At 38.7% G+C, this 72,089-nt stretch overlaps 2 protein-coding genes across 2 annotated transcripts; both read left to right on the top strand.

Annotated features, from left to right (window-relative positions):
- Nucleotides 1-577: 577 nt before the first annotated feature.
- Nucleotides 578-19,535, top strand: LOC137084570 (NACHT, LRR and PYD domains-containing protein 3-like). The gene is made up of 7 exons (XM_067450860.1): nt 578-584; nt 1,377-1,473; nt 4,945-6,729; nt 7,796-7,864; nt 9,850-10,023; nt 16,207-16,380; nt 16,461-19,535. The coding sequence occupies exons 1-7, from the start codon at nt 578-580 to the stop codon at nt 16,636-16,638; spliced, it is 2,484 nt and encodes an 827-aa protein (XP_067306961.1). The 3' UTR covers nt 16,639-19,535.
- Nucleotides 19,536-32,900: 13,365 nt separating this feature from the next.
- On the top strand, nt 32,901-61,438 carry LOC137084569 (NACHT, LRR and PYD domains-containing protein 3-like). The gene is made up of 10 exons (XM_067450859.1): nt 32,901-32,934; nt 34,633-34,657; nt 34,889-35,002; nt 35,260-35,355; nt 35,565-37,292; nt 38,031-38,102; nt 47,864-48,037; nt 52,259-52,432; nt 59,698-59,871; nt 60,208-61,438. Exons 1-10 carry the CDS (start codon nt 32,901-32,903, stop codon nt 60,230-60,232), a joined length of 2,616 nt encoding a protein of 871 aa, XP_067306960.1. The 3' UTR covers nt 60,233-61,438.
- The last annotated feature ends 10,651 nt before the right edge of the window (nt 61,439-72,089 follow it).

Raw genomic sequence — 72,089 nt, 5'->3', positions numbered from 1 at the left:
TATAAAAGGTAACATGTAAAATGTAAAACGTTGACTGTTGGTAAAAGTGTTTCATGTAAAAATTTGTAATAAAGTCTTTTTCAAAATTCAAATTCTCTCTCTCTCTCTCTCTCTCTCTCTCTCTCTCTCTCTCTCTCTCTCTCTCTCTCTCGTCACACATTAACTAAAAGTAAGTCAGAGTTCACATGTCTAAAATAGGAGTAGGAGAGGGAATAGGAGAGAAGAAAGTGTGTTATCCAGGTTAAGATTGGGACATTGTTTATTAAATAAAACACTTAAGCTGATAATGAAACATAATAATGGATTGTGTGAGGGATGTCAGTCAGTAGAGCATGTAGTTATGAGATGCAGTAGATATGGAGATCAGAGAGAGGTGATGAAGAATAAATCGAGGGATATAGGGGTGCAGAATATCACATTAAAAGAGTTATTAAGTACAGAGCATAGGGCACAGATGAGAGAAGCTAGGTTTTTAATGGGATATAATGCAAAGTAGGGGTTAAACGTATGAATGCTATTAATGAAGGAATAGTAGGATAGGGATGAGATGTGTGTGGGAATGTGTGAGTGTGGGGAGATGGAGGGTGAGTGGGAAATTTAGTTTGTAAGCCTATTCTCTGATCCACACTCCGGAGCAGAAGGGGGCGGTAATGCACCAATAAGCTGGATGCCAACCGCCGTAAACACTCAAAGAAGAAGAAGTGTTCACCTGTCACCATTGTAAGCAGGTTAAATACAAATATGAAATATCAAAGTTTAAACAGGATTAGAGCTTTAAAGTGTTTAATAGAAACGTTTATCAGAGTTTAATCAGGAATGTCCGTGTATCTTTCTGATGTTAAAGCTGGAGGATTGGAGAAGCTGTATCTTGTAAAAGTTTGATCGAGGTGAGTGTTCAGGTGTGTGACTTCCTCATATTAATATGAATCTCTGGAGGACATTTTGAGTGATTGTTTGTTTGATATGAAATCTTTAATGAAGGGTTTCTTTCACTTCAAGGTTTCTTTAGTGTTTGGTGATGTCTGTGATTCTTCAGAGGTTTAACAGCAGATGTGTTGTATTGTCCATTTCACTCGTTTGTCGGGTTTTGTCCTGGTGGCGTTAATTGGTTGGGTTTGTTTTCATCCATTTGAATAATATCCACATATTTTCATTCAATCAGTGTTTTTCTTTTGATCAGTGTGAATATGGCAGTAATTTTGCATAAAAATCTAAATCCAATGGCCAATTTTTATTTTGTTTATTTTTTGGCGTTTGTCTGTGAATAGGACTTATGGGTCAGATCCTTTCCTCACACACTCCAGATGTGTTCAGGTGAATGATGAAGGATGTTTAATGTAATCATTAAATTTAATGTCTGATGTTTGTTCATTCAGAATCAGTGGAGGAGATCAAACTCATCAGGTTCTCCTGCAGCTTCATCATGGCCGATCCACAAGGATCCACAGGTGGAGATTTCTCTCCAGGATGCAGGTACTTTCAACAAGTATTTTCATTTGATTTTTATGAAGTTATTAATGTACAGCAATGTAATGAGTTCAGGTCCTACAAAAAGCAGTCTCTCTCTCTCACTCTCACTCTCACTCCCACACTCACACTCTCACACACTGTAAGAACAGCATTCTTTGCACTTGACAGTAATTCATCCAGTTTAGCGGTGTATACTAGACTTTAATGCAAGTGTAATTTGTAGCAGATAAATGTGGGAATATTATAATCAAAGTTTGAGACACACCACTGAGTTATAGACGTTACAGCAAAAGTGTTACTTGGTGCACTCCCTGGTCTTTCCCATTTTTTGAGTCGGGCTGAATTTCAGCTTTGTCGTGTGCCGTTCGTCATGTGTTGTGCAGTGAAAACAAGAGAGTATGGCACAGTTGAAGCAGTCAGTCTGGACAATTTTACAATAATCAGGGCACACAGAACCGAGCAGTCGGGGAAGATGTGTGGCAGTGGGGTATGCTTTTACATCAACAAGGGGTGTAATAACATCAAAGTACACAAACAAGTAATGCACAGCCAATCTGGATATACGAACTGTGTCCCTCCGCCCCTAATACTTCCCTCGGGAATTCACTGTTGTTGTGGTCAGCTGTGTTTACGTAGCCCTCAACACCATCATTCCAACAATATGTGGACATCCCTGCTAGGTGGGCAAACATCTTGGATATGTGTTATGGCAATGTAACTGCTGCATGTTGTACCTGTTCATATCCACCGCTGGGAGCTGCTGATTATTATAATATTGTCTCCCTACTCCCGCTGTACAGACAGCAATTGAAACGACATAGTTCCCAACACTACAGCATCCCGCAGTGGTCATCACCCACTTAAAGGGTTCTTTAGATTGGGATATTTTTTTAGGGATGCACCGAAATCAAAACTCTTGGCCAAAACCAAAACGGCAAAATAAATTATGCCAATTATTAGTAATTGTAACTAATAGTAACCATTGCATATGGCTATGATTGTTTAGCTTTACTAAATCAAGGTAAATGCATAAATTAATATTAAAGTTTCAAATAATAAATCAATTACAAATTATGCAAATATTTATTTAGCACATTGCAACAGCGTATAAAATAAAATTCAAACTAAAATGTTTAACTTGACTAGCCTAGAAATCTAGACGCAACCTAGCGGCAGCAAATCTAATCTGCCCGCGAGTGTCGTCAAGCAACTCTCAATACCCTTCTGAGCTGTATTCGCCTAATTCTTGCCGGGCCAATCACATCGTGTATAGAGTCGGTGGGCGGGGCCATAATGACGACGGCCGAGTTGCGTTTGCGTGCTTCTAGTAAACACAGAAACTGGCGAACGGCGGTCTTTCGAATCAGCTTTGACCGCGACTCTGGAAGACTTGGAGTTAAGCTTTTCTCTGAGAAAAGAACAAATAACGGCAATGAAGTCATTCTTAAAAGGGGAAGATGTGTTCGGGGGTTTGCTGACCGGATACGGCGAATGTTTAATCTATCAACAAGCTCTGCTTCACCTTCGTTTCTCTGGTTGGTTGTAGTGCTATCCTATCGCGTGCCAAGGGAGTTTGAATGACAGATGTTTATCCTGCCCCTCGGATTGAGCCCTGTCAATGGAGAGTTTCCAGACCAAACATCTGGATGTTGGTCTGGCTTGTCAGGCTATAACTTGACCTCATTCATGTGTACATTAAATAATAATGAACAGGCCTACTGGCATGCAGAAAGGTACAGAAATCGATTTAAGTAATCAAATGTAAAATCACTGCATATTTAACTGTTTAAATTAAAGATGAATCCTTATTAAACTTACAAAAGCTATTCAGTCAAGAGCATTGAGTGATGTCTTTATCTTTTGTTTGACATTAAACAGAGCAGTAAAGGCTACTGTCCCTTTAATCCACGGTTATGTGTCGTCTTTCTTGACTGTATACAGTTCACTTAAGGCATTTTCCAACCATGTCTGCTAGGATACTAATCAAGATGAACATATTGACATACTTTTTGTGGGAGTTTGTCCATTCAAGCGCAAGACTTGAAAGAGAACTCAATATTTGCGCTCTGTGAGACGTGTGCGCATTTTCGGATGAGCGGCAGAGACAAATCTTCTCACAGCACACGTGAGTTCTCATTCGCATCTTCTGGCTCTACAGCCGAGAGATGACGGAGAAAATGACTGCATATATATTCGAATATACGAACATGGTGGCCGACAAGTCTGAAAAAAAAATATTTCGATGGGAATCTGAAAGACAAAGTTTCTGTTATTACTGATTGTATAAACTTTTGTATTAGCATGTGTATTCCTGTCAAAAAAGCAAGAAATATCCCAAATCCAAGCCAATGATTACTCTCCAAATAAAACAATGTCTTAAAGAAAAACATAAAGCCTTCAGAGAGAATAATTGGGTTAGCCTGAAATTGGCAACCCGCAATATCAAGAATGAGGTATTCAGGGCAAGACTAAAATACAAGGACCGACTGGCCAACAATTTTTCAATTTAAACACAAAACAAGCATTTCTGGAAGTACAGACACTAACAGAATGTGAATTCAGAAATACTTCATACTTTATTGCCACCATACCTTTAATATGGAACATATCCATTATAATCGCTGTCCCCAAAAGGCCATGGCCCATGGAGCTTAACCACTGTTTCCCTTACATCTATAATTGTGAAATGCCTGGAGAGACTGTTGCTGAAAACCATCTTGCCTGCTGTTAATCCACATCTGGACACCCTTTAATTTTTTTCTAAGGCTAAAAGGTGCACAGAGGAGGCTGTAGCCAGTCTGCTGAATCTCCTTTAGCATCCAAAACCATCTGGTGATTCAGAAGCTATATCACCTCAATATCCCTTTACATTTATGCATTTAGCAGACGCTTTTACCCCCAAAAACAAAACAAACATAGAATGAACTTATTACAAAGACACACTCCTGGTGGTGACTGCTGGGTTTGAGCCAGCAAACTTCTGCATTTCAGTTCAGTGGTTTAACCCACTAGACCACCTTCTCCATATTCCCTATCGGTAGATGTATTTTGTACACAGTTTCCTTTGCAGCAGGCATCAGGTTGTACGGATGGGCTCAATTACATCTTCTGCTCTCATCATCAATACTGGAGCACCGCAGGGCTGTGTGTTAAGTCCTTTTTTGTATACATTTTACACAAACTACATCAGTCCATTACCCAGCATAAATATTTGAAATATATTGATGACACAGTCATTATTTCACACTGTACATTCAAGCTGTTGGTCTTTTACTCAGTTATTGACACAGTTAAATTAAAATCAGTGTGTCTGATTCTTTACCCTCTTCATTCTGATTTAAGGTCAAATCTTCAGTCCAGACCAGTTAAAAACAAAAAAACTGTGTTCACGCCTGAGATTCAACCTCAAGACTTTAATGAAAGCATGTGTCCTGGTTTCAGGAAAAATGTAGGACTTTTGTTGTTTAATTTTAGGAGCTGCAATGACATCACACATCACTCAATTTACTTCTCTAACTTGTGTAATAATGTGGTATTTTCTAAACCTGCTGAAGTCCTCGACACATTGAGATCAAATCTGAGGAAGAAGTTTGAGTGTTTGTGTGAGGGAATATCAAAGCAGGGAAACCCAACACTCCTGAATGAGATCTACACAGAGCTCTACATCACAGAGAGTGAAAGTGGAGGGATCAATAATGAGCATGAGGTGAGACAGATTGAGACACAGTCCAGGAGAGGAGAAACAGAGGACACAGCGATCAAATGCAGTGACATCTTTAGACCTTTACCTGGACAAGACAAATCCATCAGAACTGTGCTGACAAAGGGAGTCGCTGGCATTGGAAAAACAGTCTCTGTGCAGAGGTTCATCCTTGACTGGGCTGAAGGGAAAGAGAATCAGGACGTCCAGGTCATATTTCCACTTCCTTTCAGAGAGCTCAACTTGATCAAGGACAAAACACTCAGTCTTTCAGATCTCCTTCATGTCTTTTTCCCTGAAACCAAAGGAATGGAAATATCCAGTGATCAGTATAAAGTGTTGTTCATCTTTGACGGTCTGGATGAGTGTCGTCTGTCTCTGGATTTTCAAAGCGATGTGAGGTTGTGTGATGTGACTGAATCAGCCTCAGTGGACAAGCTGCTGACGAACCTCATTGCGGGGCATCTGCTTCCCTCGGCTCTCATCTGGATCACCTCCAGACCCGCAGCAGCTGATCTCGTCCCGTCTGAGTGTGTCCATCGAGTGACAGAGGTACGAGGCTTCAGTCGCCCACAGAAGGAGGAATACTTAAGGAAGAGAATCAGAGATCAGAGTCTGGCTGACAGGATCATCAAACACCTGAAGTCATCAAGGAACCTCTTTTATATGTGTCACATCCCAGTTTTCTGCTGGATCTCAGCCACTGTTCTGGAGAAGATGTTGAGGAAATCACGGAAAGGAAAATTCCCCAAGACTCTCATTCAAATGTACACACACTTCCTAATCCTTCATACCAACATCAAACATGAGAAGGACTATGAGAAGAAAGTGAAAGATGAAGACATGATTGTCAAACTGGGGAAACTGGCGTATCAGCAGCTTGTGAAAGGAAACCTGATCTTCTATGAGGAAGACCTGAGAGAGTGTGGCATTGATGTGACAGAAGCATCAGTGTACTCAGGATTGTGCACTCAGATCTTCAGAGAGGAGTTGGGCTTGTATCAGGGGAAAGTCTTCTGCTTTGTTCATCTGAGCCTTCAGGAACATCTAGCGGCTCTATATGTGCATCTCTCCTTTATAAACAAGAACATTAATGTGTTTGATCAGATTACCAAACCAACTAATGGAGACACTGCTTCACTATCTGATCTCCATCAGAGAGCTGTGGATGAGGCTTTATACAGTAAAAATGGCCATCTGGACCTTTTCCTTCGTTTCCTTCTGGGTCTGTCTGTGGAGTCTAATCAGAGTCTCTTACAAGAACTAAAGACACAGACAGGAAACAGCTCTCACAACATTGAGGAAACCGTTGACTACATTAAAGAAAAGATCAGTGAGAATCCCTCTCCAGATAAATACATAAATCTGTTTCACTGTCTGAATGAACTGGGTGATCTTTCACTAGTGACCGAAGCTCAAGCTCATATGATCTCTGGAGGATTACTTAAAGTGAACCTCTCCTCATCTCAGTGGTCAGCTTTAATGTTTTTGTTGTTGACCTCAGAGCAGACGATGCAGCAGTTTAACCTTAATGGATTAATTGGAGCCAAAAATGATGAGTAAGTAACACTAAGTTCAATCATTACAGTCTACAACATTATGAACAAACAGAAACACAGAGATCAGAGGTGTTTAAATCACAGGGGCACAGATCGATTTCTGAGATATAGTACATAATTTGGTGTTTCTCAAATGGAGGCTGTGTCCTAGTAAGGCTGGAGATCTCGACTGCCACGTCATCAATCGCCTCTGAAGGCCGTCTCAGTTTGAAGGATCCTTTTACGGCAACCTTCGTTTCGCTTCTTTAATTCAGCTCAATCACCCACAATCCTTTGCACACATTTACATTCATGAAAAAGACCTGCTTGAAAACGAGTCGGCACTGAGCTTATCTGAGTTCATTATGAAATGTTAGACACAAATAATGTTTCCAGAGATGAAGGCACACGTTATCTTTTTGTTTTGGTGAAAATTAATCACTCGACACTAAACTGCCAATAATGTGAGCCACTGGAGACACAGACGGCTGTCATTCACTGTATTGCATTCATAGAAAAGCCAGTTAATATAAATATTTGTAATACAAAGTATTTTGTCCAAAATTAAGTTTTAACAGTATTTTGGTGGCGGGAACTCGTGTGCTGCAGCCATGAGCCATGACCTTACTAGAGCGTCTCCTAGTGTTTAATGCTGAGGAGGACTGGACTAGGAAAGACACAACCTCACTAGGATCCAGCCTTCAGTTTGAGATGCTCCCAATATCAATATGAGGGAGACTCCTAGAGGTGGGATGTCTAATCATGGGAGTTTATCTGCTAAACTGTTGATCTGAATCACACTGAAATTGTGATGGTGACATAGTGATCACCATAGCAATGGACAGGACAATAAACTCTGATGTCATAATAGATCTGTATACTGAGTGTTGTAGTGTAAATGCAGACTAATAGACTGGACAAAGGAACACTGACCAGAAAAAAAAAAAAAAAAAAAAAAACGGATCTGTGTTGGATCAGATCTATGTCCATTATAATACATATATTTAAAAAAAATATTTGTGGGTATGTTGTAAGGTATTTAATGTATTATTAATGTATGATTAATCAATTATGTTAAACATTACAGTGACCTAGAAAACATAGGAGTAGTTATTCAGAAGCTGCTGCCTGTGATAACAGCAACTAGATCAGTTTGGTAAGTAACACTGAGAACAATCATCACTGTTAAAATCATGGGCGTCGGAAGCAAAAAGAAAATGTGGGTGGGTCCCCTCTCAGAATGTTTTTACTTGTTTACATTTACATTAAGTACAAATATACCGTCTTGTTCACTAAACATCTCGTTGGGCAAGACAAAATTAGGGAAATCACCATATCATTGAGGGCTGCAATAGTGTAGAGTTAAGACACATGGCAAGTTTTGACGTAAATCAAACAGAGGTTCGAATCTGCCTTTTGCTGAACTCGCTCTACTCCCTTTTACCATCACACATCAGATCGGAAAGGCATTTAGTTTCAATAAAAATTAAGGAAATATTTTAAAATAGTATTATAATATTTTTGGAAATAAAGCATCTAACGTGTTTAATAATAAGTGTTTATCGGTAAGGAGTAGGTAAACTCTGATGTCATAATAGATCTGTACTCTGAGCATTGTATTGTAAATGCAGACTAATAGACCGGACCCAAAAACACTGACCACTGTGTTACATTAGAGACAAAATTGAGTGGGTGCTAATTGATCGTAAAAAGTGGGTGGGTAATGGGTCTTGGGTTCCGACGCCCATGGTTAAATGATTATTATAATTCTTACTTAAACATGATAATGTAATGGTTAAATAAAAATACACATTGAAAATTACTCTTTTAATAAAAAATGTCACTCTGACTCTGACTTGACCATTTTTATGACAATTTTGTGATACATTTATTACAAACTGTTATTAAATTTAGGGCTGTCACTTGACGATTATTTTAGTAATCAAGTAATCGGTCGATTATTTTAACAATTATATAATATAATATTATACACATTGAATAAATAATCATTTTTTGTGTTATATCAAATGCCTGAATTGGCAGCGGCCTGGTGACTGTTTTTGTCCCACTTTACAGCAGATCAAGTACCTATTTCATATTGGCCCAACAACATTTATTGCATAATTGTCCACTTTTGATATGGCAATATGTCTTAATGTATTTCTTTTTCTAACATTTAAGCTTAGACCACATTATTATATTACCTTTGACTTAATGAATACACATAGATAACAGCTTAATGATTTTTTTAAATGTTTTTTGGGGCATTTAATTAAAGACTGCATGTACCATTATTTTGCCACTGGTGTTACCTTACTACTTTGGCAATATTAAAGGTTTTCATTAAATATTATTTGACATTTTTTTTCACCTCATGTGGTCAGAGTTACAGAAAAATAATGATAATGCAAGAAATGCACTTGTCTTGACATTCATTTTGGACAGCAAAGAAGAAAAATATTTGTACAGGGAAACTTGTTTTCTCACTGTGCATATGACAATTTGTAAAACCAAGTCAAACACTTTGACTTGACTTGTGAATCCCGGCACTTTTCGAATGCCACCAAACTCAGAGCACCTCCTCCAGGTAGTCTCGGGTTCGGTACCCTGATGTGCACTGAGCTCCACATGACATCTTTCACATTAGCAATTTTTCATGTGAATTTGCCCTGTTTCGAAATAAACTGCCTATGACTCTCACAGCACTTGCAGAGATAGAGCTGCATTTACTGCGAACCGATCAATCTGCTCTGAACAGTGCTATGCTTCACGTATATATATATATTTTTTTTTTTAAATAAGCCATTGTGATTTTATAAATCTCACTAAGCCAAATCTTGATTTTGGTTTAATGTCAGTCAATCGTGCATTCCTAGATTAACCTCACTAAATATATGTCGCACTATACAGCCCTGCTTAGTGACCATCACAATCATTTTGTTTCTTTGCATATTACTCAATGTGATAAATCATTTATATCAGTTTATATATAAGCTTTCCCTCTCACATAAATACACAAATATTATGGTTCATCTCACTTGCATCAAAAATGGTAATCTGTGCTTTATAATAATGAAGTCTCTGTTGATCTGATATGTGTGTCTGATCTGAGAGAGTGAAGAGTGTCGTTGTTCTCTACAGGTTGAGTGATTGTGGTGTCACAGATGAAGGTTGTGTTGCTCTGGCTTCAGCTCTGAGATCAAACCTCTCACACCTGAGAAAACTGAATCTGAACTGGAATAATCTAGGAGACTCAGGAGTGAAGCTGCTCTCTGCCGGACTGGAGAATCCTCTCTGTAAACTGGAGACACTGTGGTAAGATCATCTCTACCATAAAGACTATGAGTGAATAAGGATTAATATGTAGATATTGCACATTAAATCAGATGAGCCCATATGAAAGAAAGCAAATCTTGGTTTCTGGATGCATGATTGGGAGAGATGGCTTGTTATACTTCTCCCTCTGTGTTTATGGTAATCTAAGGCTGCATTTACACTTTAAATTAAAATGTGACCTATATTCGGTTGTTGTCCACATACATATTGAAAAGACAAGTGTGAATGTGCTTTTGTTATCCGTATGTCTTGGTCCAGAGAAGGGATGTGACGGTAAAGAAATTATCCCACCGGTTAAGTGACGTGTGAAAGCACTAGTAATACCAGTATTACCAGGCTTTTAAATCACTAATTCTGTCTAACCGAAAGTAACAAGCAAAGAGAGTGGTTTCAATGAATTCCTATGAAAGTTAAGCTTCCGTTTGCATGTACTGAAAATGCGCCAGAGCGCACAGTTGAATGACAGTTTGTCTATAAATGCACGCTCTGTGAGGCCATGAATGAATGACAGTTTGTCCGTAAATGTGCGCTCTGTGACATTATCACATTATCTTTGTGTGTGGAGGTGAGAACTGATGATAGTTGTAGTTTTATCTGTGAAAATATGGGCAATATTGACTGCAGATTAATAGATGGTGGGAGGTGGGATGGAGGAGAGAGTTGAATGTTCTGAAAAGGTTGCGTGTGTTTGAGGTGCTGTTGATTTTGTTGTGGAAATATAAAGTTTTAGCTGCATGCACATCATCTGAGAAGGATGAGAGCCGAGATGAGACCCAGGTCACACGGGTCGTTTGATTTTTACCATTTTCTCTCTGCTGCCCTGAGTATTGGTAGTGAAATTTTTAAAAAAAATGACGATACCAGCATTTCTGTATTACTGGTTGTAGACTACCGACTCCCGAGTATATTCTGTACACGCAGCTTTCGTGTTAATCCAAGCGCAGGGCTCCAAACTGTAGCTGAATATATACTAGTGTTTGTGAATATTAAACTGTAAATTACTATTTAAATATTACTCCTGCAAAATCTGTGTCTCTGCGTGAATAACAGGCGCAGATGCGAGGGCGCGGCAGCGCACGCCAGCGCGTGCACACACACACACACACTCGCGTGTCTCTGCCGTGTGCCACTATGAGGACACACGGACGCATAAATTGTCACTTCATGAGAATTTAACATTTCATTTAAGTAAGCAGTCATATGAACACAGACACTAAAGGTCTTCTTGGCAACCCGTCATAATAAAAGTTTGGTCTAACGTTGAGAAATTGACAGAATATATTTGGCTACTGTTGCAGCCTATACAGTAGATGTAACTACATCTCTATGTAATAATAATACGTCTCTACTAATAATAATAATTATGCCTGGATGGTTCCTTATTTTTTACTTGATATTTTATGTATAAACAATGATTACTTTTTAAACAGCATACGGCCTTTAAATGTTTAAATGTATGATTTACTTATAATAATTATCATCATAAATAATAAACGTTTTAAATTTAATAGATTGTTTTTTAAATAGTAAAAAAAAAAAAAGAAAGAAAAAAACATTTCGCTGTAGTACCAAAATTGGTAGCCTACTGACTACCGTAAAATGTTTATACCGACTACTGGAACTTCTACTACACTCTTTCAGGTGTAAAACAGTTTGGATTGTTGTTAATTCGAGAATTATGATGCATTATTTAAGAGTTTTAAGTATTGTAGAACATGAGTAGCTCTTGGCGACTTTCATATTTAAAAAGTAGCTCTCAAATGAAAAAAGGTTGGAGACCCCTGGTTTATATCCATAACTCTGGTCTTATTTTAAACTAGACACTTGAACTTGTGTTACCCAAATGTCATAATAACTCAAAGTACTATTGGAACAGGGTAAAACAAGGGGAAATATGCATGTAAGTGACTTTTTTAAAAATTACCTTAGCAAAAAAAGAGAGATTTTAATGTTAAGGCCCTGAAAATATCCTAAATATAAAACTGAATGTATGATCATGTTTTGATTCAAATGTGAGGATGATTCTCTCAAAAATTTAGCTTCTGTAAGCTTTTATGTAAAAAAAGACATAAAGGACATGCGTCCTTTCAAAAAGGCCCTTTATATTAGGGATGTCCCGATCCGATCGGAAATCGGGCCCGATCACGTGATTTCAGACTCGATCGGAATCGGACGTTACATCCTGATCAGGACTCGGGTATATATATGTATATTCTGGGGTGAGGTGAGCAGGGGTGCCGTGTAAAAGGTGCGCACTTAAACCATGGTTCATCTCACATCTGATGACGCATCAATAATATGGGTTGTAACTTAAAAATAATGCTTTATGTATGTTTCTGTAGATAGATACACGTGCTGGCTCCTCAGTGATGCATTACAACAGTGCAAACAAAAGAAAAACGTGGGCAAAACGGTCTATCTGTGTAAACTTTGTTCAATTCATGCGAGTGCTGCCCTTTGTTACAATTTGAGCAGTCATTTTCACAGTCATCCCCCGGTATATTCTCCAGAAGACGCGAATGAGACTGCGTGCTTATCTGTCTCTGTGCATCATCCGAAACCGCACACTCATCTCACAGCGCGCAAATATTACGTTCTCTTTCAAGTCTTGCGCTTAAACGGACCAACTCACACAAGAAGTATGTCAACATGTCCATCTTGATGAGTATCCAAGCAGACATAGTCTGAATATGCCTTAAGAGGACTTTATACAGTCGAGAGACAACGCAGAGCCTTCCATTAGGTCTTAAAGGGGCAGTAGCCTTTACTGCTGTCTGTTTAATGTCAAACAAAAGATAAGGAATCACTCACTGCTCTTGATTGAATAGCTTTTGTAAGGACTCGTCTTTAATTTAAACAGTTAAATATGCAGCTATTTTACATTTCATTAGCCTACTTTATTCAATTGCTCTACCTAAAAACTAATTTTAGACCTATAAAAACCTGAAAAGCATTGTTAATTACACTTCAGTCAAATTGCACTTCAAATAAGTGTAAATTAGCACAAGTGCTACAACCTGGTAAAATGCATCTTTCCTTTAAGGTTTAATGTACTTTTTACACTGTCCCTGTTTAAATAAACAAATACATAAATATTTTTTCCCCAAAGTTAGTTTATGTCATTGTAGTCAGTTATCGTCATGATGATTTCATTTCAAGTGTTCGTTTTTTAAATAAGTTTAGTTTTAGTTAGTTATTTGATGCTATAAAAACGGCTGTGTGATGTCATGATTGACCACGGAGATCGATGTCTTCTCTGAGTGAAGTTGTCACTGAGGCACTTACAGACTTTTTTCAGGATATTTGGGGGCAGATTAATTAATTTAATTTCCATAACTGTTTATTTCACACCAACATAATTAATTGTTCAGCATCTGTGAGAGTATGGGTGTGCTTTTGATATCGTCATTGTACTTCCTGCTCTGCGCAACTCCGGTCCTGGACTTTTTTATATTTACTGTTTATTTATTACTTGATTGTTCAAGCTACCTCACAGAAGTGCTCTGTTTGTTAGAGTTGTTAAATGTTAAAATAAGGTGAATAAAATAAAAAATAAGGAGCATCCTGTTTTTTTCGCTCTTCTTTATTCTTTTTTCATGTATTATAGAAGTATCGGATCGGGACTCTGTATCGGCAGATACTCAAAATCAAATGACTCGGACTCGGACTAGAGGGCAAAAAAACCTGATCGGGACATCCCTACTTTATATCAGAACTTTTGTAATTGTTAAGAGTAGATTAAATTAAGATTTATTAAAATAAATCAGCAATAAACTGCTAATTATAATGGATATACATTTCGTGAAAAACTAAAGAAACTAGTTACAGAATTTACTATGTGTAAAAAAACTCATTTAGTTGATAAAAACAGTCTGTCATAGAGTCTGCTCGCTGCACTCCGATGTGTGTGTAAACTGACAGGCGCATGCCCGATTGTGAATGGGAATGAATTAGGGCTGGGCGATAAAACGATAACGATAATTATCACAATATAATTTTCCTTGATAAAACAATAAGAACAGTTCGATAAATTCTCGATATAATGATTACTATGCGTAGTGCTGCGCATGTGCAGTGCATTGCAGAGTGCTGCACGCGCTGTTGTTTACAGTCAGTGACTGACAGGCTTGGAGGATCGGAGTGAAGTGGAGCGAGAAAAATGAGTGATAGTGAAGAAAACTCAGAGCTCACAACCAGCTCGGAGGACACAGATATCGCTGACAAGTTATTTCGCTCAACTTCAGTGGTTTGGGGATATTTTGGCGATCCCATCCGACATAAAACAGCGACGAAGGCTACTTGGACTGATTATCATAGGTTCACGTTCACCACACGGAATATAGTTATTAAATGATCGCTCTTCTTCTAAGTTCTTCCATATAACATTGAGCCCAACACAGCGGTAAACCTACATTAACTACATTCACACACAGGCTTATTACCTTGTTAGTTGCGGTGGGTGACTGACAACAAGCTAACACTACCAAACTATAATCACTAAAACATCGGACTTGTACATGATCGCTATCATAATTGTTTGTCTTTGGTGATGTATTAATTACTCAGCATCGCCTGTATCAAGAGAGAAATAATGTCGTCCGATGTTTAAAATGAATAAAATAGACTAGACAGCCCTTACTGGAGATCCACAAATACTGAACTTTGCTCTCTCCCTCCTCTCGCGACCAGCCCACTGTTGGTGAGGTGTGTGTGTGTCGCGCATGGGCGCATGTGTGTGTTTGAGAGAGTGAGAGATGCACAGGGGACGCTTTTTTTTTGCCCATTTGCGTTTTTAGTGTTTTACTACTTACACGATTAAGTAAAATAATACTTAATAATACACAAATAATATTTTAATAAATAAATCTACCTTAGTTTTAATAAATTGTTCATCTGTTTGGGAAGTGTTTGTCATGTTTTGACAATAAAGGATAGTTTAAAACCACAGTTAACGGTCTGTTTTCTACATCTTTCACTCAGGAGCAAAAATATGCCTTTAAACTTTAAAGAAATAAAGATTTTACATTTATCGTGATATTTATCGATTTCGACTGATATGGAAAATTATTTTGTGATATTTTTTTGGGGCCATATCACCCAGCCCTAGAATGAATACTTAACCAATAGTAGTTTCTGTTTACATAAAATTTGCGCAAGATGATGCCTTTTGATTAGTTACTATGGCCATCCATCAAAACGTTGCTGGCAAGGCTTTTGCTAGGCATTGACTGGCTTTATCCAACAAAAACCACAGGCACTTGACTGACAGCTTTCGCAGCCATTTACTTGCTTCCTGTCTATGACAACTTCTCAGAAAGGCTGTGATTGAAGGAGAGAGACCTGAGAGGGTTTATATTACGTGGAAGAGACTATTCTTGCAGGGGATATCACCAAAAACTGATAAGAATCGATATTTAATTCAAAATGGACATGATTGATTACTTTAGAGCAAAACGCTCATGCAAGCAACGGAGGATTTTTAGTTTTTTTCCTTATTTTATCGTTGTTTTGAATTAAAAAGTGGGATGCATTTTGAAGAGTGGACTCTTACACGGACATGTATTCTGTTGTTTCTTGGATTTGTCCGATCTAATCTGAATGTCAGGAGTTGAAAGATGAGTACCGCACTTATTATGCTAATGTTTAAATAGCTAGTGCTTCAGCATTTCATTTAACCCTTCCTCTCTGGTGTATTTATTGCAAAAAATAGTTCAGAACATGAATCTTGAGTGTTTTAGCTTTCAAGTGATGCATAGTTTGGGATAGTTGATTGAATAGTTTGAATTAAACAAAAGTAATTATAAGTAGAGACACGCCCACTTGCGTCAACCTCCCCACCCACAAACCGGTGTGGATTATCAGGTTAAAAAGTTCAGTGATAACCTAAACAACACGTTAAGCATCTCATTACAGTCCTAATACACCCACACATAGATACATGCTCACACACATGTTGGTTTTAAACGTTTTATTGGGACTTTACAAATAAATTGTTTTTCTTACCCTCAAAACTGTATATTCTCTCCTCTAATCATAACTGGTGTATTTTAACAATGTGAACTAATGAATATTTGCATGTATTTCATATTGATATGATTATTTATTTTATTTAAATGTTCTGTTTATCTTTGGAGAAATGTGAAATGTCATTGTTCTCTACAGGTTGAGCTATTGTGGCGTCACAGATGAAGGTTGTGCTGCTCTGGTTTCAGCTCTGAGATCAAACCCCTCACACCTGAGAGATCTGGGTCTGTCTGGGAATAATCTAGGAGACACAGGAGTGAAGCTGCTCTCTGATGTACTGGAGAATCCTCTTTGTAACCTGCAGAGACTGGCGTAAGATTACGTGACACTGAAATAAATGTGTTATGTTTAGCTTTGGAGAGAGACTGAATGTGTGTCATTGTTCTCTACAGGTTAATGAGCTGTGGTGTCACAGATGAAGGTTGTGCTGCTCTGGCTTCAGCTCTGATATCAAACCCCTCACACCTGAGACAACTGGATTTGAGTGTAAATAATATAGGAGACTCAGGAGTGAAGCTGCTCTATGATCTGAAGGATGATCCACATTATAACCTGGAGACACTAATGTAACAATAGTGTTTAACAATTTTCTTCATCTCATTTTCATTTAAATTTCAAATGGCTGTTTTACTCACTAGAACTAAAAGTAAATTGTAGCAGGTTCAGTATTTTCTGAGATCATCAGATAATGAGTCTTAAATTCAGTTTCAGTTTCTGTAGGTATCTGAACTTTAAACTGTGTTTAATGTGACTTTAAATCTGCTCATAGTGTTGTGACTGATTGTGAAAATAATGTTAATGTTATTTTCAGCTTTTCTCCTTTAACCCCTAGGAGTATGCACAGATTTGTGGCCCTTTAAGGAGACATTACTAAGGCCTATTATATTTTAAATGATCAAAGTATTTGACATTACTATTTTTAATGTCAATAATACTATTGTTAAAACTAACATTATTTTGACATAATTTGTTTGGTTTTTTGCCAGTAAAATCCTGTAAATTGTACAGTGTTTTTTACATTAGAAATACATTATTTCTAATGTAATTTTACAGTATGTATTCAGTGGTGCCCTGTATTTATGCAATTAATGATTTACAGTACTCCTGTAAATTTGCCGTCTTACTGACAACCAAAATTGCCTGAAAGTACTGTACATTTACAAGTATTATTTTACAGTGTACAACAACAGAGGTGGGTAGAGTAGCCTAAATCTGTACTCAAGTAAAAGTAAAAAAAAAAAAAACGGAAATATTTACTCAAGTAAAAATAACAATCGTAATAGTTATTTGAGTAAGAGTAAGAAAGTATTCGATGAAAAAATCAATCAAGTAATTAGTTACTAGTTACTTTCGGCTTAACTTCAGTCTACTTGAAGAGCTTTCACACACCTCCAAAGTGTGTGTGTGTGTGTGTGTGTGTGTGTTTGTTTAATGGTTAAACAGTGTAAATTAATGGTGTGCTGGGCTAACCAGAGCTCTTTTTAAAACATACTTTCTTATATTTTTATAAGTATATGCAGTCTTTATGTAGGAATAAAATACAATCCTGTTTTTATTTGTAGCCTGTGTATTTTCTACACTTCCGACAGGTGTCTGTCCGGATTTGTGTATAAATGCAAGATGTCAAAATCTATTCAATTTTTTCTCATTTTGTGAAAGAAAAAAAGATATGTAAATGTGCAGATGTGAAAGTTTGTTCGTGGATGTGGGTTGTTTGGAGGATTCAAATGATTTGTCATTGCTTGCACAAGAGTGCCTATGAGAAAAACACCCAAACAGTGTGTGAAATAGTATTACAATAAGGGAAAAGTGCCCATAGTTACCAAATTACCATTAATAGTGTTCAAATATAGTTATCATTGTGACACTTACTGCTACATCTTTATTCAGGTTGGAGCTGGAATTCTTGTAGTAATAATAATAATAATAATAATAATTTGTTACATTTATATAGCACATTTCTGGGTACTCAAAGCACTTTACATATATAAAGGGGAATCTCCTCAAGTACCACCAATGTGCAGTATCCACCTGGATGATGTGACGGTGGCCATTTTGCACCAGAATGCCCACCACACATCAGCTGATTGGTGGAGAGGAGGCCAAGAGATTAAGCCAATCAGGAGGGGGGCATTATTAGGAGGCCATGATGGACAGGCCAATGGGCAAATTTGGCCAGGATTTGGCCTACTCTTTTTCAATGGACATCCTGGGATATTTAATGACCACAGAGAGTCAGGACCTCGGTATAACGTCTCATCCGAAGGACACTGCTCATAGGACGTCTCATCCGAAGGACACTGGTATAGTGTCACCATCACTTTATTGCGGTGTTAGGACCCACTCAGACCAGAGGGTAAGCGCCCCCTGCTGGCCTCACTAACACTTCTACCAGCAGCAACCTAGTTTTCCCATTTGGTCTCCCATCCAGGTACTGACCAGGCTCAGCCCTGCTTAGCTTCAGTGGGAAACCAGTCTTGGGCTACAGGGTGATATGGCTACTGGCTTGTATGATGAGATGTCAGCTTGTTTTGGTGCACACCACATGCTTTGGATTATGAAACTATTCTTTTTGATATCTTGGTGTGAAAACATGAATTGAACTTGAGGCCACAGGTGATCTGCCTCCCATAGCCCACACACACATCTACCTCTGCTTCGGCCATCATCTTCTGACTAAATGTGCGCTACTTATAAGTGGGTGATGTCTAGCCACCTCTCCAATGTTTCGCGAGACTTGCGAACAAGTAATAATAGATTAATTTAAAAAAATATAGATTTTTAAATTAATTATAACCGGAAGTAAAAGGACTGTTTTTTCAAAAGAAATGTACTCGAGTAAGAGTGAAAGTACCCATTTTTAAATATACTCTAAAAGTACAAGTTGGCCAAAAAATGTACTCAAGTAAATGTAAAGAAGAAAATGTAATTCGGTACTACCCACCTCTGACAACAAGTTGCCTATTGTACACAAAACGTATAGTATCTGAGCAGAAATTTTCAAACAAAAGCTTTATTGATTTCACAGTAGGCTTTTTTACAGTAAACACTTCATAATCTGTCCAAAGCAGGCCAAAGAAATATTGTCTAAGTCTAAGTCAACATTTTATGTTGCAGCAGGATTCATATTTAAATGGTCTTTTCCAGTGAAATTTTTACAGACACTAACAGAATCAACTTACGTCACAATCATCAGCTGAATCTGTTGCTCTTAGAAATAAACCACTTTTCTTCTGAGGAAAACTATTCCAGGATTATTCTTCACCACGTCTCAAAACGGTGTGAAGAACATTCACAAATCTTGATGTGTGTTTTTGAGTTGATGTGGGCGTTGACTCTGCATGCATAGATTGCATGGGCGTGGCTGGATTAAAACTGAAATGGCTCGTGAATGACTGACATTTCTCTCTTTTCAAACAGATTACATAAACACAATATTTGTTTTCGATTTGATTTACATTATTTAAATCCTGACATTTCCATGTTTCTTTAGACATATGAATCACGTTTGTGTGACAAGTATTTAGGGGTGGGGGTGGGGGTGGGGTGGAGGTCTAATACTATTTCATGCATTCTGATTTATTTACACTGTTAATGAGCTGGATTCACATGCTAAACATGGCTAAAGTTAAAAAAACAACAACAACGAGTTGTATGTATCGCAAAGTATTTCTGTACCAAAATTTCAGAACTTTTTTTTTTTTTTATGGCCCTGTATGAGGCCATAAAGGACAGAATTCCTTGTATGGGCACTTCTCCCGGATGAACACACACACACAAACCAGATATGTGTTTAATATTGTTCATAGTGTTGTTGGTAATAATCTGAGATTTGGGTTATGAATTTATATTAAATTTTTAGTAGAGTATAATGATCATTTCTGCTGGTTCTGTATCAGCTGTCCGTTGTGTGAAAGTGACCTTTCATGACCGTTTCATTTTGTAAAGTGACTTTGAACATCAGATAGAAGCTATATTATCACGTGTGATAATTCAATAATAAAGCTTATTACACGGCTCTGTGGAATACTTGATTCTGATTGGTCAATCGTACATTACAGTGGTATGTTATTCCCAGATAACAACCACCAAAATGAATAACTGTAGCCTATAAAAACCACAATGACCAAACATTCTTGTCTGAATGCAACCACATAGCTGTTTTCTGATATTGACTTCAAACATGTCAAACTTTAAACTGAAAATCTTCAAACTTTAAGGGGGGGGGGGGGGTGAAACACTCAGTTTCAGTCAATTTGGTCATTCATTTAAAAATGGCATTCAATATTATCCAGTAGTGATTCCGTTTTTGTGCTCCACTATCGTACTTTCTTTAGCAAGTGATAGAAATGAAAACCAGCAGCTGATTGGACAGATGCAAAGACCCAAGTCAAAAATATCCAATCACCTGCTTTTTTATTTTTCTTATGGGCCAATGAGGGTCTTTTTTTGTTCGCGCTGAAGTAAATACATAGTAAAAAAAAAAAAAAGTCTGGCCAATCAGGGGCCGCCTCTAAAAGTGGGGCCCTTAGGCTGCAGCCTATAGGCAAGCCTGTGCGTTAATCTGCAACCTGCATATGGCCGGATCAGGTCGGCACTGAGTGGAACGGTTAATAAACAGAGAGAACAGTTTGTCCCGATGGAAAAGGGGCTCCAGCGGCCTATTTTAGGCGAAGGGGTATAAAACAGGATTGGGATTGGGCCTTAGTGCTGCAGACGCCCTCTCACGAGCAGCAGCAGAAGTAGAGCGAGGACAACAGAAGGAGATGTGGAGATACATGTGAACATGGTGTTACTGCGTTTCCCGTGTCAGATGCAATGCCGATAAAATAAATGACAGCTGTTCATAAAGCATGTTCTTGCATTGCATGGGTTTTGATGGCATAGTTGCACATCAGCCTCTACAGTGGACCCTCGAGCATCATCAACACATTCACACCGAGAGGAAAGACTCTTATATCCATGTTTCTTATATCCATATCCATATCATATCCATGTTTCCCTCCAATGGCCAGTCAGAAATGCCAAGTTTCTCCAGAATATCCGTCCATTCCTTCTATCCTAGGAGACTCTTGCAGGTAAAAACATGTTGTAGCATCAGCGATATCTAATGAGTCATATCACAGTTACATTTCCCAAGTGTTGATTTTAGATCGGGAGAAAGTTCTGATGAATCATCTGTCCACTAGAGCTATATTTCAGCTACAGATCATAATCTGACGGTGACTGTTGTTTCTGAAGAGGCTTCATCTGCAGTAACTTTGACTGTAAAAAAATGTATTTGTGTTATTAGAATGTGATTTGCATGAACATCAAACAGTAATCTGATTATGTAATGCATGTTGCTTGTAAAGCATTTCCCCAACACTGCTCATTTCAGACGAGACTGAAAACAGCTGATGGCCAGATCTTCTCAGAGGAGAGGAAATGCTCTTTATGCATTTCATAGTCTTCACATGACTTTATACAATTTTATTGTTTTTTTTTAATACACACAGTATTACTGTCATTACGGTATTATGTTTAATACAGCATCTCTTCAGTTTAAACCATAAACCCTAGAAAACATCTGAAAATCTCAATCGATTTTTTTTTTTTTTAATAATGGCTTTTCAAATCTTGTTTTTCATGCCCTAAGAACAATAAAACACATCTGACGGAGGTTATCATAATTCATGCATTAATGGTTAAATGAACCAAAGATTAGACAATACAACAATAAGTTACACATATAAAAACAAACTGAAAAAGAGCAGAATAAATTAGACAACTGTCGAATAAAAACAGAAAAAGTATAAAAGATAGATAGAATGAACAAATTGAGGAATAAATAAAACAAGCACAAAACTATATGAGCGAAATAAATTATTAAAACAAACAAACAAGAACAAAATAATGAATACAATACAAAAACAAACAAAGCGACCCGAGTGCTCGCGTAAAAAACGAATTTACCTCTTTATTCACAAAATATTAATCTCCAACGCGCGTTCATGCAAAAGCGTCTACTCTCACGCATGCGCCGTGGTGCTCACGTGAGCGCGCGTGTCTGTTTACTCTATCTCGTAACAAAAGCAAAGTGAAAGTAAGCTGGAGCTCACCTGTCGACCGCCGCCATTTTAAGCAGGTAAAACACGAATATGATACGGGGAAAACAGAGCCTTAAAGTGTTTAATAGAAACGTTTATCAGAGTTTAATCATGAATGTCCGTGTATCTTTCTGATGTTAAAGCTGGAGGATTGGAGAAGCTGTATCTTGTAAAAGTTTAATCGAGGTGAGTGTTCATGTGTGTGACTTCCTCATATTAATATGAATCTCTGGAGGACATTTTGAGTGATTGTTTGTTTGTTATGAAATCTTTAATGAAGGGTTTCACTTCTAGTTTACTTTTTTGTTTAATCAGTGTTTGTTGGTCAGTGTGAACATGGCAGTTATTTGTTTTATTAATTTCTAAATTCATCGGTTAATTATTTTGTTAGCGTTTGTCCGTGTATAGACCCTAGTACTGAGTCACATGATCCTTTCTTCACACACTCCAGATGTTCAGATGAAATATCAAGGAAGTTTCATTTAATTTAGTGTCTTATGTTTGTTCATTCAGAGTCAGTGGAGGAGATCAAACTCATCAGATTCTCCTGCAGCTTCATCATGGCTGATCCACAAGGATCCACAGGTGGAGATTTCTCTCCAGGATGCAGGTACTTTCAACACACACTGATAATTAGCTATTGTGCTACATTACAGAAAAAGATCTCACAGATCACAGCACCAGTTTATAGAACAAATATATATATATATTTAAAAAAGTCACCTCAGTGTTTTTAAAGAAAGATGCATATTTATATTGCAGTTTTTCTGAATTGCTAAAACACATTTCTTGAAACCATCACCCACTTTCTCAACATAATACCATATCTTCGAACTACATTCAGAGTAGGGCTGGGCGATATAACCAAAATCTCATCACGATAATGATATATATCATGATATACCTTTTGTGTAAATTCAATTAATGAATAATTTATGTATATTTACCACATGGAAAGGAATGTTTTTACATTTTAAAATATATTTAAATTTACTCATTTGTGATTATTTTCCTCGCTTTATTTAGAAGTGTTTGTCATTGAGTCATTCATTAAAAAATGTATTACACACTGGTTCATCCAATAATGAAACAAAGTCGTGATGAATGAGACACTCCATTATTCAATCTTCATGAGCCTCTGTTCGATAAGTAATTGAAACTGAAATTCAGAACCTCTGACCAACCTTTTCTCAGTTGCTCACAAAATGTTTTCTGTGATGCCAAGCCCTTAAGCCAGATAACTTTCACTTCTGTCTTCACTAAACTTTGTCAGTTGTATGTGTTTTAAGGCTCGGCAGTTTGGACATTCAATCACTTTTAGACCATCGGATCATTGTATTGAGCTCTTTTGGAAATTTTCTTCTTGCAAAAATCATTTCCCAAAGATCATTTGATTTTAGAAAGACTATATTCACATCAACGAAGCCGAGTCCCTCCTGCAGGAGACAATCAGTTCTTTGGTTTACCTAGCATATATAAATAGCTGCTTTCCCAAAATGGTAACTACCTTCAGCTAGTTTTCTAGTTGGTTTCCTGACTCACACGTCACCACATTCCAAGATGTTTTTCTGTCCATCATGCATCTTCTACATGATTCTTATATACATCTTATTTTACATTAAAATCAATAATAAAAGTCTTCTACATTCCCCCCTCTGGGGCTTACCTAAGCCCCAGTTTTGTATCTTTCTTCCAGACGTGTAGCTTCAAAATCTAGCTTCCTTAGTTATGCTACCTAATGACCTAAATTAAGTCACTCACTCTTCATTGCCAAAGACCAGATTATGCAACCACACTCTGGATGAGCATCAGAACCAAACATCTCTTCTCAGACATTTTTCTTTCTTTTTTAGGTGTATTTTTTCCTTTTCGTTCTTTTTCTTTTTCCAAAAAGAGTAAAAGATTATTTTGCTCCCTTTATTACTAGACCATTGTTGTAAACATGAACATACAATTGGCTCAGCCTTGTAAGTTATTGTCACAATTATGTATAATATATCAATGCATAATACTAATACAAGTTATTTTTGGAATGTAGACATCCTCAACCCAGACATTGTTCTCATATTCGTCTTCTTTGTCCTCATTATATATACTTGAATTTACATCCAATGTTTGTACATTTCAATTTGGTTTGTCAGACCAATCTTAACATACTTTGTTTGCCCTCTTAATTGTTGTCTCATTATCTTAACCTCTTAGCATTTCCATGTGCTTAACCATGGCTTTGACAATTAGTGATATTAATATGGAAATTTCATTGCAGAACAATAACCCCCTATTGATATCGCTACTTTTAAAGATATCTCTAATTTAGCAAATTAAACTTCAAACTTTAGAATTAAACCAGTTTTCTTTAACTTCTGCTCTTAAGCCTCTTGTTTAACTTACTCATAACTTTGTCTGCCAATAATCACTAATCAAAGGGCTTGCCTATTTTGCCTTGTCATTCTATTTGTTTCATGTAATTGTTCTTCTATAGCACAGATAAAGCATCATCTCTAAATCTCCTGACTATAGTAAATATAAATTACCCATTCTATGTTTTTACTTTGCTTGATCTATATAATTGTTGGTTAAACCAAGGTAAACTATCTTTCTTATTTTTTGATTGATTCCTATTTTTATAAAGTCTTATTAATTCCTTAATCTGAATAAAGAATCAATCTTTTAGTCAAAATCATTTTTAGTTGATGAATGAACAGAATATTGTCTTGCATCTGTTATCACAATACATTTAGTTCTTTGTTAGAAAGTCATAGATTGTTTAAATTCTTGTCTGTTTATTATGAAATCTAACAATAAATATAATTTTAATTTGAGTTTAATGCAGTCTGACTGATTGCTTTAGAGGCTCAGTTCAAGCTGCTCATGAAGCAATCATTTCTTCCTTTTTACTACTAACAAAACTTTAAAACTTGATTAGAAGTAGAAAAATAACTATAAAGTTATGATTATAACATAATTATAAAACTCCCTTGTGTGTAATTTGTGTTTGTTCACTAATCAATTACTTTACTCTTTTAGTACTTTTGTTCGATATTTTGGCACAAATGTTCACTTATAGACTGAACATTTTCTACCATTGCTTATAAATTTCCATTAATCTTTCCTTATCATATAATATCTTAAGTCCCCCCTCAACATTCTTAGATGTCACAAACCATGCACATCGAAGAATGTTTAAAAGGGTTGTTGCAACAATTTGTCCTTTATCTGAATGGCAAATATCTTTTTGGCCCTCTTTTGTTGCCTTATAAGGGCCTACTTTTTATTAAATCTGAATAATATCTTTCAATATTAATAATATTATGGTTGTGGTTCTGTAAGCACTACTTGATAAATATTCAAATTAGTTGTATCATATTGTCATACTAAATCAAGCTATCAAGCTTTTGAATTGAAATTGAAATTTGTGGTAATACCTATAGTCCTAATTAAAACTTTGTTTTAACTTTAGACTGAAATTTATTAGGTATGCTCCTGGATTGGTCTATTTTATATTAGGATCTTGTTCATAAGCTCTTTTAGTTCTACCTTTGTAAGCCTTTATAAGTTGTTCTGATTCTCATTGACAATGCTTTATTAGCCGTACTCTAGCGCTCATTTCTTAGTGGCAAAGAGGCTAGAAGTCATTCTTTACCACAAGTCCAAAGATATCTGCAACTACTATTGTCTAAACTTCAATCTTTTATCAACGGTAGTGATATAGTTTTCATTTTACATTCTTCTTCCTCTGTATTATTATTATTAGTAGTAGTAGTAATAATATTTATTTTATTTTTTTATTTTTTCTTATTTCTTATTCCTTGGTTATGGGGCTCTTACAAGTATTTTTGCATCTCAACCCTTTTTTCATCTTATTTTTCATCACCTGCACTTCTACATTGCTTTGTCTTGTTCTTTAATCAATTTTTGTTTTACTGGGGTTATTAAGTTGATACTAAGTCTGTTGAGATCTAAAGCATAACATTTGAAAGTCTGGGTTGATTATTTCTGCCTTGCATACCTCCTTATGAGCTTTCAACACTCTGCAACCTTTCATTGTGCATCTCTGATCAAGCTTATCCCCCTTTTTCCATTTGTTGACCCACATCTGCTTTAAAAAGCTTTGATCATTCTGTGAGCATCATCTCTTTACCAGGGTGACTCTTTGCGAGTCGTTGCAATGGGCTTTCCCTCGTTGGTAAGGGAGAGACATCCCTAGTACGCTCTGTGTCCCCTACTTCATGGTATGTGGGAATGCTGAAGCTGGCTGATGTATTTTAAGATGAGAAGCATGGACTCAAGTGTCCTCTGGTGATCAATGCACAATCTTATGAGATCACAATGCACACTCGCTGGTTCTGTTCGTTGGATCATACTAAAATCCTTCCTGGAATTGAGCTCCTGTTCAAATTTATTCTTTACAATTAGCCAATTCAACTCAGTTATCTAATTGTTCTGAGTCTCATTATTTTTTCATAATTTCTTATGCATATGGAAAGCACTCAACCCACTTTGCTCAAGTTAACAGTTACATGATATTATATTTTAGAATCCGCTCCGTCAGCTCCATAGCGATATGCTGAAAAGAAATGTAGATATGTTATGTGCTGCACAAATGTGGCAATATTTTTCCCTCTTTTTTACCACAAAAGTATTGACCAGGAAACTTAATCAAATTCATCCATGGTCATTGTTTTATTGGGTATAATTTGCCCTGTGGGCCCACCAACTAAATTTAGATACAGCTGTTTTGTGAAATTTTGTGAAATTTTTATTCATGGAAAGCCCCTTGAGATGCAACATCTCGTTTCCAAGGGGGACCAAGAACATACAACAGATACAGTACACTCAATACAATACAAAACAAACAAAACATTACAAGACAAATCTGCTCAAAAATCCCCCCTACCCTCCCAGGACCATTTCAGAGTCTGCAGGGTATACAAATGTTTACAAAGACAGCTGTTACAGGAACCATAACAATTACAAAACTGACAATCAGTTTTCAAAACAAGATATTTCAAGGAACCATTACAATTAAAAGCATTTACAATCAGTTTTCAAATAGTTTAACAAAGAAGTTCTGAAGGAGCCTAAAGTAGTATTAGATCTCACAGATGGGGGCAGATTATTCCAGTCTGAAGGAGCATTATAACAAAAGGACCTCCGACCGACTACTTTGCAAATAACAGGGACTGTAAAAGTCAGGCATTGAGAATGTTGAAGAAAATAAGTTGGAGTATATTGTACAAAAATGTTTTTCAGTTATGGTGGTAAGTTCAAATAGATGCATTTAAAAATAAATTGAAACCAGTGATACTGTCGTCTTTTATCAGGCAGCAACCAGTTAAGCTGAATATATAATTGGCAATGATGAGTTCTATATGGGCACTTTAAAATGAACCTACACAGATTATTAAATAGAACATCTAATGGTTTAAGATATACATTGTACGTGTTTTGATAAACTATATCTGCATAATCAATAATTGGTAAAATTAATTGGGTAATTATCTTTTTTCGTACTCTAAATGTAAAACAATTTGATGACCTGTATAGAGGCATTAAACAAGAATATGTTCGTTTTATTATGTAATCAATATGTGGTTTGAAATTTAATTCTGTATCAAGCCAAATTCGCAAATATTTAACAGAGGTCTCTTTTGTCACCGGAGTACCATTATCAAAATACAAGTTAAGTTCAGCAGATTTACGAGAATGATGAGTACCAAAGAGCATACATAATGATTTTTTCATATTGAGTTTTAAGAGGTTACCTTTAAGCCAATTTTGAACTGATTTAAGATCTGTCTGTAATTTGTTCTGAAGAAGAAATGAATTGGAACTTGAAAAATAGACAACAGTATCATCTGCATATAAATGTACTTGACAATTATTACACACTTGCGGGAGATCATTAACAAAAATTGAAAAAAGAAGGGGGCCAAGGATAGAACCCTGTGGCACACCTTTTTCCATAATACATTCGTCAGACTGTGCATCTTTAAATTGAACAAACTGACGTCTGTTATGGAGATAAGCATTAAACCATAAGAGAGCATTTCTATCAAAACCTATGGATTCAAGCTTGTCCAGGAGCAAGTAGTGATCTACCAAGTCAAAAGCCTTGGAGAGGTCAAGAAATATAGCACCTGTACATTGGTTCTTGTCACAGGAAGAGAATACATCGTTAGTGAATTTAAGAAAGGCAGTTGTTGTAGAGTACCCAGAACGAAAACCTGATTGATAAGGAGATAATATGTTTAATTGATTAAGATATTTATATAATTGTTGATAAATAATCTTTTCAAATATTTTGGTAACTGTACAAATAATAGAAATTGGACGGTAATTACATAAATCTGTATTGTCACCTCCCTTAAATATTGGAGTTACTCTTGCTGTTTTCCAAACAATTGGAATGGAACTCATATCTAAAGACATATTGTACAAATTAGAAAGTGGATGTATTAATATACTGGATCCAAGTTTAAGAAATTTGGTTTCCAACCCATCAGATCCAACACTACCATTTTTTAATTCAGAGATGGCTTGAAATACTTGAGATGGCTTTTTTAAATAATTAATATTAGCCAGGTCATTTATAAATTGTTCAGTATTTATGTTTTTGGATTGTCTGACTTTAATGTATTTTGGTGGTAGTTTGGGTATTTTGATTTTCCACACACAGAAAACAATTGAGTGGTCACTAAAGCTGTCAGACAATATGCCCGATGTACTTATCCTATCTGGATTTGTAACTAGTATCCAGTCGAGCAAAGATGACGAACAGCGACCAATTCTGGTTGGTTCTTTTATTAACTGAGTGAAATTAGCACCTGCAACCATATTTCTGTCATTCGAGGAGGAGCGGTGAAGCCAATTGCAGTTAAAATCACCAAGAACCACCATTTCACTGTTTTTTCTGAGAGAATTAATTGTTTTAATAATTAACTTAATTGAATCAGATGAAGCAGATGGTGGTTTATAGATATTAGTTATAATTATGTTTATTTTCATGGAATATTATTTTTACAACAAGTGATTCAAAATTAACCGGCTCAACAGTTGGAATGAGAAGTTCACCTGTTAAATTTATAGAGACATATGTTACTAACCCACCTCCCCTGGAGCCTCTGTCAGCTCTAAAAAGAGCATAACCATCCATCTTTATTTCAACATCTGATATTTTATTATGTAACCATGTTTCAGAAAGGGTGATAATATGAGGCTTATGATAGGAAACCCAAACTCTTAGAAGATCAATTTTTGGTACTAGACTTCTTATGTTAAGATGGATTATTTTTAGACCCTTGAACGATTCTATTCCTCAAATTTAATAAGTATGAAATGGGGCATAGGAGAGAAAGAGGACATAAAGCAGAAGACATACATTGACAGACACACAGACAAACAGGACATGACATACATAAAAGTGAGAAATAGGAGGCTCACTGCAATATTGCAGATAACAGGTAACAGGTACAGCCTGCTGCGTCTCAAATACTTTAATTAATTGTAGGGGTAATAATATAATACGAAAAATCAAATAGACACATAAAAATGTGTATTAAGTCACCAGAGAAGATAAACTCAAAATAGCAAACACATAAAAATCACAATTTGCCCACCAAGTATTTCAGTGAATTACACTCACCGATATCTTACGCCATTAGCATAGTAATGTGCGACAGAACACCGCAGAATACGGCAAACAGAACATGCTTGTAGAGTCATTAGAAAAAAAAAGAAAAAAAAAAGAAAAAAAACGTAAAGAAGTGTTCGCAGGGACATGACCAGGCATGTAGAGTACTTAAATGAGAAGTTTAAAGTATTTACCGCATATGGTGTATCTTTCGTAATGTCAAACATTATTCAGCCGTTCGAAAAAGGACCAGGGTTATGAGTTACATCATGGAGAAGAGACGACATCCCGAAAAAAGTAATGCGCTTCCCCGGGAGTGCGAAAAAGCTTAGGTTTGCCATCGATAATGACTCTCAGAGTAGCAGGGTATAGTAAAGAGTTACCGTTGCCTGCTTCACGCAGCTTTTTCTTGATGTCATCATATTGGCGCCGTCTTTTAAGCAGATCTATGCTGAAATCCGGATTGATGTATATGCGTCTACCTTGGAAACTAAGCTCTTTTTTCTCTCTGGCCAAACGCAAGATTTTGACTTTATCCTGGAAGTATAAAAACTTTACAAGGATAGGCCGTGAAGATCTCGCATTGCTTGTGGAGCTGTATGTGGGAGAACGATGAGCCTTTTCAATCACTGGCGGTGTGGGAAAGCTGTCACTGCCGAAAAGATGGCATAGAAGCTGAATTACAAAGCCCGCTGTGTCGGTGCCTTCACTGTGCTCCGAGACATTAGTGAAGCGAAGATTGTTAATCCTGCTCCTGTTCTCGGCATCATCGGCTTTTCCCCTCAGGTATGTGTTGTCCTTTCCAAGCGCAGCAACTCACTTAGTCAAATCTTCAATGTTACATTCAGTGGCACTTACACGATGCTCCAACTCTGTAATTTGGTCACATAGTGTAGATAGTGACCCTTGTATATTGTTTAAAGTAGTCTGCACAGGTAGAATCATATTGTCAATATGGGCAGTCATTTCCATTTTGCTTTGTTGTATGGCACCCAAGATTGTTTGGAGGGAAAACTCACGTTGATCCATATTCTCCATTGTGACAACGTTTGATAAAAATTTGTTGATAGAACAGACTTTTAGGTTTAACTTTAGGTCACATGAATTTTATAGCACCTACTCAAGAAGTCAAGTTATTCGCAGCAGGCTGAGACCTTTTGGAGCACTCAATCAGTAGCGGCCATTTTGCTTTCACGTTTTGGCAAAATATATTTTTGCCTTAGTGTCTGTTCAGACACTATCTCTCATTCACTCACTCACACCCCATGACCATCAATCACACCACCATCATGTATCTTTGTTTCTGCTTCAGCAGGTTGTGTTCTAATTGAGGAACATATCAGGAATGCCACAAGGTCTGATCATGGCACTGTAGCATTCCCTGTGCATGAACCTTTCTTTTTTCACAAAATCTAATAGATAGTAGACCTAGTTATGGTGCAGTTGAGACAGCCAATTGTAATTTCTCAAGTGCATTTAATAATTTGTTCGTCTTATTTTAAGTTTGTAATTTTCTTTTTGAAAATTGAGCTCATGAGCTTCTTTAAGAATGATATTGGAGATCTCTTTATTATCATGGATCCTTGGCCAATAATATTTTTCTCATTATCCCACTGATGATAGCATTCTGACTTCATGTTTTTGACTTTGGAGTTATTATTATTTAATCCAGCTCTAGTTAACGTTACATTTATTAAACAAGATGGAGTGACCAACATTCTTAGTTACCTACCATATTTTTCCTGTGAGAAATCTTGTGTCTATATTTTCTTAACCAATGAATACATATTTTATGCTTTTAGCCCTAGATGTTTACTTACTATACTTTAGCCCTTACTATACCAAATCCAGCCTCAGTGGTAACTATTAGGTGAGTTGAACACCCACTATTGTCTGTCAATGCACTGTTTTTTTTTTTTCTTTTTTTTTTTTTTCTTTCCTCAGACATGGGGCTGGACTGGTGTCTATACTGAAAAAGCAGAGAAGGTTTGTTTAGCAGAGAATACAAAGAACTGCTATGAGACCAGTGAATTATCAAGATGAATTAAGTGAATATTATAACTAAAAAATTTGCAGCAGACTCTAGAGTGATCATTGTAGATGCCGCACCTGTGCCGCCCATCAGGGAATCGATGTCAGTCCTTCTGTGTAGATCATCAGTCTTTTGAAGCTCCTTGGCTGTTGTTCTGCATGTCGTCAGCCTGATGCCCCTCAAAGGCCTGTTGCGAAGTCCTGGTGTTGTCGAGTGGAACTTAGGCACTGTCGTTTTTTAGCCTCTTATCCATTTTAGCTTTTGACTGATCTTGTCAAAGTTTTGCATGTCTGGATATTGTCTCTGTTCTCAGGAAAGTCTCAAGTGAAAGTTTCACCTTTCCCTACAATAAATCAGACTTTCTCCATGCTGACCTTTTGGGAATTCTCGTCTTCTCCTTTCAGGAGGGGAGCTGAAAAAAGCCCATCACCCACTCTCTCTTCTTCTCTCTGCAGCCGTGTCTTCACATTTCCCCACTCGTTGCTTCCATTGGTCAAGGCACTGCCATTGAAGCCATCTGAAATTTGAACACTCAGAGATCTGCATGAATCAAATTGAACTTGTATATCTTCTAATTCCAACTGTATCTGAGCACTCAGCTCTTTTTCCAAATTGCATTCTCTAACCATCATCCAGTTCCTTCATTCTATTTTTAGTAAAGCAAATTCTTTGTTGCAGTATGCAGAAAAAGACAATAACCTATATTACTGATCTGAGTGTAACACAACTAAATACTTTTCATTCTTCTATGTTCACATGCTGGGATAAAAATAATCTGGTAATGGTAAATAACTTTTCTCAACCAACATTAATTATTTATTTATTAAAGAGGGCATTCGACACCGTAAACCACAGCCATCTTATCTCAAGACTGTCCTCATATAATATGTCACGCCAGACATTATTATGGTTTGCGTCATATTTACAGGGTCGCGAACAATGTGTGGTGATTGATCATGTAAAATCTGCCCCTTGTAAAATTAAGACCGGAATCCCTCAGGGAACCATACTGGGGCCTATCCTATTTAGCCTGTATGTGAACGAGCTGCCAGAAGTGTGTCCTGAAGTTGGCCTTCAGATGTATGCCGACGACACAGTGGTTTATGTGTCCGGTAAAAGCCCTGTTGTTATTGGCAATACACTTACTAAAAGTCTTGAGAAAGTATCGAATTGGCTTAATAAATCATGTTTAACACTTAATCTGAGGAAAACGAAATCTATGTGTTTTTCTATAAAAAGAAAACGGATAACAAATGATCTCAACATAAAAATAAATGGTGAACTTATTGATCAGGTAGAACAAGAAAAATATTTAGGAGTAATTTTAGATTCTCAGCTAAATTTTAAAAGTCATATTAAGAAGATTTCAAGAAAAATGAAAACAAGCATGAACTGTTTCAGAATGATCAGGAGCCATTTGACATTTGAATGTGCACATGTGTTTCTGAACGCTATGATCCTGTCTCACCTGTCATACTGTACCACTGTTTGGTCCCTGACTAGCCAAACTACTCTAAAGCCTATTGAGAGGCTTTATAACCGTGCCCTAAAAATTTTAGATAACAAGCCTATTCGATTTCACCATTGTTATATTTTAAGTAAACATAAACTCTTAAATTTTGTTAATTTTGTCAATCTTAGACACATAACGTTGTTTTTTAAATGTTTGACTGGACTAGCACCTGAGCCATTGTGTAAATTTGTCAACAGATTAGAATTTTCTCGATCAACAAGAGCGGCTACATGTGGAGACTGTAAAGTTCCCTTTTGTAAAACATCTTTTGCCCAAAATGTTTTTTCTGTGAAAGGAGCTAACCTGTGGAATCGGCTTCCAACACATATAAAATTTTTAACTAAACTGTCCGTCTTTAAAAAAGTTACAAGAACTTGGTTTTTACAGCAGCAGAAGTGTGATCATGCCATATGAGGGGAATATATGAAATGTGACTTGTGTAAGTTTAAAGACATGTGCTTATCGGATACATTTATCTTTCTTGGAGCTAACTGGTTTCTGGACATTTTTTTTTTTATTTATTTATGTTTTTTTTTTTTTTTTTTTTTTTTTTTTTTTTGTGTGTGTGTGTGTGGTTATTTCTTCATTGTCTTAATCTGTTAAAAAGCCTTTCTAGGGACAGGTGTTGCGAATTAGCCCTGGCTAAAAACACTGTGATACACGCAACGGATAATTCTTTATGTAATAATCTTTGTCGACTTTGTATCTGTCCCTATTCAAATAAACAATAAATAAATAAATTTTTTGTTTAATTTGAATCAACAAGTCCCATTCACTAAGGTCCTATGATTGTTGCAAATTATCTATGAATGTTGAAACTTTTCTTTAAACTTGGTCACCCAATCTCGCTCTCACTCAGCTTAATGCACAAGTTATTTTAACACAAGCCTAAATCTCTGCATTGGGATACTTTCCTCATACTGTCCCCCAGGGAAAAGGAGATACAAAATTTTAGACGTCTTCATATATAAGATATAATACTTTACGCACGTGCAATCTTATTATTTATTCATCTATTCAAATAAATCATTACATTTATCAAATATATATATATTATTATTATTATTTATATATATCATATAACAGTGTTCTGCAGAACTAATATTTTGAAACAATATTACAGCTCTTCCTTCTCTACTTCATATTGTTCGTATCAAAATTCAGTGCAACTTTACTCAAATGGGTTAATTTGTACAGATGGTTGTAAAAGTGTTACAAAAGTGTGAACAATTTAGAATTGTGTGTAAACGATGACAACTGTGTTTTAGCTGTTTAACTTTTACCTTTCTGTGTTTAGCGTTTTCCAACACAAGTGCATCACAGTGAGAAATGTGTTTATAATTTGGTTTAGTCCCTGAGATTTGTAAATGGCGTCCAAACACCTGAACTTGTTTAAGGTTTTACAGAAAGAGAAGAAATTGGATTAGGCTGTTGAGAATTTGTTTAAAAATGTGGTTTAGTGTTTTAGCAATACATAACTGTAATATGGGTCCTCTCATAAAGAATGATAACATAAATCTAAAGGATTAAACTGAACCTGTTCTGTATTCCAGTTCAGTCCAGCAGAAGAGCTCAAACCCAGAGTCCAGCTGTGTGTCTATGAAGAGTGACTGGTCTATAGATCCACCACCAAGGTTTAAGAGTGGAGACAAACGGCCTGATCTCAGGTATATCATCTCTATAAAAGTTATGCTTATAGTATTAGATCTTTATGAAGTTATTAACATACAGCAGTGTAATGAGTTCAGATCCTGTAAGTGTCAGTCTATTAATGATGATAATTGTGCTCTTTTGTAAAGCTCTATGTATTGTATCGTTAATACATTCACACACTGTAAAAGCTGTTGGTTTGTTACTCAGTTAATGACACGATTACATCAATATCAGTGTGTCTGATTCTTTACCCTCTTCATTCTGATTTAAGGGCAAATCTTCAATCCAGACCAGTTAAAAACAAAACTGTGTTCACGCCTGAGATTCAACCTCAAGACTTTAATGAAAGCATGTGTCCTGGTTTCAGGTAAAATGTGGGACTTTTGTTGCAGTTTAATTTTAGGAGCTGCAATGACATCACACATCACTCAAACACATGATTAATGATTGAAACATTTCAGAAACCGTATGATGTTCTGTGTCACATAAAACCGCAAACAAATCATCCATAATTTTGTGATCTATGACTATTTACTTCTCTAACTTGTGTAATAATGCAGTATTTTAATCTTACAGCCATGACTCTAAACCTGCTGAAGTCCTCGACACATTGAGATCAAATCTGAGGAAGAAGTTTGAGTGTTTGTGTGAGGGAATATCAAAGCAGGGAAACCCAACACTCCTGAATGAGATCTACACAGAGCTCTACATCACAGAGAGTGAAAGTGGAGAGATCAATAATGAGCATGAGGTGAGACAGATTGAGACACAGTCCAGGAGAGCAGAAACAGAGGACACAGAGATCAAATGCAGTGACATCTTTAGACCTTTACCTGGACAAGACAAACCCATCAGAACTGTGCTGACAAAGGGAGTCGCTGGCATTGGAAAAACAGTCTCTGTGCAGAAGTTCATCCTGGACTGGGCTGAAGGGAAACAGAATCAGGACGTCCAGCTCATATTTCCACTTCCTTTCAGAGAGCTCAACTTGATGAAGGACAAAACACTCAGTCTTTCAGATCTTCTTCATGTCTTTTTCCCTGAAACCAAAGAAATGGAAATATCCAGAGATCAGTATAAAGTGTTGTTCATCTTTGATGGTCTGGATGAGTGTCGTCTGTCTCTGGATTTTCACAGCGATGTGGAGTTGTGTGATGTGACTGAATCAGCCTCAGTGGACGAGCTGCTGATAAACCTCATTGCGGGGAATCTGCTTCCCTCGGCTCTCATCTGGATCACCTCCAGACCCGCAGCTGCTGATCTCGTCCCCTCTGAGTGTGTCCATCGAGTGACAGAGGTGCGGGGCTTCAATGACCCACAGAAGGAGGAATACTTCAGGAAGAGAATCAGTGATCAGAGTCTGGCCGACAGGATCATCTCACACCTGAAGTCATCAAGGAGCCTCTTTATTATGTGTCACATCCCAGTTTTCTGCTGGATCTCAGCCACTGTTCTGGAGAAGATGATGAGTGAAGCAGAGACTGGAGAGATTCCCAAGACTCTCACTCAAATGTACACACACTTCCTGATCCTTCAGACCAACATCAAACATGAGAAGGACTATGAGAAGAAAGTGAAAGATGAAGACATGATTGTCAAACTGGGGAAACTGGCGTATCAGCAGCTTGTGAAAGGAAACCTGATCTTCTATGAGGAAGACCTGAGAGAGTGTGGCATTGATGTGACAGAAGCATCAGTGTGCTCAGGATTGTGCACTCAGATCTTCAGAGAGGAGTTGGGCTTGTATCAGGGGAAAGTCTTCTGCTTTGTTCATCTGAGCCTTCAGGAACATCTAGCGGCTCTATATGTGCATCTCTCCTTTATAAACAAGAACATCAATGTGTTTGACCAGATCACCAAACCAACTAATGGAGACACAGCTTCACTATCTGATCTCCATCAGAGGGCTGTGGATGAGGCTTTAGACAGTAAAAATGGGCATCTGGACCTTTTCCTTCGTTTCCTTCTGGGTCTGTCAGTGGAGTCTAATCAGAGTCTCTTACAAGAACTAAAGACACAGACAGGAAACAGCTCTCACAACAATAAGAAAACAATTGATTATATTAAAGAAAAGATCAATGGGAATCCCTCTCCAGATAAATACATCAATCTGTTTCACTGTCTGAATGAACTGGGTGATCTTTCACTGGTGAACGAAGCTCAACCTCATATGTGTCGTGGAGGATTACGTGCTGTGAAACTCTCCTCATCTCAGTGGTCAGCTTTAGTTTTTGTGTTGTTGTCCTCAGATGAGACGATGCAGATGTTTAACCTGTACAACCTAATTGGAGGCAGAAATAAACAGTAAGTAACACTGAGTTCAATCATTAGATTCTAAAACATTATGAACAAAGAGAAACACAGAGATCAGAGGTGTTTAAATCACGGGGCACAGATTGATTTCTGGGATATTGTTCATAATTTGCGGGTGTTTCTCAAACGGAGGCTGTGTCCTAGTAAGGCTGCAGATCTCGATGGCCACGTCATCAAGCGCCTCTGAAGGCCGTCTCAGTTTGAAGGATCCTTCGTTTCGCATCTTGAATTCAGCTCACATTCACATTTATGAAAAAGACCTGCTGGAGAACGAGTCGGCAAATAATGTTTTCAGAGATAAAGGCACACATTATTTTTGGTGTAAATGAATCACTCGACACTAAACTGCCAATAATGTGAGCCACTGGAGACACAGACGGCTGTCATTCACTGTATTGCATTCATAGTCTACAACAGTGACACAGTGTTTAATGCTGAGGAGGACTGGAGTCTACAAGCCTCAGAAGGACTGGGCTAGGAAAGACACAACATCGCTAGGTTGTAGCCGTCCGTTTGAGAAGCTCCCAATATCAATATGAAGGAGACTCCTAGAGGTGGATGTCTGATTATGGGACTGAATCCGCTAAACTTTTGATCTGAGTCAGTGATTGACACGGTGATCACCATAGCAACGGACGGGACAATAAACGGTGTTTAGTGAGGTATGTTAAGTGTTATTTACCTCTGATATTATTATTAATAATGAACTCATTTTTTATGTTCAAACAGTGACACAGTAAAAACAGCAGATGAAGTTCTTCAGAAGCTGCTGCCTGTGGTTACAGCAACTAGATCAGCTGAGTAAGTAACACTGAGAGCAATCATCACTGTGTGTGTGTTTTTGTTTGGGTGGGTGTGTGTTTCTGAGTGAGTTTTAAGACTTAGATCAATCATCACTGTTAAAACATTATAACAATTCTCATTTAAACATGATAAATGAATGGTTTAAAAGAAGATATGTGTGTCACATTTTTAAACCCACCCCCTCTCGGACCTGATTTTTGATCAATGAAACCGGTTTTATGATATTTGTGAGACATTTATTTTCAAATATATGCATTTATAATGTATTTAAACATTTATATTGAGACTCTTTTATATATTAATTTTAATTTAATATAAATTGTAGTGATTTTTACTTTAGTCCACCCAAGGACGCTAAGTAAGGTAGTGATTGGTACTCACGTCACCACTGCTGTTGTAATTTTTTGATCACGTCACTTAAGGTGTGTTTATGAGTACATCAGATGACCACCCTCCCCCCTCTTAGTTTGGGACAAAAGGGTCTTTTAGCTTGGCTGTATGAGAACACTCTGAACAGGAGGCTGTCCCTTCATTTAGAATGAATGTAAAGGTGGAAGAGTTGATCAGCTGATTTATCTGAAAGATTGGTGAGATTTCTAACTTGTAGAGCCTCTTCTGTATTATCAGCTCAAGGAAGACACAATTGTAATAAAATAGATTTTATTAACAAAAGATAAACAGAACAAATAACACTAAACTAACACTAACTACTAAATGAATACAATGAATGACAAAGGAATAAAGTGCATAAGATGTATACAATACATGTGAGTAAGTTGAGTGTGGCTATGGCAGAGTTACGTTATCTTATGGAAAGATAAACTGTTTTTTCTATGAAAATAAGGGGAAGAACCGTATCATGCATCAAACAAATAAACAAAATATTATTTGTTATTAACTATCATTAGTTATATTACCTGTAATGTAAATTAGAAAATCATATACTGATAATAATTAACAATGCCAAGGTTTCTAGAAAGAGGTTTGGTTAAGTGATTGTAATACAGTTCGTAGATGGGAAGGAAGGAGGCGGGAACCGGCGAACATTCAACAAACTTTATTAACTCAAAATAAATAAACACAACGAAAGTAAAACCGCGGGCAGCCCCTCACGGACGACTGCCCGCGAACACACAGAATAAAACGTGGGCAGCCCCTCACGGACGACTGCCCACATACACATAAACAAAACATAACATAAAATTCCAGGCCTGGTCCTCTCTCGTCTTCCGCTGTCCTTGCTCCTCCTTATATGCTCCCGTCACATGGCCGCGAGACGAGACCGGTGTGCCACGCAGCTGGCACTCGTGAACATTAATCACCGGCCCGCTCTCGCGGTCCCTCGCCCCGCTCTTGCGGTCCCTCGCCCCGCTGCCTGTCACACCACATACCCCCATCGCCCCTCGCAGGCCGGGGGGCACTCCCGAGACTGCGCTCTACTCCCCCACCCCTCTCTCCCGGGGGGGGGATCACGGCGGCCGCGGCACCTGGGGGTAAGGACAGAGAGGCGAGAGAAATGTAGACGGGAGCACGAGGAGCCCGCGGACGAGAGAGGGAAAAAAGAAAGAAAGAGGAAAAAAAAATTCTGGTCCGGTTCCTAGACACACTGCCGTTCTGTCCTCCGCCCGCCGAGAGGCTCTTCCTCGCGGTGCTGTGCGATGGCACTGGACGCCTGGTGGGCAGCTCGATCCTCCTCCGCCCCCTGGCGGCCGGCGGTGACTCCTCCTTCTGAGGGACCCGGCAGCGAGCCCCGCGCTCCCTGCTCCTCCCCTCTAGGCGGATGGCAGCAGGCTCCGGCTCACGGCAAGCGCGGCGACTCCTCCGCTCCCTCTCGGACGGTAGCCACCCCACCTCGACCCTGGGGCACGGCAGCGAGGTCTCTGTCCCACCTTCCTCGCTCCAGCACCATCGCCTCGGGCAGCCCTCGCGGTCTTTCATCATCCGCGCTGCCCGAACTCCTCAGCACCGCGATCCCCCTCAGCAGTGAGGGCTCTCCGACAGCGCGTCCCTCCTTCCTCCTGGGCTTCGGCACCAATGTATTACGGTTTGTAGATGGGAAGGAAGGAGGCGGGAACCGGCGAACGTTCAAACATTTATTCAAAATAAATAAACAAAATGAAAGTAAAACCGCGGGCAGCCCCTCACGGACGACTGCCCACAAACACACGTAAAACAAAACTAAACATAAACTCCAGGCCTGGTCCTCTCTCGTCTTCCGCTGTACTTGCTCCTCCTTATATGCTCCCGTCACATGGCCGCGAGACGAGACCGGTGTGCCACGCAGCTGGCACTCGTGAACATTAATCTCCGGCCCGCTCTCGCGGTCCCTCGCCCCGCTGCCTGTCACACCACAGTGATATTTATTTTCCACGGGGTTCAGTAAGCAGTTTGATGGGAATGACTTCTTCCACTGGTTTTGCTGGGAGACAATGCAGTGAAGAAAGGAGCTGGAATCTGTTTCAACAGCCTTGAACACGAAGATCTGTGGGATGCTGACCTCCTGGGGCACCAAAGGGTCCTAAAATCTGGAACACGCAGATGAAGCCCTGAAGTGGGTACAGAAGGTCCTTAATCAGGAACACGCAGACGAAGGAACCTTGAAGTGAAGGTTTGCTCTCCTGAGCTTAACCTTGTTACAAATGTCTCTGTGTTTCTTCTGCCTCTTTGGGCCAGACACTCAAAAGTTGGTCAATTGCTGTGGTCTCTCTAGCATGGAGACTCGGGACGTGCTGCAGTCTTCTCGCTGGACTAAAACTCTTAACGTAGTTTGGGTTAATGTCTCTTTCCTCACAAGCTGTAGACTCAGAATGGGGTTGTATCTGTTGCTGCCTTACAAGCTGTAGATTCAGATCCTCGGATCTTGTGTTGTCTCTCTGGTTAAACCAGAGGCTCAGAACTTGGTTGCTCTGTGACCGTCTAATCCTCGCCAGACAGACTCAAAACTTGGTGTATTGTTTGTCTCTCGCACGGGGAGACTCGGAACTTGGTGAACTGTTTGTCTCTCGCACAGGGAGACTCGGAACTTGGTGAACTGTTTGTCTCTTGAGGGAGACTCAGAACCTGGTGAACTATTTGTCTCTCACATGGAGACTCAGAACAAGGAGTGTCTGTTGAAAGAGTACCTTTATCCTTTTCCGAATAGGAGGAGATTGCAATTTGGTGCTTCTCCATTCCAGTGTTGCTATTGGCTGCTGGCATCAGAGGGGGCACACAGTGTGGCCCACCCATCTTTCCCTTGTGTAACTCATTTGCATACTGTACACAGTTAGAAGTCTTTAAAGTGTCTTTGAAGTTTATCAATGCATTTTTCTCACTTTCCAAAACACCATCAGAGGACCCTTGGCAATATTCTAAATAAATAGACACCAAACATGATGGGAAAATATTGAACTGTCATGTGTTCATTAATTTGTTCATTAACAGCTGATTCTGTGTAAGATGTTGCATTACAAATAGCTGTCACTGAGAATACTTATTTCTCTGAATAAGTATGAAACGGGTGTGTGTAGTTTACATCAGTCTTAATGTTTCCAAACATTGTTGTGAATGGATTTGGATGGATCATTTTGGTTTTTCTTTGTTTATGGCTGCCACAAACCAGGACATTAGGGATCAGTCTCTAGGTGGGTGAAGGGCAGAAACTGCATGTGGACCAATGGGAAGTCATGACCTTCCTGGGCTTGGTACCAGAGGTCTTCTTCTTGCCCTCAAAGAGGTGTCTAGCTGTTGTCCGAACATCTTTATCTGATGGCGTTGGACATTTAGTTTGTGCTAGTCTAACAAGATCCAATCAAAATTTAGCAAACCTTCGGGGAGTTATGGGCAGAGAGGGACCTGGCCATAATCTGGACCCTGGAATGTGCTGTTCACTACAAAATGATAATACATTAGGGGGACCAAATCAGGCTCAGAATTTAATAATTTAATTTATTCATAAAGTAACAAAATTGAAAAGGGGAATACATTTTTTTTTACTATTGATAAATTTAATAATAAAAATATATAAATACAAATAGCAAACAAATTTCTTTAAACTTTACTTAAATTACTTATTTTAAAATGCTTAAAATACATAAAAACACTGGGGCAATAATGTTTGGTTAAATAAAGTATCAAAAAGCAAGTAATCATGGTTTTATAGAACAACACTGTGAACAATTCTCAGTGGTGGAATGTAACAAAGTACAAATACTTTGTTACTTTACTTAAGTACATTTTTCACGTATCTGTACTTTACTTAAGTAGAATAAATAGTGCATACTTTTTACTTTTACTTCATTACATTTTGCAGCAATTATTATACTTTCTACTCCACTACATTTCTACAACGTTTCGTTACATTTTCGTTATATTTTCTGATCAGTTTCAGGGCTCGAGATTAAGGCTTGCCCGGATAATAATATATAATGTACGTTATAGGCTAATGAATTGACGGTTGCACTGTTGAGGCTCGCGCGGCCTCTCTTAGGAGAAATGGAATCAGCCCCGCTCACACAAAGAAACTCAGTAACATACTGCATTAAAAATTCAAAATGTTTATAATGTTTATAACGGTTTAAAAAAAATCGCATGACACGACCAACGAGTGTAGTTTTCCTGAATACCATCACGACAGAAAATGTGACACTGATTTCATTTGACAGTTCCATAAACAATGAATTAACATCAAGTCACTTACATTTTATTGATTGCTTTATTGCTTTTGTTCTATTTCAGCAGCGAAAATATTTCCAAGATCAGATTTCCACACCCGAACCATAACGTATTGCACAGCAACAGTGTGTTACTGAATCAAAGATTCAATGCCCTATTCATAAACGACTGCCTCATTTATGAACAAATCAGCTGTTTGAACGAATCGACTCAATGACTCTCTCATAAGGATTCACCTGCCGCCATCTACTGGTGGTTTAGTTAACTTTTTTTTTAGTAAAAACAATCTCATAGCATTATGTAACTTTTCAGTGTTAATTATTTAATTTGATTGGTAACCCTATTGTATCTTATTCTAATTTAATTTATTAATCAAATTTAAGAATATAAAGTGAAAGCTGAAGCAAAGCCTATATTTAATAAGATTAGGGGAAAATGTCCTTTATAAAAGGTAAAAATATCATAAATATGAAGATTTAAATACATCAAAGCTGATGAGAATGTTGCTTCAGAAAAATGACATTTAACTTTGCAGATAAGCAGAATTGTAAGTCAGAATGTAAACTAGGCAACAGATGGTAAAAACAAATACATTAACCCAAAAATAACTAAATTAAAATGCCACCGATCATACTGTTTTCTTCTTTTTAAGTATTAGAATTAGACATTAAGAGAATACATTTTTATGCAAGTACTTTTACTTTTAATACTTAAAGTACATTTAAAATCAGGTACTTTTTACTTAAGTAGGGTTGTCGTTGTAGTACTTCTACTTTTACTAAAGTAAACATATTTCTGGTTACTTGTACTTTTACTTTAGTACTGAGATTCAGTACTTCCTCCACCACTGACAATTCTTAAAGGTGGCCTAGAATGAAAAATTAAATTAACCTTGCCTTAGTGAAATAATACGAGTTCAGACCATGGACTTTACATACTGTGAGTCTCAAACACCATTGCCTCCTCCTTCATATGTAAATCTTGTTAATTAAAAACACCACAGAAAAATAAGTGCTTCTCAACATAAACCCAACCTTGACGCAAGTGTTGGGAATCATTTATATGCACGCCCTCAACATTTGCATCTGTCCAAACATGTTCATTGTCAGGCTGAACTGACGGTAACAGGGACTGCAGGTAAATAAGACACTGGAGGATAGCAAAAATGGCTCTCATGAAACATGTCATGTTCAGGCTGTGCAGGAGACGTGAGGACTTTTCATATGTCAACAGTCATGGTTGAGGTTTATTATAATCGGATACCACAACAATTTATTTCAAAATCGTTCGTTTGTTCGTCCCATTTCAAGCAAGCTTCGCTCAGCATCTTAAACTGAAAAAAGGGGCAACTGTATTCCTGCAAGCAGTAAGTAGTGATTTATCTACTTATTGACTAGCTGTTTAAACAATTTCTGATTAAATTGAAAGTTTCTTAGAGAGGCCACATTGTCTAGATGACGCAAGATGCTAGTACAGTAACAATAGGAAACGTCTCGGTTATGTATGTAACCCTCGTTCCCTAAAGGAGGGAACGGAGACATGCGTTGGAACTGACCGACGAATTGGGATCGGACTTCAGAGACCAATCTACTTCAAGTGTGTAAAAACGAGCCAATTGGAGATTTGCATGTGATACGCGCATTCCACGCTCCGCCCCGCAGCGCGGGTATAAATAAGGAAGTGGAATGGTAGATCAATGCTTTCTACTTCAGAGCCGAACAGTATTGCTATTTCTCACGAAGAGTGTGAGAAACTCAGTCTCGTGAGAGAAGGAACTGCCAGTGCTGGTGTGATCGCTTATCACAAAGAGAGCTTGTTGGTTTGCTGGGCGTATTCCCTTTGCTTGAGTGCTCACACAGGCTTGCACTACTGGACTGTGTACAGCCGCGGTCATCTCCTGCTTCAGCACAAATAACAGAGCAGTTTTCCATTCTAAAAGAGCAACATGGTTTGACCCTGCGTCTTTTTCAAGATGCCATTCAAACTATGTGTTTCTGGGTGCGGTCGATTTCTGTCCCTGCTTGATGGTCATGTTGATGTCTCGCGTGTTTGGGCGTTCAGCATGCTGAGGCAGTGTTCGTGAATGAGTCGTGACCATAGCAGTGCTGCGGTCCAGACTCCAATACCTCAAAGCAGGTGGAGCACCTTTGCGCATCCCCCGATCGAGCAGCCCTCTGATAGTCAGTCAGTGCGTGGTGCTGTGCTCTCTGCTCAGTGCTTGTGTGTGTGCTGCGCTCACCGCTCAGTGTGTGTGTGCGTGTGCTGCTCTCTCCACTCAGTGTGTGTGTGTGGCTCTCCGCTCAGTGCGTGTGTGTGTGTGTGTGAGAGCGCATCTCTCCACTCAGTGTGTGTGTGTGTGTGTGTGTGCTGCGCTCTCCGCTCAGTGTGTGTGTGCTGCGCTCTCCGTTCAGTGTGTGTGTGTGCTGTGCTCTCCGTTCAGTGTGTGTGTGTGCTGTGCTCTCCGTTCTGTGTGTGTGTGCTGTGCTCTCCATTCTGTGTGTGTGTTCTGCGCTCTCTGCTCGTGTGTGTCCCTTTTATCTGGTATCCCTGAGTTTGTGGTTTATTTGTGTGTGTGTGTGTTTCTTTAATATCATTTTAATGTAGGGATTTAAACTGTCCTTGTGGTTTAAACTTTTTTGCACAGATACCCTTCGGTTGTGTTTTTCACTAAAACAGTTTTTTTTTTCACTTTTAGCTGGCGTTTACAATTGTTTTCAATGGGAGCACCACGTTTTTAGAACGCCTGGAGCCCAACGAGGCTTTGAGCGAGTATTTCTGAGTGCTCTGCGTTTTTTACTGTTCGCCGATAGCTGACGAATGTTCATTTTTGAGTAAAACTCAGCACTCGTCACTGTCACTTTTCACCCAGCCGTCCAATCAAAGTGGGCGTGACAAACACCACATCGACCAACCGCCACATTCTGTTTGTACAGCATCAACAGATGACAACAAGCAGTAATAACGGAACAAAATTATTCAAAACAAGAGCCAGAGCAAATACTTTACATTTGTATGTGCAATTTTATATAGAATCAATAAAGAAACAAACTGTAACATTAGTAACACTTTTGCAGATTTTCTGTATCATAACAAGCAAAGAGTCTCAACTGAAAAAAAAAAAAAAAACGCTGCCCTGCCAAAACGCTCTCAAATGCCTACAGCAAGGCATTTTCAGCTGGCTAAAAATGCTTTTGGTGGACACACAGCCTTACGAATATTAATACAGAAATACCATTAAACTATGGATATAAAGCAAAACCATGATTCATTTGTGGTCACCATGGAATAACTACAATAACCCTGTTTTATTTATGGATTTTTATTTTGTTGTAAAACCATGGGTAATATTTGTAAGGGTAGATATATTCACTATGTGTGTGGACAGCATTGGGCAGGATGTGGAACAGTGTTTTGTCGATAAAATAAAATAAATGGTCTTTTTATCCGATTAATTCATTATAAAATAACCAGCCAACTAACCGATGGTGAGTTTAATATATTCTAGCTTTGCCCCAGTATGAGTTTAAGGCGTCCGTTATTTAGAAAGCTTCACCTTATTATTTCCATGGCAGTTTAGAGAATCGGATCTGTCAGATTTACAGCACATAAATTCACCCACTTCTCCTGAAATGCATAAGACAGTGGCCGGTGAAGTGGGAGAAGAATAAAGTAAACGTTATAGTTACTCACACAGTGTGTAGCTGATATGAATAAAACACGTCATCAATTTATAACTGAAAGGGTTGTTATTGCCCTTTCCATAGACATCAGTGTTTATTTTACAATTTGTTTTGCTCGTAGTTGAGTATTTAAATGTCTGAAACCTAAAATAAGCTTTATCTGGTTTAAAACACTGAATAGTTGTGATGTATGATGAACGTTGAGCATCCGTCCCAGCCAAAGCGCGCGCACACGTTTGAGTTTATTAGTTGATCGTGTGATGCACTAAATCTTGAAATGCGCCACTTCCATTATTTTGCTGGCTACTGTCAAAATTGCAATCACAGATTTTTTTATTTTTATTGAGTACTCGAATGTAATCATTACAGCACTAATTACATTCATAAAAAAACAAGTGGGAGTACTATTCATTAAATTTAATATCACATCTGTTTAAATGAAGTGTAAGAAAAAATATTTTTCTGTGTTCAAGTGTTCAGTCTTAGCCTAGAAATCTAGACGCACCCTAGCGGCAGAAAATATAATCTGCCGTGAGTGTTGTCTAGCAACTCTCAATACACTTCTGGGCCAGAAAAACCAAACTCTGGTCAGGCCAATCACATCATGTATAGAGTTGGTGGGCGGGGCTTAACATAATGATGGCAGAATTGTGCTTGCATGCTACTAGTAAACAGAAGCTGCCGAACGTCAGTCTTTCAAGCTTTGGCAGCTTTGACCAGCTTTGACCGCGACTCTGGAAGGCTTGGAGTTAAGCTTTTGTCTGAGAAAAGAGCAAATAACATTCTTAAAAAGGGAAGATGGGTTTTGCCAACTGAATAAGGCGAAAGTTTTATGTATGATTTATAAGCATTTTGAAAAGTGGGGACAAGGCCAATGTCCTCATATTTCACCCTCTCCTTGTAATACCTATGTCATACCTTTTGAGTCCTTTATGTCCTCATATGTCACAACCCCCCCCCCTCACACACATACACACACACACACACACACACACACACACACACACACACACACACACACACTCCCATGTTGGTTTCATGTTTTTCTGGGGACATTCCATAGACGTGATGGTTTTTTATTCTGTACAAACCACATTTTCTATCCCCCTACACTGCCCCTACCTCTAAACCTACCCATCCCAGGAAAAATTCTGCATTTTTACATTTTCAAAAAAAACATCACTTAGTATGATTTATAAGATGTTTTCCTCATGGGGACCAAAAAATGTCCCCAAAAGGACGAGGATTTCGGATATTGCCATCTTTGTGGGGGGGGGATACTACCCCCACACACACATACACAACATGGAAAATCTCACTTGCATCAAACATGGTGATCTGTGCTTTTTTTAAATAATAAAGTGTCTGTTTATCTGATATGTGTGTCTGATCTGAGAGTAAAGAGTCTGTCATTGTTCTCTACAGGTTGGTGAGGTGTGGTGTCACAGATGAAGGTTGTGCTGCTCTGGCTTCAGCTCTGAGATCAAACCCCTCACACCTGAGAAAACTGCATCTGTCTGAGAATAATCTAGGAGACTCAGGAGTGAAGCTGCTCTCTGCTGTACTGGAAAATCCTGACTGTAAACTGGAGACACTGGGGTAAGATCATCTCTACCATAAAGACTCAGAGTGAATAAGGCTTAATATGTAGATGTTGTACATGAAAGCAGATAAGCCTGTATGAAAGAAAGCAACTCTCTGTTCGGGTTGCAAGGTTGGGAGAAATGGCTTGTTATAGTTCTCCCTCTGTGTTTATCGCAATCTAAGTCTGCGTTTAAACTTGGAATTAACATTCAACCTATATCCGGATGTTGTCCACATACACATGCCAAGAGAAGTGTAAACACGCTTCTGATCAGAAGGTTATTTTTTCCCACTAAATGTTTAGATTTTATATAATTATTGTGCACTCATGATTTTTCTAGAGTAACTTTTGCTACTGAATTATCCACAATCTAGTTTATAAGTAATGTTTTTGTAATAGATTTTGTAATAGTATTTTTTATATGTTGTTTTTCCCTTATAATGAAGTTATCTGTATTTAATAGATGGTGTTTAACTTACAAAGAGTGATTATCATTTCAACACACTGAGGTATAAAATCTGCGTAGAATTTTTTTATCAAAGCTGCACTGGTATTGGATTGATATCGGACACAGAATTTTTGGTATCAGATTAGATCGGTTCTGAAAAATGCTATTGGTGCATCCCTATGATTGAGAGATTCGTACTTGGATTTATTAGGTCTACAGTTCATCACTAAGAAGGTTTGATGGCAGATTCAGTCGCACAAACAGTACAAGTGGCTCGTGAGTTGTAACAGAACTCAGATCAACTAAATGACAATTTAAGCAGAAAATCTCAAATGGAGATGCTGAAGTGCAGCATATTTGTTCAGTGTCTCTTCTAACAATGAATATGTGCATTTATTACTTAAAAATAGTGATGTAACCCCATCATTGCTGAGAAATATAATGCAGTGATCCAGTGTTGAAACTATTTTATTACTTAAAGTCGTGGGGCAGCGTTGATAACAAGTTTCTGTGCTCCTGAATCTGCAGCGCGATCTCCGCTCTCTGTATGCGCACACATCTGTAGACCAAATGTTTAGAATTCAATATTACCTTTTATTAATATTCATAATCAGTTAATATTATGTATCTGTATTATTACTTTTTATTAGTATTCATCATCATTTGTTATCATTGTATGCTTAAATACTGAGTGTAGGAAGAGGACTGTAAGACCAATGTATGTGTGTAATCTAAGTTTTAAAGGGTTACTTCAGCGATTAGCATAACGCAAAAAAACCAAAATAATGACTTTATCCACCAAGTTATTGTCTTCCGTGTAGGTCTCTGACGTGAACACACCTGGAACTCACGCGATAGCGGCGCTCCTCCTCTTCCGGGTCATGTATTCGAACGGTAGAGCTGCATCATATTCTTGCGCATGCATCGAGTTCACATCAATAACTTGGTGGATAAAGTCATTATTTTGATTTTTATGCTCACAATAACTATTTTCGTCGCATTGTAAAATGATTGTACAGCAACTGTAGTGAGATGGACTTTGTAGCGACTTTAGTGCCTTTTATGGGTCTTGTGAGTGGGTCAGTGGAAATATACTGAATGCCAATGGAGGCCTTTCTGAAGCCTTTCTCAGCTATCAGCTTTCAACAAAAATATCTTAATTTGTGTTCTGAAAATGAACAAAGGTGTTGTGGGTATCCAACAACATGAGGGTGAGTAATTAATGAAATATTTTTTTTGGTTGAACTAACCCTTTAAACCACCCCTAAAACATATATCATACAAAAGAATAGATTCCTAAGATAATATTCATAATAATAAAATAATCTATTTCCATGCAGCGAGAGTGATAGGGAACGCGTTACACACGCAGCTCAACAGCGGCTGAAACTGGCAGCTGCCACCACCGTGGAGAAAAGTAGTCAGAGAAACTGGGCTCCTATGGGAGAAAAAGTAGAAAAACTTTTGACGGACAAATGGGGAATCACACTTATGTAACTGAATTGGACATTTGAGTAACCAAATTATTTTGAAATGTCTATGCCTTTTTATTGCAGGATCAAATTCAAATCTCATTCAAATTCAATTATGATGTAATCACAGTAAAGAATATGTCATCATTCATAAGAATTCGCTTTGCATCAATGTGTGTGTAACCAGCAGAATTAGGTACTGCTCCTTTAATGTGGAACGCACTCTCACTCGATCGCTGATTGGGCAGTCATATATGGAGCGCAAGCTTTGCATGGCATGTGTGCAATGTGCATTTATATTACTGTTGCTCTTTGCCATTTATTTCTCTGTTCAGTAACATAGTTGTCAGTGAAGTGTTGCAAACTGCCCAATGTGTGTGTGGGAACGGCTCAAAAGTGTGAGAAAGTGTGTGTATAAGTGAGAAAGTGTGAGTGCATGTGTTTGTATACGAGTAAGATAGTGTGAGTGTGTGTGTATGAGTGAGCGAGAAAGTGTGTCTGCGTGTGTGTATGCGTGAGTGTAAAAGTGTGTGTGAGAGATAGAGAGAAATAGTGTTAGTGTGTTATGTGGTTGATAAGGTAATCGTGGTGGCTGCTAGGATACTCGGGTGGTTGCTATGATACTCGGGTGGTTGCTAGGGTGTTGCTATGCTAGTGTAGGGATCAACATAATTTATTTAGAAAATACTTTTATTTAGGTTTTTCCCGTGGGTGCGGCCATTACATGTGTGCGAAGAGTGAAGAAAGAATGGTGAGCCTGTCATCGGAGAGAAGAGCAGTGATGCGCGGAGGAAGAATGCGCTGGTCTTCGGGTATTTTCCAACGTTAAAGTTTAGTTAATGGTCGTGTTAGACCTCGGAGATACATGATGTTGCTTTCAGGACTCCGATCGCGCTAATGGGTTATTGAACGTGACAGAGTGAGTTTTCCACTGTGTGTGTAAAGAGAGATAACCCTGCCATCTGCTGGACATCATTCAGTGCCTCGGCTACGAACTAAGGGTGCTTTCACACTAGCACTTTTGGTGCGCACGTGTTTCATTAACATCAGAGTTTTATTTTCTTTTAGAAGATGTGATTGTGTTCTTCCGAACTCGGGTGTGCACCTGCGAACCTCACCGAGTCCGCTTAAAGGGATAGTTCACCCAAAAATGAAAATGTGGTGTTTATCTGCTTACCCCAGGGCATCCAAGATATAGGAAGATTACAAGGAAGATACACAAAGGAAGATTTTTAACTCCAACTGTTGCCGTCTGCCAGTCATAATGCATGTGAATGGGTAACAACTCTATGCGAGTAAAAAAAAAAAACATGCTTAAACAACATGCACAAAAACCCTGCTCGTGATGACACATTGATGTCTTAAACCTTAAACCTAACAGTATTTTTTTTTTTTTTACCTCATATCCAGACAAATCTCTTCTAATGTTTCCATCCGCTATTACTTCCGTCTGATAAGGTCAAATGACATATGATTTGATAAAAATGTGTTTTTTGTGTAGCCTAGAAATCTAGACGCACCCTAGCGGCAGCAAATCTAATCTGCCGCGAGTGTCGTCTAGCGCCTCTCAAGACACTTCTGAGCTGTAAAAGCCAAACTCTGGTCGAGCACCAGATGATACACATCGTGTATAGAGTCGGTGGGCAGGGCTTAACATAATGTCGGCAGAGTTGCGCCTACGTGCTACTAGTAAACACAGAAGCTGGAGAACGTCAGTCTTTTGAATCAGCTTTTATCACGACTCTGGAAGACTTGGAGTTAAGCTTTTCACTGAGAAAAGAACAAAGAACGGCACTAAACTCTAAACTTAAGAAGGGAAGATGTGTTCTGTCTCTCTCTCTCTCACTCACTCACTCACTCACTCACTCACTCACTCACTCACTCACTCACTCACTCACTCTCACACAAACACACACACACACACACACACACACACACACACACACACACACACACACACACACACACACTAACACACACACTAACACACACACACACACACTAACACACACACACACTAACACACACACTTTGGGTTTACATGTTTTATGGTTCTTTCCATGGAATTTTTTTTATACTAAAATATAAAATTAGTATAAAGTATACAACTATATAATTTTTTATATTTTATATCTAAAGTTTTTATAGTGTACAAACAGTATATTCTATCATCTAATCCTAACTGATGTATTTTAATAATGTGAACAAATGAGTATTTATATATATTTCATATTGACAGCATTGTTATTTATTTTGTTTAAGTGGTCGTGTTTAGCTGTGGAGATAGACTTAATGTGTGTCATTGTTCTCTACAGGTTGATGAGGTGTGGTGTCACAGATGAAGGTTGTGCTGCTCTGGCTTCAGCTCTGAGATCAAACCCCTCACACCTGAGAGAACTGGATCTGTCTGATAATAATCTAGGAGACTCAGGAGTGAAGCTGCTCTCTGCTGGACTGGAGAATCCTCACTGTAAACTGGAGGAACTGTGGTAAGATCATACGTGACTCTGATATGAAACTCTGATATGAGTCTCTGTGTGTAAAGAGCAGGGCGGGTGAGAGCCGTGAGAGAACGGTGTGAGGCTGGTGGCGTGAACGAAAATGAGTATCACCTGTGCATCACTGTGAATTCAATATTTTTAATTAATTCATCAAGTAACAAAATGGAAAAGATGAATCAAACTATTGTTACATTAGAGCTGTCACTAAAGATTATTTTGGTAGTCGAGTATTCTGTCGATTAATTTGATGATAATCAAGTAATCAAATTTTTTGTGGTAATACAAGTTTGAGATCAACCGATATATCGGTTTCCCAGTATTTTACCCTATTTAAGCATTTTCCCATTATCAGGGATCGCTTTTGGAATGTTGTATTCACAGATAAATGGCGCCATCTTGTGGATGTTTTGAAAATTGTGCAATCAGGCCATTAAAGCAGATCTAGCTTCAATGGCAGGAGAGATTGATATATCAAAGAAAATACAGAAATGATCAGAAAGTGCCACATCTTTAATAACAATCAATGAAATGTTTAGACCCTTACTGATAAGTAAATCTAGAGTGTGTTCATGTTTGTGTGTTGGTCCATGTACGTGCTGTGTCAAATTAGAAGTATTAAGAACAGTCATGAGCTCTTTTGTTGTACTGGATTCAATATTGTCTATGTGAATGTTGAAATCCCCAGCAATAGCAAAACAGTCAAACTCTGAGGAAATTGTTGATAACAGTTCTGTAAATTCCTCAGTAAAGCCTGTAGAGTATTTCGGAGGCCTGTAAATAATGATAAGCAGGATACGTGGAGCACCTTTTAACACAATACCCAGATATTCTAGAGACAAATAGTCACCAAACGATACTTGCTTACATTGATAGAAATCTTTAAAAAAAAAAGCAGCAACACCTCCACCTCTCCTAACAGCCCTGCAGACACTCATAAAAGTAAAGTTAGGAGGGGCTGCTTCATTGAGGACTGTTGCACTACAGTTTTCTTCTAGCCACGTTTCATTTAGAAGCAAAAAATCTAGGTTGTTAGTGGTTATTAATTCATTGACTAGAAAGGATTTGTTCTTAAGTGAACGGATGTTTAAAAGCGCTAACTTAACAGTAATCATTTTTTTCTCCACATTAGTCTTAGTTTGACAAGTGACAGGCAGCAGATTATATTGGTTTGCTAAACGGCCTGACAAGGCCTTAGACTTTCTTTCACGTAACAGAACAGAGAAAGAGAAAGAGGCAAGCACACTGGGTTCCCCCTTGTTTTGTTAACATTTGATAAAGGTACTATTATCATAGTGGGGACCCAAAACACATCACTGAGAGCTGGAATCGGTTGTTTTTGGTTCACCCACAACAGATGGAGGAGGGTGTGGGCCCTGGCGTTGTGACCGAAGAAATCTCACAGGAGGAGGGCGAGGGCGAGCTGGGCCCACAGGCTTTGGTGGTTGTGGGGCTCAACGATTTTTGGTCAATATTTGGGGGCTCACAGCGATCGAGTGTGATAGTCTGATTCCAGCATGATCCAAGTCCTCCATTTTCTCTGAAAAGCTCAGATGCAGGGATGCTGGAGAGAGGAATGACATGTCCCTCCGGTGAGAGGGGCTGTTGCTCTGGTGTTATCGGAAGCTGAAATATGTTGTCCTGGCTTCCCTGTCCATTTTCCAGGAAATAATACTTGGGTGCTGAATCTACTGCGGAGCAGTTCTAATCCTTCACAGTCTGTCTGTGGTGAGATCTGTGGGCAGGACTCAGCTGGGAGTGTGTCCGTGAGCCACATGTCCATTCAGCTGCTGAAATGAAGTCCTGTGGTCGTCCATACTCTGTATCAGGTTGAGTGGGTTAAAACACACAGCTGAAGGAAGTAATAAATATTGTCCTTTAACACCAAGTTTGTTTGGGTGGAGGCCATTTGATGTAAACAATTGTCTCTGACTCCAGAAGAGATTAAAGTTGTCGATCATATTCACTCCCTTCCTCATGCAGGTTTTTTGCAGCCATGTATTAAGCCCAAGCAACCGTGAGAATCTATTTGTTCCTCTTGCTGGCAGTGGTCCACTGATGAACGGCTGAACTTTCAGTTTGCTAAGTGTTTCAAAACGTTTATTGAAATCCCTTTTAATGAGTTCTGACTGCTCTCTCTGAATATCGTTCTTCCCTACATGAATGATAAGTCGATTTGCAGTCTTATGTTTTATCAGGATGTTCTGAATTTCCCTGTTTACATCAGAAATGGTTGCTTGAAGAAGGCAGCATGTAGTTGTATCTCTGCTGCTAATGTTTCTGACTGTGGAGTCACCCACTATCAGAGTCCTTGGCTCGGCTGCACTCTGAGCTGAGGGCCGCTGTCTGCTCGACCGTTAGCGCCTGTTAGCATTAGTGTTAGCTGTGGGCTGATTTAATCTGTGTTCGATCACATTCATCACGTTTTGGGAATCATCACCCTCATTCATTAATACTTCAAATCTGTTTTCAAGATGTATAGATGGTGGTCGGAAACTAGTGTTTGCAATCCTTTTGTCTGGGATAGAGCATGCTACTGCAGCAATATATGAAGCTCGTGACAATCTGACGTCTCGAGTGCGTTTGGGTCTTGCCCCCTGTTTGTGCCATCGATTGTGTTGATCAGTTACTTGTTTCTTTATCTGTTGAGTAGCACTAAATTTATGGGACTCACCAGCTGTGTGCAGAGGACGTTCGTGAAGAAGCTCTGCTGTGTGATTCATCTGGTTTGGTAGTTCCGCAAATAACTTTGTTTCAAGTACTGCAATCTGTTGTGAAAGTCTGTGGCAGTTTGTGCAGCAAGTAGATTCTTGAACTAAAAGAGGCATTTTCTTATCCTTTCGATAGTAGGTAGCTGTGTTTTCCCTTCCGGAATGTAAGCTGATGGCAGTGAGAGGCTGATTGGATGAAATGTTCACTTTTTTGTAGTAATCCAGTCTTCAGAGTTTCAAGTTTTATCATTAAAGTCAAGCTTTGTTGTTTGAGTACTGTGATTGATTTGCTGAAGTTGAAGTTATGAGAAAATATAGAAGTGATAGAGCAAAGCGTGGAGCAGTAAGCAAGAGCGTCCGAACAGTAGCGAAGCAGGAAGTCAAAATTCTCTGAAGTAAATAATGAAATGTATACCTGACTTCTGAAAATTATTTAATGCTGGGTTATGTTGAGACGTTCCAGCATTACGGGGTGACCTGTTTACAGTATCGAGCCCTGATTTCTTTGCAACATTTCTTTATATACCCAGATCAAGACAGAAACCTCTTTCAAATGGAAATGTGCATTAACCCTCAAGGCACCACGTCGAGTTTACTCAACAAGATGCGGCACTGAATCAACAAGATGTGGCACTGAAACAACAGATTTTGTCAAATAGTTTCAAATTTCATTCAACCTCCCCTCCACTAGATGGCAGACATGTCGTACTTCATCCCCAACTCATAAAAAAACATCATGATTCTATAAAAAATCTACAAGCAAGAGCGCATGGAATCAGTGCAAACAAAAGCGGAGATGGTGTGCGAGTGAACCGTTTTATCAGAGCATTGTCAATGTCAGCAAGTATTTGCATTAGATTATTATTAGGGCCGGGACTCGATTAAAAAAATTAATCTAATTAATTAGAGGCTTTGTAATTAATTAATCTAAAATTAATCGCATTTTAATCGCATATAAATATTTTACCTGAGAACAATGAGAAGTAATTTTTCACATGTATTTTTAGTATACCATTGAATAATGACTGAATACATAAGCTTAATCAACAAAATATTGTTTATTTATTTCAGTCCAGCAGACCAGCGCAATGTTTGCCATTAAGTGTAGCAAAAGCATATTTGTGATATTTGAGGCTCGATGTACTGCGGTGATATGCAAATTCCTTGTTGTATAGCTTGCACACAACCCTGCTCTTGACGACGCTTCCATTCTTTCGTTTTTTAAAACAAAATTTCCCATCCACGGGGCCGAGCAAAGCGGTCTCATCAGCTTCTTCGTTCATGTTCACTCATGCCCTGCGTCTCAATCAGCTCCATAGTTCCCTAGTCAGGGCACTGATCAAGACATAAGTCAATGGGCTGACTCCCTGATCAGTGCCCTGACTACTGAACTAGGGAGCTGATTGAGACGCACCCAAGGTTTGTTGTTGTCTTGACTCCGGAGCGCTAGTTGGTGTTCCAGTATAATCGGTCCGTCGAAACTGATTCATTGAAAAACGTTCCGCGGTGCAAAAATAAATGCGGTTAAATTTTTAATTTTTTTGCGTAATTAATTAACGCGTTAAAGTCACGTAATTAATTAATCTTAATTAACGCGTTAAAGTCCCGGCCCTAATTATTATTATTATTATTATTTTCTAATGGCATCAATAAAGTTTGGGAACCAGCAATGAAGTGATGGGTCTTCTGTTCGCGGACCCTGATTCTGAAGGGTAATATCAGATGATGGTGATTCTGAAAGTGAAACTAACCCTAACCTTACACTAAGCAGACACGGTGAATCCTTTGCCTAATGAAGATGGTCCTTTGCCCACTGTCAGTGGTGGGAACAATGTTTCCCAGGGTCGGAGTGTTTATCGCGAAGTTAGCAGATGTGTTAGTGTTGGGAACGAGGCGGCCACAGGAGATTTTTTAGCGCACTCGCCATGAAGTGCGCGTCTTCTGATCGTGCGCCTCTCCACAATCGTGGCGAAAGTATTGTGGTGGAGACTTTATCTAATGCCACTGGGAATGCTAGATGAGGTCGAAGTATTAGAACAGTTTGGGGGCAACGTTGAGGCAGGCTGGGGAATCAAAATGACAATGACAGTGGTCCAGGCTGTGCACACTCAGCACGCATGCGAGGCAGATCTGGCCGCACTGCTCATAGCAGGAACAGACACGTTGTGACACGGGGCAGGGGCTATTATGCATAATGTATATGTGCCCCATGGAATCAGAGTGCCTACTGCATGCAGTAAATGGAAAATCCTGCTGAAAAGTAAACTGCAACATGCATTTGGTTTGTTTCTACTATTTATTAGTAATGATTTACACAGTTTGTTTACTATTTACCTGAACATTAAGTATTGTACAGCAGGTGAGGGACATTTTTGGGGGAAAGAAGTGCTGCATTTTATAATTTAAATGTGGCTTTTCATGAAAATTCTACAATCCAAGATTGCCACCACCTTATGACATCATAATATGCAAATTAGATGAGAAAATGTAATCTCTACATAAACATTGGGTCATCCTTAATATTTTTCTACTATACAGAAATGTTCTATCTTTTATCACTTAAGATAGAGCCTTTTGAAATGATGTCAAAGACGTTTTAGGAAAAAAACTCTGGCGCCTAAAGGGTTAAGCAAAAAGGGGATGTCCTTGTTCCAAAGGCATTTCAGGAGGCGGGTGTGGAAATTTGACCATAGATACATGGGACCGAACACTGTCAGAAAACCTCAGAGAAGAAGCCATTAAAGTGTTTGATGACTATGTTCAGCTTGGCAAAGTAAAGTTTCTCAGAGGCTTAACACCTGCAGGCTGAAAAAGGAAAACCGTTAGGAATAACATTCTCAGATGGGAGTGATAAGACCTATGGAGCTGTAATATATTTCAGGTGGGAAACAGACCAAGGTATTGTGGTGAGGCTAGTTGAATCCAAGGCCAAATTGATTCCTTTGGATCAAAAAGGGGAAGCAGTCAAGGCTGAAATGTGTGGTGCAGTTTATGCAGCCAGGCTTAGAAAGTACATTGAGAAATATTGCCAAGTGGAGATTGACCAATGGATCCATCTGTTGGACAGTCAAACAGTGTTGGGAGCTATTCAGCAGGCTAGCTATGGCTACTAGTCCTTCATTGCAAATAGGATTGGAGAGATCCAGAGAACTATGCCTGTTAAAGACTGGTGGCGGATCCCAGGTAACTTAAACGTTGCTGATATTATTACAAGGGGAGGTAGTCCAGAAAACCTAAACCTGTATGTGTGTGTGTTAGAGAAAGGGAGAGATATAGTTTTAGTGTGTTATGTGGTTGCTAATATAATCGTGGTAGACGTACTGAAAAAGGAGGGAGTTGAGAAAGTTTTGAGTTTGAAGGTTATCCATACAAAAGACTAAGGATCATTCAGGAAGAAGTCAACAAGTTCTGGAGAAGATGGTGTCAGCTGGCAGGTCCTAATCTATTTGTACGAAACAAGTGGCATACTAAAGAGCAGAATGTTGCCGTGGGAGATGTTGTATGGTTGGCTGATCAGAATGCTCTAAGAGGTCAGTACAAGTTGGCCAGAGTCATCAGTGTAAATGCAGACAGGAAAAGAATGGTGAGAGATGTACTGGTCAGAGCATTTCCCAGTTATCCTGTCTCGATTGTTTAACCAAACCAAGCAGGAACAACCAATGATGTCAAACCAGTTCTTTATAGGGATGTGAGACACTTGGTGGTTTTGATACCCATTGATGAACAGTAAAGAAGTCAATTTCAACAAAGTTTGTGTGACCACCTTGGGTCAGTTGACCAGGAGCTCAAGTGGGAGGTGTTAAGTTAAACTTGAAATTGCAGGAAGATCATCATTGTTAAATGAAGAAACTCCATCAGATACAATGAGTTTAGATGTGAGAGCCGAATGAATGGATGGTACTGGTTGTGAGCACAGTGCAACCTGGAAGAAACAAGGAAGCTGATTGGCCATTAAAACTGCACGTCACATAGAACCCGGTGTGTCTGTGATTACCAGGATGTAGAGTGATCTTTGTTTGCAAAGTGAATGGGCTTCTCCTACTCAAGTTGGTAAGGGATTTTGAAGCCATTGAGTTTGGAGTAAACTACATGCTGAGTTTGTTCAAGGACTCCTGGGAAAAGCCACACTGTGTTCTTCAACTTTGAGAGACTACTGGTAGGATAAACACTCATTTGACTACAGAGACTATATAAAAATAAGGTTGTGTATGTCTCACAATTTGGTTGCTAATGCTAGCGGTTTTAGGATTTAATATATTAACTCCTCATGTGCAGTTTAGTGCATTTGATTTAGTATTTTTGAACATATATGTAAAAATACCTTGTGAGTGGTCTAGTGACATTGTTTGTAAGTTAAATGAGTTAAATATCCTTAAAGTATTTCACTGCTGCGTATATTACCTTAATTAATTATATTTGTGTATGGTTTATTTCTCTGTATAGGTTATTAAGCTAAACAACGGAAATAAGCACTGAAAACAAGCAAAAGAAATGGTCGTGTTTAGCTTTGGAGATTGACTTAATGTGTGTCATTGTTCTCTACAGTTTGTGGAGGTGTGGTGTCACAGATGAAGGTTGTGCTGCTCTGGCTTCAGCTCTGAGATCAAACCCCTCACACCTGAGAGAACTGCATCTGTCTGAGAATAATCTAGGAGACTCAGGAGTGAAGCTGCTCTCTGACCTGGAGAAGGATCCACATTATAAACTGGAGGCACTATGGTAACAATAGTTTTTAACAGTTTACATCATTATATTTCCGTGTAATGTTCAAATGTCTGTTTTACTCACTAGAAATAAAAGGAAATGTGTAGTGGAGTGTAATGATTATTTGTACTGGTTCTGTATCTGTATTCTGGCTCTCTGTTGTGTGAAAGTGACCTTTCATGACCTTTTGATTTTGTAAAGTGACTTTGAGCGTCAGAGAAATGCTATATTATCATGTTTGAGAATAAATTAATAAAGCTTATCTAGTTAGTGCTCAGTTTTCTTATGAATAGATGTGACAGACGTAATGTCTCATACTGCTTATGTGACTGTGTGTGTGTTTTTTTTTAGGATTAGCAGTCAGAGGAGAGCCTGATGTTCTGCTGATGATCTGATGGTGAATAAGGATCCTCTACAGACACTGAAGATACAGTGACTTCACTGCTATAAATTAAGACTTCATTTAGATTTAAATGATCCTCTGACAGACCTGATGAGGTGGCAGTGAAACACCTTTTATTTCACTGCAGCAAATTACAGTTTCTTATTCACAGATTAACCATTTTATTTCTATAAACACACAGTATAAACTAAAAAGGTGTGTGTTTTGTTACAGCAAACTAAAGTACAGTAAGTAACAAACGTTTTGTTACTTTTTTTAACTAAAGATACTAATAAAAAGATGACAAACACTGATGCTCTACGTGTTCTGGTTCACACCGGCGGCGTTTGTCACGTTCATCTGAACTTTAAAGAAATTAACGCGCTAAAGAAAGACGGGCCATAAAGGAGCTACAATAATGTACAGTCATTAAAGCATGAACATTAAAGGATGGTAGCATATTCTATTACACCAAATACACCAAATAATGATCTTTGAAAAGAGCATCATATGACCCCTTTAAATAAGTATCATGAACTTTGTTGAGTAAAATATGCAATTGTATTATTTTTTGTTTGTGTTTCTGCAAATACAAACGAGTATCCGATCGCTCGGCTTGATCATCTGTGTTTGCAGAATCGACACGGGCTCGAACTGATGTGGGAAAACTGACGACATTATTAACTTCTTTGGAAGCTGAAGCTGGGATTATGGGAAGGGGCGTTACATTTCCGACACTCCCTTGAGGTGTTCGGTTTATTAACTGTCTTTGGAAGCTGAAGCTGGGATTATGGGAAGGGGCGTTACATTTCCGACACTCGCTTGAGGTGTTTGGCTAATCACAATGCACTGGGTCAGCTGGCCAATCAGAACACACTATGCTTTTCAGAAGGAAGGGCTTTAAAGAAATCAACGCGTTTAAGAAAGACGGACCATAGAGGTGTTAGATGCCTTGATGCCTTTACAACGCTTGTTAATAGTTTACATTTAGCAGATACTTTTATCCAAAGCAACTTACATTGCAATTTTGCATATTTTTTACATTTCTGTCAATTCTTGCTTTCCCTGGGAATCGAACCCATGACCTTGGCGTTGCCAGCGCCACACAATACTGTTTATTTCTACATGTACTTATACCTTCTGTTTTTATTACTGGTATTATATGAAGTAATTAACTTGTAAAAAATAAACTTATATATAACCAAGCAACACGCCTGCCACAAAGCTTCTGATTTCTAGCTGATGATATTAGAAACATGTTGTAACATGCTAACAATGTCTTAAATCATGCTAGCAACAACCTAATCATGATATGAACATGCTAATTAATAATAACAACACACTATCAACATGCTAGCAAAATGTTAATCGTATTAGCAATGTTAAAATTGAAAACATGTTAATCATGCTAGCTACACACTAGCAAATCATGCTGACAGCATTTTTAGCCAATGCACGTGCAGTGATAAATGTGTGTTTCTATAGCAACCAGGGTTCTCATTTATAAAACTTTGCATAGATTTCATCCTAAAAGTGTACATATGTACAAAAGCTAGATTTTGTGTATGCACAAAAAAAATTCAGATTTATAAAACCATGCCTACACCAGAACCTGCGCAAAAGTCTGTTTATAAATCACAGACTGCAGCAGATTGTGCGTACGTGCATCTCCATCCTGTCTCCTCCCCGTAATATCACCATATATGGAGCTTACAATGCCTAGTTTTACTATGCATGACCTCATCTGCATATCATTTGCATGCATATTCCCATCCATGTGACGCATGTTTGACACTGTCAAAGGTAAAAGACATTGAAAAATATTAGATAGACTATACAGTAAATGCTATTTTTACCTTACACATTACGTTGCTGAATATCATTCAATATCCTTTTTATGTTGTAGAATAAATATATCAAAATATCCATAAAAACATAAATAAATAAAATGTTATTTTGGGCTAATTAAAAATATTTCATTAATTTTGTTAATTTTAAACACTTCAAATCGAATATAATATAAAAGCAGTTTTGCTGATAATATCCCTAGATGAAAACTCATTCTCTCCTTATTCTGCCATTGGTGTAATCCTCCAACAGTGCCAGAAGTGCCATCATAAAGCATTACATATCCGGGTCACCGGAGGATTTATGTTTTTAACATGTAGACTGATCATTAACACCTCAACAAAATCACAGAACTAATTTGTAGGGGAAAATTGAAGACGAAAATGTTATAGTGAACACATTCTTCTTCATGGCGGTTTTGTAATGAACACCGTAATAGTTAGGACTGATGATGAGTAGAGATTGTACTTCATGACTGTATTTGCAGACTTTGACATTTTATGAGATATGTAGCCTACATTAAGGAAATTTTTCATTTTTACACTGTGTTGTGCAGTTCTCTAATAAAAGGATATTTTCTGCTATTCAGTATCACATGTCGTCACGCCATCTCCTCCTGCGCTCCCGTTGTAGACGATGTGACTGTAAGGCAGCGATATATTATTTTAATACATTTTAAGTTGCGTTTGGATTTTACTAGATGCATATAGCCTAAAACAATCAGCACAAATAACACTGTTGGAAGCTAATCTTCATGACAATGTGGATGTAATGTAATGTGATGTGAAATGGAGTGAAAATTATTCATTCTTATAATCGTTCTTCTCACATTTATTTTCTACAATTTAACGTCAGTTCATGACCTCACCATCTGTGTCGCCAATTCCTTTTGTCTCCAGAATGTGCGTACACACAGCTCAAAGTTTGCTTAAAGGTGTGCACATTCTCCTGACAAGTTTCTTTTTTATAGATCACAACCTTTTCTCCTATTAATAGTGTAACCTTAAAAATTCATTGGGTTGTTTAATTAATTTTATTGGGTTTAGTTTAATTCATGTTGTGGTAAAAAGAGAAGAATAACAAATTAGGAAGTGGATGTGAAGACACCAATAACCTGTTTAGAATGTTTTCATGTGTCTCATGCAGAGTTATGTATGTGTTAGGCCTTGTCCACACGTACACAGGTATTTTTATTACCGGAGTTTTTCCTCCTCCATTTTAATAAACAATCGTTTCCACACATGCACGGTTTAAAAAAAAAAAATCTGTCCACATGAGAATGCAAATCTATGCTATGATTGGCTGCCTGATATCCACATGGGTCCCATTCACGGCACCGATGAACATTGCACTGACTGAGGGATGCCAAGTGAAACCCTTCTACAAGTGACAGGTAACTGTATATACACAGGTGCAGGGCCGAAGTGGACTGTAATAGTTTCACAGGCTTGCTTTACTATTTTGTATTATTGCATTCTGGCGCCTTTGTTCTGCAATACAATGAAATAACTGAACATGTATCTGTAGGCTATGTGATAAGCGCTGTTAGTGGAGTCCACCGCATAGACTCGACTCACGTAAATCAAAAAGGAAATAACATGGAAAATCTGACGTCAAACAAAGTAAAGAACGGCACGCATTTCGATTTAAAAAGCCAAAATCTCACATTTGCGTGTGGACGAACAGCCAAACCACGCAGCCAAACCGGTTTTGAAAATACCCGTGTTCGTGTGGACAGGGCCTTAGTTAGGAAGTTATGGTGTGCCCCTGTTCCTTTAAGGGAGCGTGCCCGAGAGAGAAGTGCTCGGGAAGCGCACAGAACACTAGCACATGAGAGACGAAAGTTGTACGACAGTGAGTTAGACATCTGTTCATGTAATCCCGATGCTTCTGATTAAAGAAAGGAATGTAAATCACCCCCATTGTAACCCGTGTTTATTTGATGTCATCTCCGCCAAAGAGACTGGAGTACATATATGTATAAGACAAGAAATAAGGGTTACAATTAGCATGACGTGGTCATACTCAATTCTAGTCAGAATATGAGTCTGAAACCGCTCCATTGGGCTGCGATTATGAGGCTTGTTTCAACCGAACCAGGAAAGACATCAATTGGATAGTGGATAGACCTTTGTAGGTCTATCTGTTACAGCCCGGTTGAATTTAATAAAGAATTTGCTCATGCACTGATGTTGTACTGTCCCTTTATTGCCCTTGTTGACTTCACAACAACGTAAGAGCTAGAAAAGAAAAATAAACAATTGTTGCAATCTGAAAATAATACACGTCCATATAAATGAAACAAAACAACTGACTATAGCAACAAATTCAGACATTAATACTAACATTTATACTAAAAACATAAAATTACTCTTAAATCAAACAAACACATAAAACAATCATTAAGACAAGATATGATATGTATAGACAAGTGCTTAAATATAAATGAATACCTTGTACTCCTTTTCAACCAGGTGCAAACAAAACAAACAAAAAATACTACAAAATGAAAACAACAAACAGCATCTAAATGCTTAAATCCACTTAAAAGTGCCCTTAATAAGCGTGTTATCTCCGTGACCGCATGGCTCCGTGTCTCCGTCAGTGTTGTTATCTTCCGTGTGCGAGCTCTCTCTGTGCACGTCTGCGCGAGCTCTCTGTTTGACTTTTCCGGCAAGACGCCTTTCATAATAAAAGTCTCTATAGGTGAAATAACTAAAAGAGTGCAAACTAACATCCCAAAATATAATAAAACATAACTAATACTAAGAAAATATAGAATTACGATATATAATATATGAAATAATATCAGAATACTATATTAAGCTCCAATACTAATTCAAATAAACTGAGGGTTATCTACACTCCCACCAAATCATGAGTGACTACAAATCTCAAACTTTAAATCACAAATGATTTCTAAAATAAATTACCTATATTGAGCTAGTTGAAAAGAAACCTGAAACATATATATGAACTGCATAGATCAAAGGATATGTCAGAAAGTTCAGGCTGCCTCCTGGAGAAGGACCAGCTTCTGCACTGGGCGCTCAACCATTGATGGTTTGTTCAGACGTTCACCATCTTTTCCCAGTTTCCTGTCTCCGAAACGTATCTTCACTCTTCTTACCAAACCATCCTTGTCAACGACAGTCTTAATAACTTCTGCCAAGCGCCACTCATTTCTGGGAAGATCGTCTGCCTTCTCTAAGACTATATCTCCAACTTGCATGTTCCTTCTTGGTGTAAGCCAGCATTGTCTTGTTGCAATGTTAGACACATACTCCTTCTGCCATCGGCCCCAAAATTGCTCAGCTAAGTATTGGACATGGCGCCATCTTTTGCGAGCATACATGTCTTCTCTGATAAACTTGCCAGGAGGTGGTAGAGCTTGGGTAGTTTTTAAAGTGAGCAGGTGATTTGGGGTAAGGGGTTCAGGACTTTTAGGATCATTCAGATTATCTACTGTAAGCGGTCGGCTATTTACAATTGCCATAGCTTCGAAGAAGAAGGTCCGAAGAATCAATGGGAAGAATCATCTAGCCTTCCAGTAGATAAGGACAGAGTGGAATGAAGAACATTTCGCACAGTTCTAATCTGTCTCTCCCAAACTCCTCCTGTGTGACTTGAATGGGGTGCGTTGAAGACAAAGTCACATTGTTTTTCTGCCAAGAACGTTACCAGACGATTGGTGTCAATCTCTTTTATGGCCTTAGCAAACTCATTCTTGGCTCCAATGAAATTACTGCCTTGGTCGCACTTTATTTGACGAACTGCTCCTCTGATAGCGATGAAACAACGCAGGCCGTTGATTAAGGCGTCCGTGGACATGTCATCCAGCATCTCAATATGAATGGCTCTGCAACAGAAACAGGTAAAGAGAAGTCCATACCTCTTGTATGATTTACGACCTTGTCTGGTGATGAATGGACCAAAAACATCCATTCCGCAGTATGTGAATGGAGGGGATGGATCTATACGCTCTGCGGGCAGGTTAGCCATTTTTTGCTCTTCGGTGGGTCTGCGAAGTCTGCGACATTTCACACAATCTCGTACAAAGGAGGCTACAGTCCTATTTACTCCTGTTATCCAAATTCCTCTTGATCTGATCTCATTTATAGTCAAGACTTTTCCTTGATGTTCCGTTTTTTCATGACAATCAGCGATCAGAAGTTTTGTAAGATGGTGTTCCTTTGGAATTATCACTGGATGTTTAATGGAGTTAGGGACAGAAGAATTGCAAAGCCTTCCTCCCACCTTGAGCAATCCGTCATGGTCAACAAAGGCATTTAGATGGTATAGCCTGTTGTTGCGTGGGGGTTGCATGCCCTTACGGAGTAAGGCTATCTCTTCTGCATACACCTGACTCTGTAAGTCCTTGATGATGATTCGCTTAGCATCCTCACGTTCTGCCACTGTACTGTGGTCACTTGACTTGTCCTTCCTAACTCGACGAAGTAGACGTGCAACAGCTTGGATGACTTTGGATCATGAGGACAACCTTGTGAGACAGTTGGATAAGCAGGAATATTGTACTGTTTACGTGTTCAGTGACTGAGCTTTCTTGACCTCTGGGTCTCCAATTGGAAGTTGTGTGTTAACATTCACAGGTGGAGGTATTTGCCTTTTCCACAAAACATTTGGTCCTCTGAACCAGCTGGAAGTGACAAGATCATTGACACTCATACCTCGTGATGCATAGTCGGCTGGATTCTCTTCCGAGGGGATGTATCGCCACTGTTGAGGAGTTGTACTGTGATGAATTCTCTGAACTCGATTTGCGATGAACATGTGGAAGCGGCGAGCTTCGTTGTTTATGTAGCCTAACACCACTTGAGAGTCCGTCCAGAAATATGCCTCTGCATCTGCAAGGTTAATTTCTTCCTTTAACAGATCATTAACTGCAACTGACACAACCGCAGCGGTCAACTCTAACCGAGGGATAGTTGTGACCTTAAGGGGGGCTACTCGAGATTTCGCCATGAGTAAAGCACAATGGACATCACCTTGTTCGTTCTCGAGCCTAAGGTATGAGCACTGGCCATATCCTTTTGTGCTGGCATCTGAGAAGTGATGAATCTCTCTCCTTGTGATTATCCCAAATTCAGCAGGCACAATACAACGAGGCACCTCGATCTTCTCCAAGTTAGCAAGATCAGCCCTCCAATGCTCCCACCTTGGCTGCAAACCATCTGGTAAAGGATCATCCCAGCCCATGCCTTTTCTGCACATTTCTTGAAGAATAGCCTTTCCTCTGAGTAAGAATGGCGCAAGAAACCCTAGGGGGTCAAACAATGATGCCACTGTAGACAGTATGCTTCTACGGGTTGCTGGCTGGTCCCTTAGGTTTACACGAAATCTGAAGTTATCGTGTTCCAGATGCCAGTAAATGCCCAAGGCTCTTTCCAAAGGCTGGTCAGTGAGGGAAAGATTGACAGATGTAATGTCAACAGCACATTCAGAGGATGGTATGTTCTCCAAAACTGTCTTGTCATTGGACACAAACTTATGCAACCTTAAACCTCCAAGTGCGCAAACCTGGCGAGCTTCTAGAGCCATCTGGATAGCCTTCTCTGCACTTTCGACGCTGGTGACTCCATCATCCATGTAGAAGTCTCGCATAATGAATTGTGAACCTAGGGGATACAGATGTTCACCTTCTCTTGCAAGATGCTTTAGTCCGTAGTTGGCGCACCCAGGGGACGATGAGGCACCGAATAGATGTACTCTCATGCGGAACGTTTGAGGCTTTGAGTCGAAATCTCCATTTCTCCACCAGAGAAATCGTAAATAATCCCGATCTGCTTCGTCAACATAGAACTGGTAAAACATCTTCTCAATATCACACATCAAGGCCACTGGATACTGTCGGAACCGCAGAAGAATGCCAGTCAGGCTGTTCATCAGGTCAGGGCCTGTGAGAAGATGATCGTTCAAGCTGGTTCCCTTGTATCTGGCAGAGCAGTCGAAGACTACACGTAATTTCCCGGGCTTCTTCGCGTGATACACCCCGTGATGAGGGATGTACCATTTTTCTCCTTCCTTTCCTTCATCAATGACTCCTTCAGCTTCACCATGCTCTATTACTTCTTCCATGAACTTCACATAACGTTCCCTGTACTCCAGGTCCTTTTTTAATCTCCGCTTTAGATGTTGAAGTCTCATGACAGCAAGAGACTCGTTATCTGGAAGATAGGGTCTTTTTTTGAATGGAAGGGGCATTTCCAAGTGGCTGTCTTTATTCATTCTAATGCTTTCTTCCAGTTTATTCAAGAACATAATGTCCTCTTGAGACACCACTCTTGTGTTTTCTTTAGTATCCTTGAAATCTGACTCCAGTACTTTGATCACATCAGCTGGGATTAAAGAAGGAATCTCCTTAATAGATACTCTGTGGCAGATGCTAACACCACTTTGTGACTCATGATGTATCAAGGAAGGGCCCACGATGCTCCATCCGAGATCCGTACGAACAGCATATGGCTCATTGTCTGCTCCAAGAATCACTTCTCTGGGTGCTAAAGCTCTGGAACAATTATACCCTATGAGAAGACCCACTTCGCAGTCTTGAAGCGGAAGAATTCTGTCTGTCAGAGTAGCAAGATGTTTCCAATGCCTGGCAGTCTCACTGGTAGGGATGTGTGCACGGTCCACAGGGATACATTCCTTAGTGTATGCGGGGGGAAGGTCAAGAACTACTGTGGAATTAAAGCCTCTAACTCTAAGACCAGAAACTCTTTCACTTGATATCAAAGAATCTCTTCCGACCATAGTAGTGAGTTTAAGTGTCACTGGACATGAATCAACCTTTAGACTATGTCTTACTGCATATTCAATGAAGACAGTGTCACTTTGTGTGTCTAACAGAGCGTAGACAAGTTTCTCAGAGTCTGGGTCGTTTTGTGAGGACAACCACACCGGCACAATCATTGCAGTGTTAGCAGAAGTGCATCCAGATTCTACACTTAAAGACGTTGTCTCAACCCTTTCGTGTGCATTCTCTGGCCTATGAACAGAGGAGGAATTCACCTTTCTTATGAAGCTATCATCGTGCAAACAGGTAGGATGTCTTCTTTTACAGGTATTGCAGGTATGTCTGGAACGACAGTCTCTGGCACTGTGTCCAGACTTCAAACATCCATAGCACAGCTTTGTGTCCTTGATGAACTGTCTCCGCTCTTCAAGAGACTTTGCAGAGAATTTAAAGCAATCATGAATTTGATGTTCACTGCTTTGACAGAACAGACATGGTTTGAAGACCTTACTAGTTGGCTTCGGACTCTCATGCTGTGTGACTATATTTGTGTGGAAGACATTAGCTTTGTTCTTACCAACCTTGAGGTTATATTTCTCCTTAATATCTTCAGAGGCACGAAGAGCATAGAAGGACGTAACTGGGTTGCAGGCTACCTCAGCCTCAACTGACATGAAGCTGGCGAAGTCATGGAAGGTTGGGAAATCTTGAGTCTCACTCAGTGTTTCTGTAACTTGACGATTCCAGCGGGCAGCCGCCCAATCAGGGAGTTTGATGACAAGTTTCCTATTCTCTTCGCAGTCATTCAAAATTTCCAGTACCTTAACATGAGGCATTGCGTCTTCACATGCATTCAGGAAATCTGAGAAATTTCTGAGTCCTTCAGCGTCCTTGGGCTGGATTCTAGGCCATCTTGTGAGTTTCTCTCTGAATGCTCTTTGTATAATGAACGGCTGACCATAACGATTCTGAAGTCTTTTCCATGCATCCTTGTAAGCTTCCTCATCAGTTCTGTAGAAGATGCCTTCTAGAGTTTTCAGAGCAGAACCAGTGACATACTTCTTCAAGTAGTATAACTTATCTGCTGAGGAGACATGTCTTCTGTCGATGAGTGATTGGAATGAAGCTTTCGACTCAATAAAGTGAATGGGGTCACCACTGAAGACTGTTGGCTCTGGCATAGGAAGTCTGTTCAGTGTTATACTGTCTTGAACAGCCTGCGCAAGGTAAGACACGTCAGTATTAGGAGGTGGCGATGACTTCTCATGGATTGTTGGCTTAATTGAGCGTGAATACACGGGTTCTTGTATAGGAAAGCTTACATGTTGCTGCAGCCTATTGTTCTGGTTAGCAGAGGAAATGGTTTCTTCCTTGTCATAAACTTCAAGTCTTGCTCTAGCCGCTCTAACCTCCTTTACTGCTTGTAATCTTTCTAACTCACTCACTTCAGCATCAAGTTCTCTCCTTTTCTTCTCTTCTAGAAGTTGCAGTCTCTCTTTTTGTTCCCTTTCCTCCATTATCGCTATGTACTCTGCTTCCTTTGCTGCAAGCTCTGCTGCTGCCTCTATTCGTTTAGCCATCAAGATGGAGTTCAGTGAAGTTTGACTCAGGGGTATACTCGACTTAGAGTTGACACGTGAGACTGTAGAACCATAGACAGAGCGAGCATAATCTCGATCTAGCAATTCACCAAGACGTTCTTTTACTTGTTCACTGTCGAAGTCTCCATCAACACCTGAAATCCTCTCATAAGCAATCTTTACAATGTCCTTTGTCACAGCATCGCATGCATCAATTCGTCTCCTTGTATCTGCAGACGGAGCAACATAACTTCGAACCTTCATATATGATTCCATCACACTGTCTCTTTCACTTTCCAAAGTGTCTGTAAGTGTTGCTAGTTGACTCTCAGAAATGTCTGTTTTCAGCTGCCCTCTAGCCTTTCTAGCCTCAGCTTTCCATTTTTCATATGCCTGCATAAGCTTTCTCTCTGCCTTTTGTGCCTCCTCTTTTTGATATGCAATCATCTTTTCAGTTGGAATTCGTTTGCGTACAGATTGACGTACCTCAGCTGTCTTTACACCATCCGAATTATCTTCCATCTCATCGTCTGTATCTCCATCTTGAGAAGATAGCATTTTTGAAGCTTCCATTTCTTTCATGGGAGTGCATGACTTGGATCCTTGGTCTGTCATCATTTACATCAGCAAATGGAATCAATGGATGGGAAGCTCTTACTGTTACAGCCCGGTTGAATTTAATAAAGAATTTGCTCATGCACTGATGTTGTACTGTCCCTTTATTGCCCTTGTTGACTTCACAACAACGCAAGAGCTAGAAAAGAAAAATAAACAATTGTTGCAATCTGAAAATAATACACGTCCATATAAATGAAACAAAACAACTGACTATAGCAACAAATTCAGACATTAATACTAACATTTATACTAAAAACATAAAATTACTCTTAAATCAAACAAACATATAAAACAATCATTAAGACAAGATATGATATGTATAGACAAGTGCTTAAATATAAATGAATACCTTGTACTCCTTTTCAACCAGGTGCAAACAAAACAAACAAAAAATACTACAAAATGAAAACAACAAACAGCATCTAAATGCTTAAATCCACTTAAAAGTGACCTTAATAAGCGTGTTATCTCCGTGACCGCATGGCTCCGTGTCTCCGTCAGTGTTGTTATCTTCCGTGTGCGAGCTCTCTCTGAAATAATAATATCAGAATACTATATTAAGCTCCAATACTAATTCAAATAAACTGAGGGTTATCTACACTATCCAATTGATGTCTTTCCTGGTTCGGTTGAAACATGCCTCATAATCGCAGCCCAATGGAGCAAACCAATCAGAGCAACGAAGCGACACATTGTCAAATGTCAACAGACAGAGCTCAACTAACACTGTGTTGCCAAGTCCGCGTTTTTTCCTTGGTTGTTTTCTATGTCCAAGGGTTGAAGCGACTATTATGTGATATATAGACCCATAAGTGCGAATTTTAGCAGGCAACCTTGCCAAAATAACACACATTTTACCCCCCGAACACCATTTTTTCCCCCGGAGAATCCCCGAGAAGCTATTGTTTAGGGCTAGTAGTTGGTGTGTTTTGTTGTGAAAACTTGGCAACCCTGTCTGCACACACGCTGGAATAAACGATCTTTGCCGGTGTTGTAAAAAAATAAAAGAATTTGTTGATACACAGAGTACTTAACCAACATGATCATCATC

Source organism: Pseudorasbora parva, chromosome 8, assembly GCF_024679245.1.
Source record: "Pseudorasbora parva isolate DD20220531a chromosome 8, ASM2467924v1, whole genome shotgun sequence".
Classification (NCBI taxonomy): domain Eukaryota; kingdom Metazoa; phylum Chordata; class Actinopteri; order Cypriniformes; family Gobionidae; genus Pseudorasbora; species Pseudorasbora parva.
The sequence above is the reverse complement of the archived record's forward strand: the minus strand, read 5'-3'. Positions and strand labels throughout refer to the sequence as shown.

What these genes read in the sequence shown, in the direction of transcription:
- LOC137084570 (XM_067450860.1), top strand. An exon ending in TGTAAACTGGAGACACTGTG is followed by an intron (nt 10,024 to 16,206) that starts GTAAGATCATCT and finishes TGTTCTCTACAG; the next exon opens with GTTGAGCTATTGTGGCGTCA. An exon ending in TGTAACCTGCAGAGACTGGC is followed by an intron (nt 16,381 to 16,460) that starts GTAAGATTACGT and finishes TGTTCTCTACAG; the next exon opens with GTTAATGAGCTGTGGTGTCA.
- LOC137084569 (XM_067450859.1), top strand. Translation starts at nt 32,901, where the DNA reads ATGTATGCCGACGACACAGTGGTTTATGTGTCCG. An exon ending in CACAGTGGTTTATGTGTCCG is followed by an intron (nt 32,935 to 34,632) that starts GTAAAAGCCCTG and finishes TTCTGTGTTTAG; the next exon opens with CGTTTTCCAACACAAGTGCA. An exon ending in AGCATGTGTCCTGGTTTCAG is followed by an intron (nt 35,356 to 35,564) that starts GTAAAATGTGGG and finishes TTAATCTTACAG; the next exon opens with CCATGACTCTAAACCTGCTG.